The 72,089-nt window shown below is 43.1% G+C and overlaps 2 protein-coding genes and 1 non-coding gene across 3 annotated transcripts; all 3 read left to right on the forward strand.

The window, feature by feature from the left end:
* The first annotated feature begins 17,545 nt into the window (after window positions 1-17,545).
* LOC115143143 (G-protein coupled receptor 22-like) lies at window positions 17,546-19,989 on the forward strand. Its single transcript, XM_029683254.2, has one exon. It carries the CDS (start codon window positions 17,652-17,654, stop codon window positions 19,353-19,355), a length of 1,704 nt encoding a protein of 567 aa, XP_029539114.1. The 5' UTR covers window positions 17,546-17,651; the 3' UTR covers window positions 19,356-19,989.
* Window positions 19,990-23,570: 3,581 nt separating this feature from the next.
* On the forward strand, window positions 23,571-41,953 carry LOC115142320 (transmembrane and coiled-coil domains protein 2-like). The gene is made up of 5 exons (XM_065000722.1): window positions 23,571-23,774; window positions 24,940-25,158; window positions 40,162-40,572; window positions 40,809-41,498; window positions 41,654-41,953. The coding sequence occupies exons 1-5, from the start codon at window positions 23,571-23,573 to the stop codon at window positions 41,951-41,953; spliced, it is 1,824 nt and encodes a 607-aa protein (XP_064856794.1).
* A 6,769-nt stretch (window positions 41,954-48,722) lies between these two features.
* Window positions 48,723-48,795, forward strand: trnaf-gaa (transfer RNA phenylalanine (anticodon GAA)). The gene has a single exon. It is a non-coding gene; the product is annotated as a tRNA-Phe (tRNA).
* Window positions 48,796-72,089: the final 23,294 nt, after the last annotated feature.

The following is a 72,089-nucleotide window of genomic DNA, read 5'->3' on the forward strand; positions in this document are numbered from 1 at the left end:
AAAGGGAAGGTTCCCCAAACTATTGGAGTTATTTAAAAAAAAATTACAAAAAAATCTATATTTGTGTGTGTGTGTGTGTGTGTTGGCATGCTCTTGTATACATAGATGTGTGTATGTGTCACGGGTAACTTGGTGCGTGAGGGAAGAATCAGGCGCAGAGAGCATATAGTTCCACAGGAAGACTTGCACTTTTAATATCGCACAGAAAATAATGCCCAACAAAACAGGGCGCGGAAAATGTGGACCAACCCAACACAACAGGGTACCAGATCCCGCACGAAACAAGGGCGGGTAAACATACTATAAATAAGGAAGCCAATCAAGCACACAAATAGACAGGTGCAACTAATAAGACAAAACAAACAGACCACGAAAAAGGGATCGGTGGCGGCTAGTAGGCCAGTGACGCCGAGCACCACCTGAACAGGCCAACTTCGGTGAAAATCGTGACAGTATGAGTATCATCAGATGACTCTGTAGATGATAGTTTGCAGTTCACTCACAGTGTCAGCATGCAATCATCCCCTTAATGAATGGAGTGTCTTCGTTAAGAGAGGATAGAGGATGTCTATCATGTTGTCCAAATCATCATAGGGTCACAAGGGACAACACCAATCTTCTCATCACTTTGCCGAGACGTTATCCTGTCCATGTACTCAAATGTTTCAAATAGTATTTTTACCTTGCTAGTAGTTCATTCACATATGCTCCCCACATGCTATATCAGCTTTGTAGTAGTGCAGTAACTGCAGTTAATGAGGTAAGCATTAGCATGACACAACACTCATTATATTCTTAACTATTCAATGTCTTTCTGCCTTCATTGTTTTCATTAAATAGTCCAAAACAGCGTTATCCATTCCTGGTCATGGGGACCTTTTGTTCCAGCCCAGTACAACTACTACTCAAATCAAATGTTGTCACATGAGCCTAATACAACAGGTATAGTCTTTAGCGTGAAACGCTTACTATTATCACTACTACTACTGCTAACCCATGATTCAACCAATTCACTAATAACCAAGCCCTTAATTAGTTGAATCAGGTGTGTTAGTATTGGAAGAACCTGGATGATCATCCTGACTCTTGGAAGAATGTTCTATGGACAGATGAGTCAAAAGTATAACTTTTTGGACGACATGGGTCCCATTATGCCTGCCGAAAACCAAACACTACATTCCACAGTAAGAACCTTATACCAACGGTAAAGCATGGTGGCGAAAAGTGTGATGGTTTAGGGATACTTTGCTGCCTCAGGACCTGGGGGACTTGCCTTAATAGAAGGAACCATGAATTCTTCTCTGTATCAGAGAATTCTACAGGAGAATGTCAGGCCATCCGTCTGTAAGCTGAAGCGCAGCTGGGTCATGCAGCTGCAGTCCTCTGGGGCCTGATTGGTGTCACACTTTTGCCTCAGCTAACACACCTGACTCCAATAATCAACTAATCATAATATTCAGTTAAAAATGCAATTAGTTTAAATCAGGTGTGTTTGCTAGGGATGGGGCAAAAGTGTGACACCAATCAGGTCCCTGAAGACTGGAGTTGCCCGGGCCTGCAGCTGCATGACCCAGCTGCAGGCCTCTGACCTGATTACAAACCTCTGCCTGCCCTGACCCCGAGCCCGCCTGCCGTCCTGTACCTGCCTGACTCTGACTTGATCACAAACCTCTGCCTTTCCTCGACCTGCCCTTTGCCTGCCCCGTGTTTTGTAATAAATTATCTGAGATCTGTACTATCCGCCTCCTGTGTCTGCATCTGGGCCATATCCTGAGCCGTGATATACTATAATTTCCTCTTATAAGATTTTGTCAAAGTCTCCAGTCATGTCAAATTATGTAGAATTGTATAAAAGGGCATATTTGTCCAGGAACCTATGCTACTAAAAATGTTCCCCATATGTGAAACTCCTGGAAGTGCCTCTACTGTTATGCCTCTATGCAAATGTGATGATATGCTTGCAATGCTTTTTTTAATGCATTCCATTACCTCAGATCAGATCTTTTCAAAACTTCATATGTGTGATTAGGCAACCCTCATGAACTGTAAATCAGTAATTTCTCCCAACAGATGTCAAAGAAAAGCTCACACACACACACACACACACACACAGCAAGGATGGAGTGACACAGTGCGGGGCTTAAAGACACACAGAGCCTGTAACGGCATTACCATAATCTCTAGGCCGAGTTCAACGAGACGCCCCGCTCTGAGTGCAGCGACCGTGAAAATAAGAAGGCCCAAAATGAAGCCTGGCCCTAAATTTCAGGTGCTTTTGGGTGACAGCGAGAGAACCGTTAGGGTTAGATTCGACCTCAGGAACGTTCCTGAGGTCCTCCCGATCTGTGCAAACCTTGACCATGTGGCATTAACCCTTAACAGTGAAAAGAAGGTGTTTACATCAAGCAGTTTGCAATGACTTCCCTCCCCATAGGAATACATTGCCTGCTCCCCTAAATTCAACCTGAAGCCTATGTGGATTATGAATGTCTTATGAACCTGTCTTCGATGACAATTCATCACACCACTATGAGGACTACCTGCGTTGATTCTAAGCTTCCTGGAGCAACCGGAAGTGGTTAAAATCACCCTAAAATGTTTTTCCATACATACCCAACCTGCAGTTTGTGATTAATAGTGCATTCAACCCTGTGTAAATCAGTCAGTTCTTAACGTAAAGACTTAAAACTCAGGATTCTGTAAAAGCCTACCCCAATGAGGATATGTGTTTACTTTTACCTTCCTGTGCTAACCGGACGTGCCTTCAATTGGGGTCACAGTGGCTGTTCGAAGGGTTAAAAAAGTCACATCTTTCCAAAACTTCATTTGTGTGATTAGGCAACCCTCATGAACTGTAAATCAGTCATTTATCCCGTCAGATTTCCAAGAAAAACTCACACACACACACACAGCAAGGATGAAGTGACACAGTGTGGGGCTTAGAGAAACACAGAGCCTGCAATAGTCACCTTTGTTCAAACTATCAAAGAACCATCAGACAAAGAGCTCCGAGAAACAGCCTCGTACATTTGCAATAACTTCAATTCATTTTAACATCACGAAAATGACGACATTTAGAAATGTCCCAGAGTCGCAAGACTAGGTGCATTGAAACCGCCTCGGCCCATAGAGACGAACCCCAACGTTTCTGTCCGATAGCTCATTCAAGGACCCCGTAGTAACGCCCGGAAAATGTGAATTTTCAGCACCAATTAAGGTCACCGAATGACCCATCGAGCCGAAACCCGGGATTCGGAGTCGCCTCACATAGGCCTACACATAAAGTCAGAGCTGGACCCGCAGCTAGATCGTAACTACGTGTTTTATGTTTTTATTATGGTTTAAACTGAAGGCGCTGTGAATTATGGACCTGATCTGAAATATGTGATAGTTGGCTTCTAAACGAGTTGGGAAAAGTGGGTTTGGTGTCAGATGGTATCAGTTTGGTGTCAGAATGATATCTAATTGACTGATGGACGCTGACTTGGTAGTTGGCTTTTGTACATTTGCGATATGTTTAAACAGTGATGTACCATCGCCAAAATGATATTCTGAAATCAACACCAACGAGCGATGGAGAGGAACCACTATCACTGCCCGGCAATCCCGAGTTCATCGGCCAAGTCAATTTTGCATTTCTGCAGTATTTTTGAGCATGTCAAATTCATGATGGTAAATGCCCATTGAAGCATATTGTAAATGGACAGCCGTGCACCTGGTGATTAAAATGTGTTACCAGAAGCACATTTTAAAATGTTTTTTAATGCCTTTAGGGGGAGCAAGGGGTCTACGGTTGGGTAGGAAGCCCCCCCCCCCCCCCCCCCCCACCCGTGCCCATCCAATAGGGGGCGCCCCTGGGCATTTTGGATGTTTTTCAAAAAAACAAAAAAAAACAACAGAGTCCCACTTCTGCCTGATCATACATGACAAACAGACCATCTAGGTTGATTCATGGCTTAACATAGTGCTATATATCATTTGGGCAGTATAAATGCCATTTGGACATAGTTCACTGACTTTTGGGTTTGTAAACCGACTTCCTATGATCGTACATGGCAAATGGACATAACATCCTGATTTGGCACTTTCAAATCTTTCATATTGCATTTGGACATTTCTTATGGCATTTGACAATATGGCATCATATTGCAAATGGACAAAACATGAGCCTTATGGACAAGTGAAAAAAAAAATTATGACAATAAAATATGACAAAAGTATGTTCATACAGTTCTTATACATGTGCAATTGACAAAGAAAATCAAAAGAATTTCAAAAACGGTCCAGAAAGCACTTTTTTAAAGGGGTGATAAGTTTTTGATTTTTTTCTCAACTTTTCTAAATTTTACTCTTGGGTCTTGGCTTGTGTTACATTTGCAATATGAACATTTACGGTGGAGCGCGCTCGCCGTCTATTGGATTTTTGCAGTGTTACACTTGGCATTTGCCGTATGGCATTTGCAATATGTTTTGAATGAAACGGCGTCCAAATGAGTGGTATTGTACATTGTGTATATGTTTTGTATGGTGCCAATAAGATCCCATTCATTTTTGTCCATTTCAGGGGGGTGTTCCCTTACATGGGGAAGAAGTCAATGTGTTGTTGTGATTCTGGATGGCCACATTGCTAGCAGGATGACAAGAAACCATCCCCACTTTTTCATTGTTTTACTATTCTTGTGAGTACTTCTGGTCCCCACAAGGATAGTAAAACCAAACACACACACACACACACTCAAAGACACGGCAATATAGAGGCCGGCGTGGGGGTAGCCTGATGAAATTACGGTGACAAGTACCCTCTGTTCTATTGACAAATGTACAATCACTAGAGATCAAACTGGATGAGCTTCATTCGAGACTATCCTATCAACGGGACCTGAAGAACTGTAATATCCTGAACAAGGACATGGATAATATTCTAGCTGGACAGAATGGCATTGTCAGTTCAGCTCAAGGGGCGTGGTGTGTGTCTCATTGTAAACAAACAGCTGGTACGCGATCTGGTAAGCTGTAGACCATACTATTTACCAATATTTTCCGTAGCTGTCTATTTACCACCACAATTCGATGGTGGCACTAAGACTGCACTCAACGAGCTGTATAGGGCCATAAGAAAACAAGAAAATGCTCATCCAGAGGTGGTGCTCTTAGTGGTCGGTGATTTTAATGCAGAAAAAAATGAAATCCGTTTCACCTCATTTCTACCAGAATGTCACCTGTGCAACTAGAGGGTAAAACAACCTATATCACCTTTACTCCATATGCAGAGCCGCATACAAAGCTCGCCCTCGCTCTACATTTGGCAAATCCGACCATAACTCCTCCTGATTCCTGCTTACAAGCAAAAACTCAAACAGGAAGTACCAGTGACACTCTTAATACAGAAATGGTCCAATGAAGCGGATGCTAAGCTACATGACTGTTTTGCTAGCACAGACTGGAATATGTTCCGGGACTTATCAGATGGCATTGAGGAGTTTACCACATCAGTCACTAGCTTCATTAATAAGTGCATCGACGACATCGTCCCTAGTGACCATACATACATATCCCAACCAGAAGCCATGGATTACAGGTAACATCCACACTGAGCTAAAGGCTAGAGCTGCCACTTTCAGGGAGTGGGACACTAACCCAGACGCTTATAAGGAATCACACTACACCCTCAGATAAACCATCAAACAGGCAATGCGTCAATACAGAACTAAGATTGAATCCTACTACACTGGCTCTGATGTTTTTCGGATGTGGCTGGGCTTGCAAACTATCACAGATTACAAAGGGAAACCCAGCCGCTAGGCTACTAAAACAATCATTTCAAAAATAGTCCATTCATCACTTTGATTTCTCGAATTGCGGTGCAGGAAAAGGAAGTCATCCACCGATTGTGGTCAGCTGGCTTCTCCTCTCTGACACCACAAATCCAGCTGTAAGTTTTTTAAATGTTTTAATTTCACCTTTATTTAACCAGGTAGGCTAGTTGAGAACAAGTTCTCATTTGCAACTGCGACCTGGCCAAGATAAAGCATAGCATTGTGAACAGACAACACAGAGTTACACATGGAGTAAACAATGAACAAGTCAATAACACAGTAGAAAAAAAGGGGAGTCTATATACAATGTGTGCAAAAGGCATGAGGAGGTAGGCGAATAATTACAATATTGCAGATTAACACTGGAGTGATAAATGATCAGATGATCATGTACAGGTAGAGATATTGGTGTGCAAAAGAGCAGAAAAGTAAATAAATAAAAACTGTGGGGATGAGGTAGGTGAAAATGGGTGGGCTGTTTACCAATAGATTATGTACAGCTGCAGCGATCGGTTAGCTGCTCAGATAGCAGATGTTTGAAGTTGGTGAGGGAGATAAAAGTCTCCAACTTCAGCGATTTTTGCAGTTCGTTCCAGTCACAGGCAGCAGAGTACTGGAACGAAAGGCGGCCAAATGAGGTGTTGGCTTTAGGGATGATCAGTGAGATACACCTGCTGGAGCGCGTGCTACGGATGGGTGTTGCCATCGTGACCAGTGAACTGAGATAAGGCGGAGCTTTACCTAGCATGGACTTGTAGATGACCTGGAGCCAGTGGGTCTGGCGACGAATATGTAGCGAGGGCCAGCCGCCTAGAGCATACAAGTCGCAGTGGTGGGTGGTATAAGGTGCTTTAGTGACAAAACGGATGGCACTGTGATAGACTGCATCCAGTTTGCTGAGTAGTGACGCTTTATCATTTGGAATGACACAATTACCAGGAGTAGAGTAGGCTGTTGCTTTGCCTCTATGGCGAATGTGGACTCTTTGAGATGATAGAGGAAATCAACAAGATCCACAAGCACACATTCACAATAGCTGGCCTCATGTTATCTGCAGTTTTGAGCTGGGAACTGTCCCAATCCATGGTGAATGTCACCCTCTCCACAAGCACCCACTCTTTGGTTATGTAATGGGCTGTAAGGCGCAAGTATCCTGTTTGTGACCGACTGGCTCGATTCGGTCTTACAGTATATAGCAAAATTTGAAATGGTGTTTTTTTTACATTGGATAAAAGTAGAGACTCAGTGCTAGAAAATGGTATATAATACACTACAGTTGAGGAACAATGGGAAAGTAATTCTGCTTTGAAAGTTGATAAACTTGTAACCTTACTTTTGAGAAAATGGGCTTGGAATGTTTTGATACAACTACTGGAGACCCCTTCTTTGTCTACACCCATTCGGCATCGTTTACACCCTCTTAAGCTTTAGCCCCACCCATCTCTTTAAGGTTTTGTCCCGAGTGTTCTGTCCTAGCAACAGCTGTGAAGCACCCAAGCAAACTGGCTGATGTTGCCTAGCTTGCTAGCTACTTCCAGACACAAATGAGAGAAAGGCTCACTGACCATGTTACTTGCCCTAGCAGAGTTGGTTTGGCTGTTTTTATGTTATCCAGGGTGTTGGTGACAGACACTGCGCTGCTGGCAACAATTTATGCTTTTTTTTCAAAGTTTACAGACACCGGCCATATTCAGTGGGTGTTGAGCGTTCGTAAATTCTTCAGTTATTCTGCGCTTTGGCACACTCAGACGAGAGTGCTCTTTAATCAAAGTAGATAGCCGGAGCGAATTTACCAGCTACGTCTATCAACAGTTTTTGCAGTGATATCAATAACATTCTAATGAAATGGTTACTTTGGATAGAGTCTTTTGTTAAAACATGTAGCTAGCTAACTAAACAATGAACCACTCATGATATTACTACCCTGCATGAATCTGCAGGTAGCTAACCAACCAAGTTCAATGTTAGCTAGCTAACACTAAGCTATAACTAGAAAAGCAAATGGCTTTGAGATTCGAATAACATTACAACACAGATCATGCACTTAACATTAGCTAGCGAGCCAGCCAGCCAGCTAACGTTAGCTAGCTAGCTAACAGTACACTTTAACTTGAAAACTACTTTATGACAAAATTAGAACTGTGTAATATATGAAAATGTAGCTAGCTAGACTGTCTTACAATACTGTTCAATAGTTTGGGGTCACTTAGAAATGTCCTTGTTTTTGAAAGAAAAGCGATTTTTTTTAAAAATAGCATCAAATTGATTAGAAATACAGTCTAGATATTGTTAATAATGTTGTAAATGACTATTGTAGCTGGAAACGGAAGATTTTTTTATGAAATATCTACATAGGCGTACAGAGGCCCATTATCAGCAACCATCACTCCTGTGTTCCAATGGCACGTTGTGTTAGCTAATCCAAGTTTATCATTTTAAAAGTCTAATTCATCATTAGAAAACCATTTAGCAATTATGTTAGCACAGCTGAAAACTGTTGTGCTGATTAAAAGAAGCAATATAACTGGTCTTCTTTAGACTAGTTGAGTATCTGGAGCATCAGCATTTCTGGGTTCGATTACATGCTCAAAATAGCCAGAAACAAAATACTTTCTTCTGAAACGCATCAGTCTATTCTTGTGCTGAGAAATAAAGGCTATTCTATGCGAGAAATTGCCAAGAAACTGAAAATCTCATACAATGCTTTGTACTATTCCCCTCACAGAACAGCGCAAACTGGCTCTATCCAGAATAGAAAGAGGTGTGGGAGGCCTCGGTGCACAACTGAGCAAGAGGACAAATTAGAGTGTCTAGTTTGAGAAACAGATGCCTCACAAGTACTCAACTGGCAGCTTCATTAAATAGTACCCGCAAAATACCAGTCTCAATGTCAACAGTGAAGAGGCGACTCAGGGATGCTGGCCTTCTAGGCAGAGTTGCAAATAAAAAGCCATATCTCTGTCCAGTGTCTGTTCTTTTGCCCATCTTAATATTTTATTTTTATTGGCCAGTCTGAGATATGGCTTTTTCTATGTGACCAATACAATTTGATTCGATTGACATGTTACAGGTCATGACATCCTAATCAGACTCTCATAAGGCACCTGTTTACATATCCTAGGTAGGTGCCCACTAGCTCCATCTCTGGGTTGGCATTATGCCCATTATCTTAACATCTTCCTTTTCATATATAATTGGCTCGAGCACTTCATACCATTCTAATACCACAGCGAAAATACATATTTACATTATCAACACCTTTTTAAATTGTATTATTATATAATATTAAAAAAGCTTTTATATCTTAAAAGACATTCCCCGTTCCTGCAGGAGCTGTCTTGTGTTAGCCCTATTGCGGGTAACTAGTTGTTGGGGGTGCTGCTCTAGACAAGAAATATGCAACGTGAATCTCTATTCCTTTCTTCTATACTACCTGTAGTTGATAATGTTGAAGCTTTAGCAATATCCTTTGAAGTGGCTTCGGGACAGACAGAAGATGCACCGTGTGCACCGTGATAAAGTCCCTAGGCCCTTGTCACTTGCATCACATTGTAGGGTAATTTCTTTGGGATTGGTTGGTTGCTTACCAATTTCTTGATTTGCTTCAATGCAGCCTCATGTTGAGGAAGCCATGCATATTGGTCAGTCGACACAATGGCTCATATACGTCAGACAAATGAGGTAAGAAGTAATTTACAAAACCAAGCAGTCACTGAACTGTTTTTGCATCTGTAGGCAGCGGCATTTGCTGTACTGCTTCCACCTTCTTGGGGTCTGGCTTCAGGCCTTCAGCTGTTAAAAGATGTCTCATGTATGTAGTACTTGTGAGCCTGAGCTTAACTTTGTCTTTATTCAGCTTTAGATTCATCTCCCTTGCTCTTTGTAAGAGCTGAGTCAGGTTGTGGTCATGGTCCTGCACTGCTTCTTCCATTGTAGCACCACAACCGTATCCCAGGATGTCATCAGCTAGGACACTTGTTCCTGGCTAGGACACTTATTCCTGGCAGTCCCTGAAGTGCATCATGTTGCCTTCGCTGATATTCCTCTGCAGCAGGTTTCACTCCTTCACTCCTGGCAACCTTGTCCACCGGTATCTACCATTGGGGGTCCAAAATGTGGTGAGGTAACTACTCTCTTCATCCTAACGTAACTGCCAGTACCCATTTTTTCCATCCATAACCTAAAAGATTTTCACTTTTTGCCAGGCTTGGCAGTACCTCTTCAATGGTAGGCATTTAGTAATGTGCCTTACATAAGGCTTTGTTCAGGGCACTTATTATAAGTATTTTTGGTGACCTTCATAATGACACCATGTTCCTCCATTGAATCAACAGCCTTTAGTATTTTTCCTTCAGTGGAATACTGATTCGGCAGGGAAGCTGTTAAACTGGTCTAACAGACTCATCCCCCACCAGGTGGAGCTCACCTAGCAGGGCCCCCATCCCTTCAAAAACGTCCTCAAATGGTTTCACTATTGCCTCAGGTTTTCATGTCTGATGGGACCTTTTGTTTTTCTTTAGTGCTGCTGACATGATGAACAACATGATGATGATGATGATGATGATGGTGGTTGAGCTGTAGCAACTTAAGCTTTTGACACGTTTCTTCTGAAAAAGGCAGGCTTTTACCAGGTTTTCACCTCTTGAAACTTTAGCACATATAATACCAGTCACAAGTTTGGACATAGCTACTCATTCCAGGGTTTTTCTTTATTTTTACTATTTTACACATATAATAATAGTGAAGACATCATATAGTTTTTATTTATTTATCTAGGCAAGTCAGTTGAGAGCAAATTCTTATTTACAATGACGGCCTACCCTAGCCAAACCTGGACGACGCTGGGCCAATTGTGTGCTGTCCTGTGGGACTCCCAATCACAGTCGGGTGTGATACAGCCTGGATTCGAACCAGGGACTGTAGTTATGCCTCATGCTCTAAGATGCAGTGCCTTCGACCGCTATGCCACTCAGAAGCCCATATGGAATCATCTAGTAACCAAAAAAGTGTTAAACAAATCAAAATATATTTTATAGTTGAGATTCTTCAAGGTAGCCACCCTTTGCCTTGATGACATCTTTGTACACTCTTGACATTCTCTCAAACAGCTTCACCTGGAATGCTTTTCCAACAGTCTTGAAGGAGTTCCCACATATGCAGAGCACTTGTTGGATGCTTTTCCTTCGCTCTGTGGTCCAACTCATCCCTAACCATCTCAATTGGGTTGAGGTCGGGTGATTGTGAGTAGTTTGGATGAAGAGTAGTTACCTCACCACATTTTGGACCCCCAGTGGTAGATACCGGTGGACAAGATTGTCGTAAGTGTACAAGATAAGCCAAGATATAAGTTAAAAAAGATATCCCTAACCCCCTTCCAAAAATATAAGTAATAAAATAAGTACAATTGCTCTATATTGCCCCCCCACCCCCCAAAAAGAACAGGTGTTCAAAAGTCAAACAAATTATAAAAATACTCTAAATAAATAATAACTAAATGAAGTGTACATAAACAATTTATTTAAAAAGATATTGAAATGAATTAAATAACAAAAAAAATGCAAATACATTTATATAAAAAAAGCTATAAGTAATAAAGAGTAGTAAAAATAAGGTCATTTTGTGTGTGTGTGTGTCAATATGTAAGTCTGAGTGAGTGAGTGGGAGTCAGGGCAAAAAGTCTCTTGAGAAGCAGGTGTGACGAGTTAGTGAAAATAGTGTGTAAGGTGCAGGTGATTATTTGTGGTCTATTGCACAATCAGATGTTCTCGGTAGGCGGTTCTTCTCCTGTCTGCTAATACAATCAGGTCCTCAAACTCAGGGGAGCGCCAGGGTCGGGAGGTTATTAAAAATGTATCCAGGTCCTCTGGGTCTGTCTCCACATCAGACATCATGTCTTCAATTGCCCCTGTAAATCGCTGCTTCACTTCAGCAGAGTTATTTTGACCAACTTGCCAGAGCCTGTCAAATAACAGGAGACAATAAGTTATTTTGCCCAATAAACAAACGGTTTTGAATACTGGAATATCTCAAATTAAAGATAGGACTGCTTCTTATGTTGTTGCGGAGTCGCATTCAGAAGGTTGTGGCTGTGGGGTGTAGAGTATTGCAGACTCTTGAGTATGTTATACATTTGATCCGTAAACATTTCCAGGGCTTGGTGTGACGAATAGAAATTCTGGAAGCTACATTTTTAGCTACAGGAATGAATAGAAAATACCCCCAATAAATTGGGTCATGACTAGAAAGGATAAAAGGAAGTGGTATGGGAAAGTACACTTCCTGTCCCATCAAAATAGAAACTCGGTGATACAAGTGTGTCAATCCCACTTACTGTATATGGTTGCTCCAGCAGAGAGGAAGCTAGACATCTCACTGGCAAAACAATTCAGTTCATATACAAGTAGGCCAGACCCAGCTGCTATCTCATTGGTGTCTATGGAAGAGCCACCACTTATGTAGACCGGAACTGTTGCCATTTTCTCTATGCCTAAACAGCCTGAGTAAGACATCTTTATTTATCCACCATCTTGGCTCTAGGTGCACAGGTCCACAAGACTTCACTCAAAGCCTGTATATGTAATTATAAATAGAATATCTCTGCCTCTCATATTATTTCTGGATGATTGGCTGTCAGAATAGATTTACCTCCAACCACAGCCAGGTAGAAGGGTCATTTCAGCCAGGCCCAGGCCAGGTATATTACCCAGTAGCCATTGGGCCATTCCTCACAGAGGCCATATACAGGATTACCATGATGATAACCCTGAGGTCAAGGGAAGTGTGCCCGGAAGAGGATCCCCCATACTGAGGTTGGAGGTGAGCTGCTGGGATAGTCTTTGGTGTGGTAGCAGACACTTCATGGGGCTGCAGATGACAAATATTCCTTTCCATTTAGGACTTATTTTATTGACAACTGTTAAGTAACATAAACTCGTCCCTTTTTCAGGACCCTGTCTTTCAAAGATAATTCGTAAAAATCCAAATAACTTCACAGATCTTCATTGTAAAGGGTTTAAACACTGTTTCCCTTGCCTGTTCAATGAAGCATAAACAATTAATGAACATGCACCTGTGGAACGGTCGTTGCACACTGCCCTAACCCATCTGGACAAGAGGAATACCTATGTGAGAATGCTGTTCATCGACTACAGCTCGGCATTCAACACCATAGTACCCTCCAAGCTCGTCATCAAGCTCGAGACCCTGGGTCTCGACCCCGCCCTGTGCAACTGGGTACTGGACTTCCTGACGGGCCGCCCCCAGGTGGTGAGGGTAGGCAACAACATCTCCTCCCCGCTGATCCTCAACACTGGGGCCCCACAAGGGTGCGTTCTGAGCCCTCTCCTGTACTCCCTGTTCACCCACGACTGCGTGGCCACGCACGCCTCCAACTCAATCATCAAGTTTGCGGACGACACAACAGTGGTAGGCTTGATTACCAACAACGACGAGACGGCCTACAGGGAGGAGGTGAGGGCCCTCGGAGTGTGGTGTCAGGAAAATAACCTCACACTCAACGTCAACAAAACTAAGGAGATGATTGTGGACTTCAGGAAACAGCAGAGGAACACCCCCTATCCACATCGATGGAACAGTAGTGGAGAGGGTAGCAAGTTTTAAGTTCCTCGGCATACACATCACAGACAAACTGAATTGGTCCACTCACACAGACAGCATCGTGAAGAAGGCGCAGCAGCGCCTCTTCAACCTCAGGAGGCTGAAGAAATTCGGCTTGTCACCAAAAGCACTCACAAACTTCTACAGATGCACAATCGAGAGCATCCTGGCGGGCTGTATCACCGCCTGGTACGGCAACTGCTCCGCCCTCAACCGTAAGGCTCTCCAGAGGGTAGTGAGGTCAGCACAACGCATCACCGGGGGCAAACTACCTGCCCTCCAGGACACCTACACCACCCGATGTTACAGGAAGGACATAAAGATCATCAAGGACATCAACCACCCGAGCCACTGTCTGTTCACCCCGCTATCATCCAGAAGGCGAGGTCAGTACAGGTGCATCAAAGCTGGGACCGAGAGACTGAAAAACAGCTTCTATCTCAAGGCCATCAGACTGTTAAACAGCCACCACTAACATTGAGTGGCTGCTGCCAACACACTGACACTGACTCTGACTCAACTCCAGCCACTTTAATAATGGGAATTGATGGGAAATTATGTAAATATATCACTAGCCACTTTAAACAATGCTACCTTATATAATGTTACTTACCCTACATTATTCATCTCATATGCATACGTATATACTGTACTCTATATCATCGACTGCATCCTTATGTAATACATGTATCACTAGCCACTTTAACTATGCCACTTTGTTTACATACTCATCTCATATGTATATACTGTACTCGATACCATCTACTGTATCTTGCCTATGCTGCTCTGTACCATCACTCGTTCATATATCCTTATGTACATATTCTTTATCCCCTTACACTGTGTATAAGACAGTAGTTTTGGAATTGTTAGTTAGATTACTTGTTGGTTATTACTGCATTGTCGGAACTAGAAGCACAAGCATTTCGCTACACTCGCATTAACATCTGCTAACCATGTGTATGTGACAAATAAAATTTTCCACCAGAGAATTGATGGTATTTCAAGCTGAGGAGTTAGTTTAACCAATTCAACTTGGTTACATAACGTTCTGAGCCACATCTGAGCAAACTGCACATGTGGCTCAGAACCTTGTCTGTGAGAGAATCAAACTTGAAAAGGAGATATGTGCCAACTAGGGCAACATAAGCTGAAGGGAGGCAAGGCATGGATCTAAAAAATAGACAGATGAGCGTTGTAGGGAAGAGATGGAGGGGAGGGAGGGGTGTTGCTGGTTACTACTAGCCTTTTTTATGTTCCGACGCACCCCTCTGAAAACTATTAACTGTCGCCACAATGTTGGCCCTGGGCTATGTCAACAAGCCCTGTACGCTCTATAACGCACCCCAACAAGGAACGATGAAACCTGCTCATCAACATGTGAAATCTCTCCTCTCAATAGCTATCCACGGTTGAAATTAAGCAATGAAAGCGTGGGATTTAACAGAGATTTGGAGGGTGTTTGTTTTGTAAAAAGGTTTGACTGTTTCACCTCATCTGTGGGCAAAAAACTGGCTGGACTCATATGAAGATTGATCATCATTGGAGCAGTGCTTGAATGTGTCTCCTATCTGGATATGTATTTATGAATATTTTTTGAGAAAAGAGGACTTTTCCATAACGTATGCATGTTATCTGACCTAGTTAATGGAGGGTGTATGTTGTGTAAGGATGAACCGCCCACCCACTCTCTCAGAATGTGGGCAGTGAAATTTGCAGCTCCTCCTTACTGGTTCAGGGATACAGCCAGGCGGTAGAATACAGGAGGTGGGGAGTTCTGTAGGCCAATATCTCCCCATTGGCTTGTTAAAAAGCTGTGGGGGCTGCTTGTGGCACTTCCATCTGTTCACCTCCAACTTCACGGCACTCACTCACAAACACACACACACCACACTCCGTGCCATCCTCAGAGAGGGACAAGTATTCTCACCGCCCTCCACCCCCTAGAACTATTTCTAGTGCCTCCATGACACATGTTGTTGTCTCAGCTCTGATCATACATCATACCTCTAGTCCAGTGGTTCCCAAACTTTTTATAGTCCCGCACCACTTAAAACATTCAACCTCCAACTGCGTACCCCCTCTAGCACCAGGGTCAGCGCACTCTCAAATATAGTTTTTTGCCATCATTGTAAGCCTGCCACACACACAATAAACAATACATTTATTAAACATAAGAATGAGTTTTTGTCACAACCCGGCTTGGCAGGGCATGAAGTGACAAAGAGCTCTTATAGGACCAGGGCACAAATAATAATATAATAATAATTAATAATTTTGCTCATTATTTAGCCATCTTACATATAAAACCTTATTTGTTAATCAAAAATTGTGAATAACTCACCACAGGTTAATGAGAAGGGTGTGCTTGAAATGATGCACATAACTCTGCAATGTTAGGTTGTATTGGAGAGTCTCAGTCTTAAATAATTTTTCACACACGGTCTGTGCCTGTATTTAGTTTTCATGCTAGTGAGGGCCGAGAATCCACTCTCACATATGTACGTGGTTGCAAAGGGCACCAGTGTCTTAACAGCGCGATTTCCAAGGTAAGAAACTCTGAGCGCAGCCCTGCCAGAAATCTGGCAGTGGCTTCTGATTAAATTCAATTTTCACAGAACCGCTTGTTGCCATTTTGATCAGGCTCTCTTGATCAGATAGCAGTAAGTGGACTGGAGGCAGGGCATGAAAGGGATAATGAATCCAGTTGTTTGTGTCGTCCGTTTTGGGAAAGTACAGTACCTACGTAATTGCACACCCAGATCACTCAGGTGCTTCGCTATATCACATTTGACATTGTCAGTAAGCTTGAGTTCATTTGCACACAAAAAAGTAATACAATGATGGAAAAACCTGTGTGTTGTCCCTGTTAATGCAAACAGAAAATATCTTAATCATAGCCTCAATTTTGTCCCACACATTGAATATAGTTGCGGAGAGTCCCTGTAATCCTAGATTCAGATCATTCAGGCGAGAAAAAACATCACCCAGATAGGCCAGTCGTGTGAGAAACCTGTCATCATGCAAGCAGCCAGACAAGTGAAAATGATTGTCATTAAATAAAACTTTAAGCTTGTCTCTCAATTCAAAACAATATGTCAATACTTTGCCCCTTGATAACCAGCGCACTTCTGTATGTTGTAAAAGCGTTACATGGTCGCTGCCCATACCATCGCCTAATGCAGAAAATACACGAGAGTTCAGGGGCCTTGCTTTAACAAAGTTAACCATTTTCACTGTAGTGTCAAACGTCTTTCAAACCTCTCGGTGAATGCTGCAGTGACCCAAGTGGCATTGGGAGCAACTGCTTGCACGTGTGTTACTACTCCACTATGTCTCCCTGTCATGGCTTTTGCGCCATCAGTACAGATACCAACAGATCTTGACCACCAAAGTGCATTTGATGTCACAAAGCTGTCCAGTACTTTAAAAATACCCTCTCATGTTGTCCAGGTTTCCAGTGGTTTGCAGATGAGGATGTCTTCCTTAATTGACCCCCCCATAAACGTAACGGACATATACCAGGAGCTGTGCCAGGCCCGCCACATCTGTTGACTCATCCAGCTGTAATGCATAGAATTCACTGGCTTGTATGCGAAGCAGTAATTGTTTCAAAATATCTCCTGCCATGTCACTAATGCGTCGTGAAACAGTGTTGTTTGATGAAGGCATTGTCTGTATAGTTTTTTTGGCCTTTTCCCCCAGCATTGTCCCAGGCAGCAGGAAGAATTAAGTCCTCTACAATAGCGTGGGGCTTGCCTGTCCTAGCCACTCGGTAGCTCACCATATAAGACGCTTCTAGCCCCTTATTATTAATGGTATCTTTTGCTTTTATACATGTCTTACTACTCGAAAGTCGTCTTTATTTTCACTCAAAACACTCCCGTGGCTTATTTTTCAAATTGTCATGTTAAATTTCTAAATGTCTGCGCAAGAGTGAAGGTTTCCCACGAGAGAGTAACGGTTAATGTGATTGGATGTTAATTAATCATGTTTGCTGCATATTTGTTGTTGGAGGCTTAAGAGGAGCTCTAGGTCCTATAGCTATAAGGTGATAGGTACTAGCTGAGCTATTCACCCTCCTTCTCTCCTTCTCTCCACAGAACTTCAGAGGTGCAGACCTGTCAATCACCCTCATCACCGTCCAGTCAAAGCCAGGAGAAAAGGAGAGGGCAGGGCATGGACTGGCTTGGCCGTTGCTATGCATGAGCGAGTGCCATGGTGTCCATGGAGACCAAGGGCTATACTGACCTCCTGGAGACCAGCGATGGGCAGGGGTCGGGACTTTTGGAGAGAGGGGACGTGTCGGGGACTGAGGAGGGCTGGAGCGTCCCCTTACCCCTGGGCTTCCAGGTGTCCCTCACCACCGTGCTGATGCTGGAGCTTGTGCTCGGCTTCAGCAGCAACCTGACCGTGCTGGTGCTCTACTGCGCCCAGTCCAACCTGGTTGACTCAGTCAGCAACATGGTTACGGTCAGCTTGCACGTGCTGGACATCCTGGTGTGTGTGCTGTGTCTGCCGCTGACCGTGGCGATCATCCTGCTCCCAGTGGACGGTAGTGGCGGGGCCATCCTGGCTACGCTGTGCTGCTTCCATGAGGCCTGCGTCACCTTCACCAGTGTGGCCACGGCCATCAATGTGCTGGTCATCAGCCTGGACCGCTACGACATCACCGTCCGTCCAGCCACGCGGCTGCTGACCCCGCGACGTGCTGCACTCCTCCTGGCTGCCGTTTGGGCCATATCACTGGCCGTCTTCTTCCTGCCCTTCCTGGAGGGGGACTTCTTCTCAATGGGGTCTGACGCGGAAGACAACGAGATTGGAGGAGGGTTGGAGATGGAGATGGGGGATCTGATCCCTGAGTCTGATTCTGAAGCCCCTACTGGACTGACCCCCACTGGGCAAAACCACACTGGGCTGACCCTCACTCCCTCCACCCCCTCTACTCCATACTACTCCCACCACCTGCCGCCATTGAGGCAGAACCGGACACTGCTATGTGTGGGTGGGCAGGGCTACCACACGGGCCTGGCCATGTACTACCACCTCCTCCTGCAGGTGCCCTGCTTCTTCATCACCGTGGTCGTCATGTTGTTCACATACTCCCGCATCCTGCAGGCCCTCAACATCCGCATCGGCACCCACATAAAGAGGGGCCCACGGGCCTCCAATAAGGACTCAGGCTGCAGGATCCGCAGGCGGAGACAAAGGAGGAAGGGACTGAGTCTGGCCACAGAGGGGAGAGGTTCCTCCAGCCAGAACCAACATCTCACCCACCCGCCCCTCATCCCATCCCCCAGCTCCCTCCCGCCCCTCTCCTCCATGCCCCTGGTTACCTCTGACAGTGGGGCCACGGGGGTCACCAACACCACCGCCAACACCCCCAGCGCCACCACCCCAGCGACCCCTAACCCCACTGACGACATCTCCCCCCCACCGGCGGCGGCAGACCGCCCAGGCGTCCAGGCTTCTGTGTCGGCCATCATCGCCCTGAGGAGGGCAGTGAGGCGCCACCGGGACCGGCGGGAGCGCCAGCGGAGAGTCTTCAAGATGTCCCTGATCATCATCTTCTCTTTTCTGGGCTGCTGGGCTCCTCTGTCCATGGTGAACGTGTTGATACTGTGCCTGGGCCCCAGCGATGGCCTGGTACGTGTGAGGCTCTGCTTCCTGGCTATGGCATACGGCACCACCATCTTCCACCCGCTGCTCTATGCCTTCACCAGGCAAAAGCTGCGTAAAGCGCTGAAGACCCATGTCAAGAAGAGGGTGGTGTCCCTGCTGCAGGTGGACCCGGCGCCCAACGGGGGAGCTGTTATTCACAACTCCTGGGTGCAGGGGGGTGGACAGAGGAAGGGACGCAAGCCCCGACTGGAGGGCAGTGACGCCACCAGTAACTGCCTAACAGTGGCTGTGAGAGAATGAGAGGCAGTGCAGCTGTGTGTGTGCGTGCGTATACAAGCGAGCTTGCATGTGTATATGGGTGTACAGTGTGTGATAGTTGACAAAGGTCACACTACATCACCAGCACCTCCCTCCATCCAGATGTGTGATGATGGCAGGTGGGCCCAGAGCTCTAATTAACATCAGACCTGCTCTGTGATCTATGTACACAGCTCTTCATTAGTCCCCCAGTTAACGACAAGATGGCCACTCCTTCTCCATGGCAATGCCAAGCTACAAAGCAATATGTGACATCACCTGCGTTGCCGCAACCTTAGTTACTGTAGATATACATCCCAGTATAGGTACAGAGCAAAAATATCCACACACATTGATCAACCTGTTGTCATTCACGGAACAAGTGAACACACAATATCTACCTGCACACAGATCTCAATGAGAGTCAATATCCAGTAACAGTTTATCATTTGATTAGTCATGCATTAAAGGTGAAGTTTTATTTTTTACAACCTTTTTTTACAACCTCTTTTTTATGTACTGTAAATGGCATGTTATAGAAGGGTCCTGACACCTTTTTTGTCATTTCATGTTTGTTTGTTTTTTACTTCCCCCCAAACAGCAAATTGCTTCCTCATCCTCATTGTTTAGTATGAGGTCCCCGAAAAAATATGAACAAAGGCTCCAAAAACACCCAAATAAAAGAAAATGTTATTTGTTGCATACACATATTTAGCAGATGTTATTGCGGGTGTAGCGAAATGCTTTTGTTTCTAGCTCCAACAGTGCAATAATAACAATACACAAAAATGCTAATAAATCTAAAAGGGAAAAGAATGAAATTAAGAAATATAGAAATATTAGGACGAGCAATGTCGGAGTCCAACACACAGTTGAAGTCGGAAGTTTACATACACCTTAGCCAAATACATTTAAACTCAGTTTTTCACTATTCCTGACATTTAATCCTAGTAAAGATTCCCTGCCTTAGGTCAGTTAGGATCACCATCACCACTTTATTTTTAGAATGATTGTAGAGAGAATTATTTATTTCAGCTTTTATTTCTTTCATCACATTCCCAGTGGGTCAGAAGTTTACGTACACTCAATTAGTATTTGGTAGCATTGCCTTTAAATTGTTTAACTTAGGTCAAACATTTTGGGTAGCCTTCCCACAATAAGTTAGGTGAATTTTGGCCCATTCCTCCTGACAAAGCTGGTGTAACTGAATCAGGTTTGTAGGCCTCCTTGCTCGCACACACTTTTCAGTTGTGCCCACAAATTGTCTGTAGGACAAACCACCAGGGCTTTGTGATGGCCATTCCAATACCTTGACTTTGTTGTCCTTAAGCCATTTTGCCACAACTTTGGAAGTATGCTTTGGGTCATTGTCCATTTCGAAGACCCATTTGTGACCAAGCTTTAACTTCCTGACTGATGTCTTGAGATGTTGCTTCAATATATCCACTTAATTTTCCTACCTCATGATGCCATCTATTTTATGAAGTGCACCAGTCCCTCCTGCAGCAAAGCACCCCCACAACATGATGCTGCCACCTCCATGCTTTATGGTTGGGATGGTTTTCTTTGGCTTGCAAGCCTCCCCCTTTTCCTCCAAACATAACGATGGTCATTATGGTCAAACAGTTCTACTTTTGTTTCATCAGACCAGAGGACATTTCTCCAAAAAGTACGATCTTTGTCCCCATGTGCAGTTGCAAACCGTAGTCTGGCTTTTTTATGGTGGTGTTGGAGCAGTGGCTTCTTCCTTGCTGAACGGCCTTTCAGGTGATGTCGATATAAGACTCATTTTACTGTGGATATAGATACTTTTGTACCTGTTTCCTCCAGCATCTTCACAAGGTCCTTTGCTGTTGCTCTGGGATTGATTTTCACTTTTCGCACCAAAGTTCGTTCATCTCTAGGAGACAGAACACGTCTCCTTCCTAAGCGGTATGACTGCTGCGTGGTCCCATGGTGTTTATACTTGCGTACTATTGTTTGTACAGATGAACGTCGTACCTTCAGGCATTTGAAAATTGCTCCCAAGAATGAACCAGACTTGTGGAGGTCTACAATTCTTTTCTGGGGTCTTGGATGATTTATTTTGATTTTACATTGATGAGGCACTGAGTTTGAAGGTAGGCCTTGAAATACATCCACAGGTACACTTCCATTGACTCAAATTATGTCAATTAGCCTATCAGAAGCTTCTAAAGCCATGACATCATTTCCGGGAATTTTCCAAGCTGTTTATGGCACAGTCAACTTAGTGTATGTAAACTTCTGACCCACTGGATTTGTGATAGAGTGAATTATAAGTGAAATAATCTGTCTGTTAACAATTGTTGAAAAAATGACTTCTGTCATGCCAAAACTATAGTTTGTTAACAAGACATTTGTAGAGTGGTTGAAAAATGAGTTTTCATGACCCAAATATTGATGAATTATTTACATAATTATTCAGACCCTTCGCTTTGAGACTGGAAATTTAGCTCCGGTGCATTCTGTTTCCATTGATCATCCTTGAGATGTTTCTACAAATGGATTGGAATCCACCTGTGGTCAATTCTATTCATTGGACATGATTTTGAAAGACACACACGTCTACAGTCGTGGCCAAAAGTTTTGAGACTGACACAAATATAAATTTTCACAAAGTCTGCTGCCTCAGTCTGTATGATGGCAATTTGCATACACTCCAGAATGTTATGAAGAGTGATCAGATGAATTGCAATTAATTGCAAAGTCCTTCTTTGCCATGCAAATTAACTGAATCCCCAAAAAAACATTTCCACTGCATTTCAGCCCTGCCACATAAAGACCAGCTGACATCATGTCAGTTATTCTCTCATTAACACAGGTGTGAGTGTTGAGGAGGACAAGGCTGGAGATCACTCTGTCATGCTGATTGAGTTTGAATAACAGACTGGAAGCTTCAAAAGGAGGGTGGGGCTTGGAATCATTGTTCTTCCTCTGTCAACCATGGTTACCTGCTAGGAAACACGTGCCGTCATCATTGCTTGCACAAAAAGGGCTTCACAGGCAAGGATATTGCTGCCAGTAAGATTGCACCTAAATCAACAATTGATTGGATCATCAAGAACTTCAAGGAGAGCGGTTCAATTGTTGTGAAGAAGGCTTCAGGGCGCCAAAGAAAGTCCAGCAAGGACTGAATGCAGTTGATTCAGCTGCGAGATCTGGGCAAAGAAGCCACTTCTCTCCAGGGAAAACATCAGGGACAGACTGGTATTCTGCAAAAGGTACAGGGATTGGACTGCTGAGAACTGGGGTAAAGTCATTTTCTCTGATGAATCCCCTTTCCGATTGTTTGGGGCATCTGGAAAAAAGCTTGTCCAGAGAAGACAAGGTGAGCGCTACCATCAGTCCTGTGTCATGCCAACAGTAAAGCATCATGAGACCATTCATGTGCGGGGTTGCTTCTCAGCCAAGGGAGTGGGCTCACTCACAATTTTGCCTAAGAACACATCATTGAATAAAGAATGGTACCAACACATCCTCTGAGAGCAACTTCTCCCAACCATCCAGGAACAGTTTGGTGACGAACAATGCCTTTTCCAGCATGATGGAGCACCTTGCCATAAGGCAAAAGTGATAACTAAGTGGCTTGGGGAACAAAACATAGATATTTGGGGTCCATGGCCAGGAAACTCCCAAGAACCTTAATCCCATTGAGAACTTGTGGTCAATCCTCAAGAGGTGGGTGGACAAACAAAAACCCACAAATTCTGACAAACTCCAAGCATTGACTATGCAAGAATGGGCTTCAATCAGTCAGGATGTAACCCAGAAGTTAATTGACAGCATGCCAGGGTGGATTGCAGAGGTCTTGAAAAATAAGGGTCAACACTGCAAATATTGACTCTTTGCATCAACTTCATGTAATTGTCAATAAAAGCCTTTGACACTTCTGAAAGGCTTGTAATTATACTTCAGTATTCCATAGCAACATCTAACAAAAATATCTAAAGACACTGAGGCAGCAGACTTTGTGAAAATTAATATTTGTGTCATTTTCAAAACTTTTGGCCACGACTGTATCTAAGGTCCCACAGTTGACAGTGCATGTTAGGGCAAAAAACAAGCCATGAGGTCGAAGGAAGTGGCCGTAGAGCTCCGAGACAGGATTGTGTAAAGGCACAGACCTGGGGAAGTGTACCAAAATAATTATGCAGCATTGAATGTCTCCAAGAATTCAGTGGCCTACATCATTCCTGAATGGAAGTAGATTGGAACCACCAAGATTCTTCCAGAATTGGCCGCCCGGCCATACTGAGCAATCTGGGAAAAAAGGCCTTGGTCAGGGAGGTGACAAAGAACCCAAATGGTAACTCTGACAGAGCTCTAGAGTACCTCTGTGGAGATGGGAGAACCTTCGAGAAGGACAACCATTTCTGCGGCACTCCACCGATCCACTCCTCAGTAAAAGGCACATGGCAGCCCGTTTGGAGTTTGCCAAAATGCACCTAAAGGCTTTCAGACCATGAGAACCAGATTCTCTGGTCTGATGAAACGTCTGGAGAGAACCTGGCACCATCCCTACGGTGAAGCATGGTGGTGGCATCATCATGCTATGGGGATATTTTTCAGTGGCAGGGACTGAGAGACTAGTCAGGATGAAGGGAAAGAAGAACATAGCAAAGTATAGAGAGATCCTTGATGAACACATGCTCCAGAGCGCTCAGGATCTCAGAATGGGGCGAAGGTTCACCTTCAAACAGGACAACGACCCTAAGCACACAGCCAAGACAACACAGGAGTGGCTTCAGGACAAGTCTTTAAATGTCCTTAAGTGGCCCAGCCAGAGCCCGGACTTGAACCCAATCAAACATCTCTGGAAGAGGTTTGAAAATAGCTGTGCAGCAACACTCCCCATCCAACCTGACAGAGCTTGAGAGGATCTGCAGAGAAGAATTGGAGAAACTCCCCAAATACAGGTGTGCCAAGCTTGTAGCATCATACCCAAGAAGACTCAATGCTCTAATCGCTGCCACAGGTGCTTCAACAAAGTACTGAGTAAAGGGTCTGAATACTTATGTAAGTGTGATATTTCAGATTTTTTATTTGAAATAAATTTGCAAAAATTACAAAAAAATACAGTTTTTGCTTTGTCATTATGGGGTGTTGTGTGTAAATTGAGGGGTAAAACCAATTTAATCGATATTAGAATAAATCTGTCATGTAACCAAATGTGAAAAAAGTCAAGGGGGGGGTCTGAACATTTTCTGAAGGCACTTTATATGGATAGAATATGTAGTATATATGAAGAATAGTATATGTACAGCAATAGTTAAATAGGAGGCCTTGACTAGAATACAGTATATACATATGAAGTGGGTAAACAGTATGTAAACATTATTAAAGTGACCAGTGTTATGTACATAGGGCAGCAGCCTCTAAGGTGCATGGTAGAGTAACCGGGTTGTAGCCGGCTAGTGACAGTGACTAAAGTTCAGGGCAGGGTACTGGGTGGTGGCCGGCTAGTGGTGATTATTTAATATGTCTGATGGCCCTGAGATAGGATGTATTTCAGTCTCTTGGTCCCAGCTTTGATGCACCTGTACTGACCTCACTTTCTGCTTGGTAGCGGGGTGAACAGGCCGTGGCTCAGGTGGCTGAGGTCCTTGATGATCTTCTTGGCCTTCCTGTGACACCGGGTACTGTAGATGTCCTGGAGGGCAAGCAGTGGGCCCCCGGTGATGTGTTGAGCAGACTGCACAACCCTCTGGAGAGCCCTAGTGTGGCGGACGGTACAGTTGTCATAACAGGTGGTGATACAGCCCGACAGGATGCTCTCAATGATGCTGTAAAAGTTTGTGAGGGTTTTAGGGGCCAAGCAAAATTTCTTCAGCCTCCTGAGGTTGAAGAGTTGCTGCTGCTTCTTCTTCACCACACTGTCTGTTTGGGTGGACCATTTCAGATTGTCAGTGATGTGTACATCCTTTAGAAACTGCAATGCTCTAAAGATAGTAATGCAAGTCTTTAGATGTTGTACACATGAAATTGTGCCATTCCAAACTTTATCCGCATTGTTATATTCCCTTTTGCGCGGCTGGATCTGTTTCCCCTATCCAGCTGTTCCATTCTCCTTGTAGCCTGCTGCTACAGGTAACTACCAAAATAGAGGAAACACCAACATAAAGTGTCTTAATAGGGCGTTGGGCCACCACGACCAGCCAGAAAAGCTTCAATGCACCTTAGCATAGATTCTACAAGTGTCTGGACCTTCCTGTGTGGAAGCACCCCATGCTTTCAATATGCGTTGTATCCCTCATTTACTGAAGTGTTTCCTTTATTTTGGCAGTTACCTGTAGAATAGACTGAGAGGTATCGCTAGAGTTACAAAAACATTGAGTATAACATTACATATAAAAATGACAAAATTTAATGCAAATTTAATACAAAATGTAATGTCTACAACATCTAAAGACCTGTATCACTCTACTGAGAGCTTTGCAGTTTCTAAAGGATGCATTTGGGTGTTTTTGGAGCCTTTGTTCATGTTTTTTGGGGGAGCCCCATACCACACAAAGAAGATGAGGAAGTGATTTGTTGTTTGGGGTAAGTTTCTCAAAAACATATGAAATCATGCCTGGACCCTTCTATAACATGCTAGTTATATAAAAAATAGAGATTTGGTTGTAACAACAAAAAAATCCTTAATTTCCTTTTCTCAAATGATTCTGAATGTTTTACTGTATGTCTTATGTTTACATGAGTGTAGTGTGCGTGTGTGTGGTTCTATATAGTTCCAAATAAGGGTTTTTGGGGTTGTTAAAATAGCGGATCCCTTTTTGGTGCTATCTAGAATCCTTTTTGGAAGGTTCTGTAAAGAACCATGCTTACAGGGTTCTAAATAGAACCTTTATGGTGCTATAAAGAACCATTTCATAAGGTTCTACGGTATATAGCACCACAAAGAGTTCCGCTATGGTAACGTCCTTTTTGGGGGCTAAATAGGACCTGTTTTAAATTACCTTTGTCAAAGGTTCTACAATTTCACCTTTTGAAGAACCATACAGGGTTTTATATTGTGGTTAGTAGCCATATGATATTGTTACATTTCCATAGGTATGAATCCACAAATTGAATCAGGTGTGCTAGCTCCAGAACAGCTCAGTGTCCTTGAGGAGAGAAATGAAAACCACTGATATAGTCAACAGCTCATAGTTGACACAAAACCTTTACATGGGTCTTTCATAAGACATCATTATTGATCAGGCTTTTTTTTCATATGCAATGACATAATACAACAGATTAGATCAACTGGGATAGCACTCTCGATCATGGTTGCACAAAAAGAGCTGTGCGCAAACCACACCCCAAATATATTCCAATTAGCCGATGCCCCTACATTTGAATTTTCACTAAAAGATGAAAGAACGATTTTCTTAACTGCAAAAAACCATTGAAGGGCTCAAAGGGTTCATTGAGTCATTATGGTTCCACATAGAACCATAACCCTTACCAAAGAACCCTTGAGGAACCCTCTTTTTCTTAGAGGGCAGATGGTTGCACCACTGTGAACAATCCCAGGCTCTGGAGTTAGACAGGTCCTGGAGCAGCATTTGGAGGTTGTTTTCGATCTGTGTCTACCTCCTCCTCAGGGCTTTATATCTAAAATACACAGCATTATATTGTTATCATTTGTTAATGTTTCATGTGTTAGAATTTGATTTTGTTTATGTATTTTTTACTTTTCTAAACTTAATATTTGAACTTGACTATTGAATGATTTAATTGAAGAAGAAAAAAAAGAAAAAAAACTGGTAATGACTTTTGGATAAAGAACAAATAGAATGACCTATATATATATATACAGTACTTTTGTCATGTTTTCAGACCCCTTGACTCTTTCCACATTTTGTTACGTTCAATTGTCAATCTAGACACAATACCCCATAATGACAAAGCAAAACAACATTTTGAGTCTCATTACAAAGGGTCTGATTACTTATGTAAATAAGGTATTTATGTTTTTTTTATGTTTAATGCATTTGCAAACATGTCTAAAAACCTGTTTTCACTTTGTCATTATGGGGTATTGATAAAGATGTTTTATTTATTTAATCAATTTTAGAATAAGGCTGTAACATAAGCAAATTTGAAAAAGGTCAAGGGGTCTGAATACTTTCCAAATGCACTGTATCTCCCTCTGAAGCATGTTGAACATATACAGTTACATCATTGCACCAGCCCTCAGTTATTGTGATAGGTATTAGCCTAGTTATAGCCATGAAGTAGGTAGGCTACATACATTACCAGTCAAAAGTTTGGACACACTTACTCATTCAAAGGTTTTTCTTTATTTGTACTATTTTCTACACCTGTTTTTCAACAGGAAATGACCCAACACACCTCAAGGTTGTGTAAGGGTTATTTGACCATGAAGGAAACCTGGCCTCCACAATCACCTGACCTCAACCCAATTGAGATGGTTTGGGGTGAGTTGGACCACAGAGTGAAGGAAAAGCAGCCAACAAGTGCTCAGCATATGTGGGAACTCCTTCCAGGTGAAACTGGTTGAGAGAATGCCAAGCGTGTACAAAGCTGTCATCAAGGCAAAGGGTAGCTACTTTGAAGAATCTCAAATCTCAAATATATTTCAATATTTTTAACACTTTCTTGATTACTATATGATTCCATATGTTATTTAATTGTTTTGATGTATTTCCTATTATTCTACAATAATAGTGAAGATGAATGAATAGGTGTGTGCAAACGTTTGACTGGTACTGTATGATCAACAGTTTCGGTAGACTATGTATGGCTCTCAAGTGTGAAGGAACTTTTCCAGTCTCTTTTGTGGGTTACTATAATATAGGTCCTCCTTTCCCTCCTGCTTCACTTTGGAGCCAGACGGAAGGAATTCATTCCTGTGTATTTATATATGTACATGTTCAGGGATGTAAATATTCTAATATCTAGCTCTTAGGGGTTTGAGTGGAAGGATTATTTTGTGTTGCAGCAGTCATCTGCTGGCCATAATATCAGCCGTGCTGAGTGAGAGGGTAAGAAAACACACATGGAAGAGATCAAACATCTAAATGTATTTTGTTTCTGTATGTGTGTACCGTACTGTACATTTATTGCCATGTATATATAGATAGCATTGTACATGATTTCTATTGTGTTGTTATATTGTATTTCTTATTAGAACATGACAAAATCTGGAATAATAAAAAGACTGTGCACATGCCTACGTGGACACATGCCTTTTCATTTACATAGCGAGTATCTTACACAGAGAGAGGAGCTTGAGTGTGTGTGTGTGTGGGAGAGCGAGCACTCCCAGTCCCATCATGAACCTGTTCCACTGTCAATCAACTCTGCACAGCACACATTCCACTCCATTGGGATTTTGGTGAGACCTGATTCATTGTATTGTAGGCTACATGGTTTGCCATTTTCGATTAATGTTAGCTGCTCAGTTAGCCTTGACTGTGGCTCTGAGCATTCAGGAATTGGTGCTGTTCAATGTTTAGTGTAATCGCTCTTATCGGACCTAAAGGCAGTCAGTAGGATGCATGTGATGATTGTTAACGTTTATCACATATCCTTTATGACCAATCTCAGTTACAATTTGCATGTAGTTGATTCAAATCTATGACAGAACTCTGTGAAAAGTGGTTCCTCCAATTAGTCACGTATTTAACCTTTTGACGACATGGGGCCAACAATATTAATCATTAACAACTATTGACTTGCAATTTCTATGAATATTGCAATGAGATCGACACAAAAAAACCTGTCATTGACAATCGATGTAACACCACACTTTACATGCTGTAAAATAATACATTTACCATTTGCTGGCTATCGAGTCAAGTTTTTCTAGGATTGTCACTGATTATGTTTTGTGCATGCTAATGTAGCGGATGTTGGTTTCTCCCATTGGATACCTGGGTTCAGATCCCACCCATGACACTAACACTTGGGGAAAGATTGACCTACCTTGCAGAGATAATATGCACAGCTTGTGTCTCAGCAGTCCAATCTAGCTCAGTCAATAGGAGGACCTGCCAAATCTGCTTAGCCCTGGACTGACTTTATAATCATCCATTCCAACTGTCCAAATCTGTCACTCTTTCTTTCTACCCCTGACCGTCCCTCCCCTTCTCCATCCCCTGCTACCACGCTCCCTCCTCTCTCTCTCTTTCTCGCTCTTCTCCATCCCCTGCTACCACGCTCCCTCCTCTTTCTCTCTCTTCTCCATCCCCTGCTACCACGCTCCCTCCTCTTTCTCTCTTCTCCATCCCCTGCTACCACACTCCCTCCTCTCTCTCTCTCTTTCTCTCTCTTCTCCATCCCCTGCTACCACACTCCCTCCTCTCTCTCTTTCTCTCTCTTCTCCATCCCCTGCTTCTCCATCTCTTTCCCTTCTCTCCATCCCCAGCTACCCCCTCTCTGTTTCTCCTTTTCCATCCCCTGCTACCACGCTCCCTCCTCCCTCACTTTCTCTCTTTTCCATCCCCTGCTACCACGCTCCCTCCTCTCTCTTTCTCTCTCTTCTCCATCCCCAGCTACCCCTCTCTCTGTTTCTCTCTTTTCCATCCCCTGCTACCACGCTCCCTCCTCTCTCTCTTTCTCTCTTTTCCATCCCCTGCTACCACGCTCCCTCCTCTCTCTCTTTCTCTCTTTTCCATCCCCTGCTACCACGCTCCCTCCTCTCTCTCTTTCTCTGATCCCTCATTTAGAAACTCTGTCCCAGATTCTTACAGTATTTACTGCTGACTGCAGCCACTCCGCTTTTCTTGAATAATAATATATATGCGCCATCCCTCCCTCATTCCCTCTCACCAGTGCTGTGACAATAGGAAGCTAATGAAGATTACTGCTGGTGTTCAGGTAAACTTGTCCTCTACCAACACCTTACATCACTTTACCCTGCAGCTCACTTATCCTCTTAAAATAAAATTCCACCCAAAAACCCTCTTTTGGTATTTGTTTTATTAATCCATTGTTGACATGGTCCCAAAATGTTTTGCTTGTCAGCAATCAAGTTTTCAAGATATGTAACTTCCTAAATACTGAAATCATCCCTGTATGCATTATATGATGCAAACATTTTGGTACTATGTCAACAATGGACTGATGAAACAAATACCAAAATATCGTTTTTGGTTAGAGTTTTCCTTTAACACCCTCCTTACCTCATTAATACCGATTGTTAACGTCCAGTATGTTGTGTGCGTGTGTGCATGCATTTGTGTGTGATGTCCACCATGTTTTTGTTTTGAGCGATAAATAAGCAATATATATATATTATTACACCCATATTAGTTCCCTTCTCTACACCTAACTCTATACTGCCTCTCCTCCCTCCCCTTCTCTTCTCCTGACTCTATACTGCCTCTCCTCCCTCCCCTTCTCTAAACATCACTCTATGCTGCCTTTCCTCCCTCCCCTTCTCTACACCTCACTCTATACTGCCTCTCCTCCCTCCCCTTCTCTACACCTCACTCTATACTGCCTCTCTTCCCTCCCCTTCTCTACACCTCACTCTATACTGCTCTCCTCCCTCCCCTTCTCTACACCTCACCCTATGCTGCCTCTCTTCCCTCCCCTTCTCTACTCCTGACTCTATACTGCCTCTCCTCCCTCCCCTTCTCTACACCTCACTCTATACTGCCTTTCCTCCCTCCCCTTCTCTACTCCTGACTCTATACTGCCTCTCCTCCCTCCCCTTCTCTACACCTCACTCTATGCTGCCTCTCCTCCCTCCCCTTCTCTACTCCTGACTCTATACTGCCTCTCCTCCCTCCCCTTCTCTACTCCTGACTCTATACTGCCTCTCCTCCCTCTACCTTCTCTACACCTCACTCTATGCTGCCTCTCCTCCATCCCCTTCTCTACACCTCACTCTATACTGCCTCTCCTCCCTCTCCTTCTCTAAACCTCACTCTATGCTGCCTTTCCTCCCTCCCCTTCTCTACACCTCACTCTATACTGCCTCTCCTCCCTCCCCTTCTCTACACCTCACTCTATACTGCCTCTCCTCCTCCCCTTTTCTCCCCTTCTCTACACCTCACTCTATGCTGCCTCTCCTTCCTCCATCCCCTTCTCTACACCTCACTCTATGCTGCCTTTCCTCCATCCCCTTCTCTACACCTCACTCTATACTGCCTCTCCTCCCTCTCCTTCTCTAAACCTCACTCTATGCTGCCTTTCCTCCCTCTATACTGCCTCTCCTCCCTCTCCCTTCTCTACACCTCACTCTATACTGCCTCTCCTCCCTCCCCTTCTCTACACCTCACTCTATACTGCCTCTCCTCCCTCCCCTTCTCTACACCTCTATGCTGCCTCTCCTCCTCCCCCTTCTCTACACCTGCTGCCTCTCCTCCCTCCCCTTCTCTAAACCTGACTCTATACTGCCTCTCCTCCCTCCCCTTCTCTACACCTCACTCTATGCTGCCTCTCCTCCCTCCCCATCCCCTTCTCTCCTCCCTCCCCTTCACTCTATACTGCCTCTCCTCCCTCCCCTTCCTTCTCTAAACCTCACTCTATGCCTCTCCTCCCTGCCTTTCCTCCCTCCCCTTCTCTAAACCTCACTCTATACTGCCTCTCCTCCCTCCCCTTCTCTACACCTCACTCTATACTGCCTCTCCTCCATCCCCTTCTCTAAACCTCACTCTATACTGCCTCTCCTCCCTCCCCTTCTCTACACCTCACTCTATACTGCCTCTCCTCCCTCCCCTTCTCTACACCTCACTCTATGCTGCCCTCCTCCATCCCCTTCTCTACACCTCACTCTTGCCTCTCCTCCTCCCCTTCTCTACCCTGACTCTATACTACCTTCTCCTCCTCCCCTTCTCTAAACCTCTTCCCTCCATCCCCTTCTCTACCTCACCTATATTGCCTCTCCTCCCTCCCCTTCTCTAAACCTCACTCTATGCTGCCTCTCCTCCCTCCCCTTCTCTACACCTCACTCTATACTGCCTCTCCTCCCTCCCCTTCTCTACACCTCACTCTATGCTGCCTTTCATCCCTCCCCTTCTCTACACCTCACTCTATACTGCCTCTCCTCCCTCCCCTTCTCTACACCTCACTCTATACTGCCTCTCCTCCCTCCCCTTCTCTACACCTCACTCTATACTGCCTCTCCTCCCTCCCCTCTCTCCCTCTCCTTCTCTAAACCTCACTCTATGCTGCCCTTTCATCCCTCCCCTTCTCTACACCTCACTCTATACTGCCTCTCCTCCCTCCCCTTCTCTAAACCTCACTCTATACTGCCTCTCCTCCCTCCCCTTCTCTACACCTCACTCTATACTGCCTCTCCTCCCTCCCCTTCTCTAAACCTCACTCTATACTGCCTCTCCTCCCTCCCCTTCTCTACTCCTGACTCTATACTGCCTCTCCTCCCTCCCCTTCTCTACCTCACCTCACTCTCCTACTGCCTCTCCTCCCTCCCCTTCTCTACACCTCACTCTATACTGCCTCTCCTCCCTCTCCTTCTCTAAACCTCACTCTATGCTGCCTTTCATCCCTCCCCTTCTCTACACCTCACTCTATACTGCCTCTCCTCCCTCCCCTTCTCTAAACCTCACTCTATACTGCCTCTCCTCCTCCCCTTCTCTGCCTCTCCTGCCCCTCCCTCCCCTTCTCTACACCTCACTCTATAATCCCCCTCTATGCTGCCTCCTCCCTGCCCCTTCTCTAAACCTCACTCTATACTGCCTCACCCTATACTGCCTCTCCTCCCTCCCCTCCTCCCTCCCCTTCTCTACACCTCACTCTATACTGCCTCTCCTCCCCCTCCCCTTCTCTACACCTCACTCTATACTGCCTCTCCTCCCTCCCCTTCTCTACACCTCACCCTATGCTGCCTCTCTTCCCTCCCCTTCTCTACTCCTGACTCTATACTGCCTCTCCTCCCTCCCCTTCTCTTTTCCCCCTCAGTCTTCCCCCACCATCTTTCTCATTTCTTATCCACACTCAGGGAAAACATCTGCAGTGCCTGTGGAGGAAGGAAAGTCACCTTGGAGGAGAGAGAGAGGGAGAAAGAGAGAGAGAGGGAGAAAGAGAGAGAGAGGGAGAAAGAGAGAGAGAGGGAGAAAGAGAGAGAGAGGGAGAGAGAGAGAGAGAGAGAGAGAGAGAGAGAGGGAGAAAGAGAGAGAGAGGAGAAAGAGAGAGAGAGAGAGAGAAAGAGAGAGAGAGAGAGGAGAAAGAGAGAGAGAGGGAGAAAGAGAGAGAGAGAGAGAGAGAGAGAGAAGGAGCCTCTGCTTTAATGCATTTATGACACCAATGGTTAGAGCCAACACTGGATGAGAATGTAGATGCATAGCGATGCATTTGTGAGCTAAACCACCACACCCACAACTACTGCAGCTCTCGCCTGTTACAGCATATAGCCTCGCCCTGTTCAACCTTTTCCTGCAGTGGACTAAATCAGGGTCACACAGAATGTTTCTTGGTAGTCCTTAAGAGGACTCCCATGAGTCAATCTAAGTAACATAATCAAAAAATCCCTGTCCAAATCCCTCAGTTGAAACTAGCTTCGCATGGGCTGTGTCTCAATCTACCGCATCTCCGCCTATGTCAGATTTCCACATCTGCGGTGGAAGGTGGCTGAGGTACAACGCTGTTTGTCATTCCATGAGACATGAAAATCTGTCTTGTCACAACAACGTCTGTAGCGTCCAAAATAATTTGAGGGGGAAAAAATTCTAAATCAAATAGCTAAATGATCCATGGTATGACCATCTTCAAATTTGACTGCAGGAAAGTGATCTATTAAGAAAAGGAAAAGCTGTACACGCTAGGAGCTCTGAAACAATCATTTATTTTTCACCAACATTAGGGTATAATGTCAAACACCGCAGGTCACCAGTTTATATAGCGTTTCATAGGACACAGACAGGTGTTTTTAATCATGGCAGGCTGTGGCATTATGTCATTGGTCAATTTGCAAATATCGATAATACATATTTTTTTGACCTCTTATGGCTGCATCCCTTGTTCTCAATTTCCGCATGAAGACATACCCTAATCTAACTGCCTGTAGCTCAGCCCCAGAGGCAAGGTTATGCATATTCTTGGTATCATTTGAATGGAAACATTCTGAAGTTTGTGGAAATGTTAATTGAATGTAGGAGAATATAACACAGTATATCTGGTGGAAGAAAAGAGAAAGAAAGAACATACGTTTTCTGTTTTTTATTGTTGTAGCATCATCTTTCACATGTACTAAAATAGCCACACAGTCAGATAGGATGCTGAAGATAGTTTTGATGGATAACACAAGAGGGTAACTGTAGTTGTGCAAAGTTGCAGACTGATAACTTCAGGAATGGGTGAGCTACATGACATTTAGCATGAAGTCACCCAGGTGTCCCACACAAGTTGCCCAAATGTACCCAAGTGGCCGAATTGGTGAAATGACCTATAACTATATACAACAGTGCAAATAACTATATACAACATATCAAAAAGCAATTCTAACACACACACAAAAATAGAAAATGTTTAAAAAAAATAGAATTATTATATATTTTTTAAAACAGTACACCCTTTTGGAAGTCCTCAGCACAATATTTTGCTGCCTGTGCCATGTCCCATAGCAGTCTCTTTCTGATGTAAAGCAGAGGAAAACTGAACAAGTGGTGCAGGTGATGGACTTCATGCGACACAGAACACAACGACGCCTGCATGCTGTGCCCTTTTGGCCCTGAGGCACAGTCATGCAGTAATGAATTGTGGCATATGAACACCACTGGAGGCAGAGTTAGAGCGGGCACCTTGGCACCAGGGGCTCCCAGTCGGAGTCGCTACCACTGTGAAAGAAAACATTTTTTAAAAATTGTATTGTATGAGCCTTTTAACAGCATTCTCACATAGGTATTCTGTTTGTCCAGATGGGAAAGGACAGTGTTGAGTGCAATAGAGATTACATTACCTGTGGATCTATTGGGGTGGTATGCGAATTGGAGTGGGTCTATGGTTTCTTGGATGTTGGTTTTGATGTGTGCCATGGCCAGCTTTTCAAAGCACTTCATGGCTACAGATGTTAGTGCTATGGGACAGTAGTAATTTAGGCAGGTTACCTTGGTGTTCTTTGGCACAGAAACTATGGTGGTCTGCGTAAAACATGTATGTATTACAGACTCGGCCAAGGACAGGTAGAGAATGTCAGTGAAGACACTTGCTAGTTGGTCAGTGCATCCTGGTAATCTGTCCTGCGGCCTTGTGAATGTTGACCTGTTAAAAGGTCTTACATCAGCTACGGCAAACGTGATCACACAGTCATCCGGGAACAGCTGGTGCTCTCATGCATGCTTCAGTTTTGCTTGCCTTGAAGCGAGCATAGAAGTTGTCTAGCTCTTCTGGTAAGCTTGTGTCACTGGGTAGCTCACGGCTGGGTATCCCTTTTGTATTCCGTAATAGTTTGAAAGCCCTGTCACATCCGATGAGCATCAGAGCTGGTGTAGTAGGATTCCATCTTAGTCCTGTATTTACTCTTTGCCTGTTTGATGGTTTGTCTGACGACATGTATGTGAATGTGTTTGGGTTTTGTGTGGGAGTGAGTTGGTATATGGTGTATATACTGAGTGCTCTCTGCATAACATGACCAAGTGAATCCAGGTCACTTGCTAAACCCACTTCAATTAGTGTAGATGAAGGGGAAGAGACAAGTTTTTTAAAAATGGGGTGGCAGGGTAGCCTAGTGGTTAGAGCGTTGGACTAGTAACCGGAAGGTTACAAGTTCAAATCCCCGAGCTGACAAGGTACAAATCTGTCGTTCTGCCCCTGAACAGGCATTTAACCCACTGTTCCTAGGCCGTCATTGAAAATAAGAATTTGTTCTTAACTGACTTGCCTAGTTAAATAAAGGTTTTTTAAAAAAGTAGCGGTACTGGGGTGCAAAGGAGCTAAAATAAATAACAATATGGTGATGTGGTAGTTGGATGGGCTATTTACAGATTGGCTATATACAGGTGCAGTGCATCTGTGAGCTGCACTGACAGCTGGTGCTTAAAGCTAGTGAGGGAGATATGAGTCTCCAGCTTCAGTGATTTTTGCAGTTCGTTCCAGTCATTGGCAGCAGAGAACTGGAAGGAAACGTGGCCGAAGGAGGAATAGGCTTTGGGTGTGACCAGTGAAATATAGCTGCTGGAGCGCGTGCTGCTATGGTGACCAGTGAGCTGAGATAAGGCGGGGCTTTACCTAGCAATGACTTATGGATGGCCTGGAGCCAGTGGGTTTGGCGACGGATATGAAGCGAGGGCCAGCCAAATAGAGCATACAGGTCGCAGTGATGGGTAGTATATGGGGCTTTGGTGACAAAACAGATGGTACTGTGATAGACTGCATCCAATTTGCGTGTTGGAGGCTATTTTGTAAATGACATCGTAAATGACAAGTCAAGGACCAGTAGGATAGTCCATTTGGTAGCATTTATGAAAGATGCTTTGTTGCGAAATAGGAAGCCGATTCTATATTTAATTTTGGATTGTAGATGCTTAATGTGAGTCTGGAAGGAGAGTTTACAGTCTAACCAGACACCTAGGTATTTGTAGTTGTCAGAACCATCCAGAGTAGTGATGCAGGACGGGTGGGTAGGTGTGGGCAGCACTCGGTTGAAGAGCATGCATTTAGTTTTGCTTGCATTTAAGAGCAGTTGGAGGCCATGGAAGGAGTTGTATGGCATTGAAGCTCGTCTGGAGGTTAGTAAACTTCTTAGGGATGCAATCCCGTTAACGGGATCGATACGACAACAGCCAGTGAAAGTGCAGGGTGCCAAATTCAAAACAACAGAAATCTCATAATTAAAATTCCTCAAACATACATGTATTTTATACCGTTTTAAAGGTAATCTTGTTGTTAATCCCACCACAGTGTCCGATTTCAAATAGGCTTTACAGCGAAAGCACCACAAATGATTATGTTAGGTCACCACCAACTCACAGAAAATTTCTGCCATTTTTCCAGCCAAATAGAGGAGTCACAAAAAGCACAAATAGAGATAAAATGAATCACTAACCTTTGACGATCTTCAGGTTACACAATACATGTATGTTTTGTTTGATAAAGTTCATATTTATGTAAAAACAATCTCAGTATACATTGGCGCATTTCGTTCACTAGTTCCAAAAACATCCAGTGAAATTGCAGAGAGCCACATCATTTTACAGAAATACTCATTATAAATGTCGATAAATACAATTGTTAGACATGGAAATATAGATATACCTCTCCTTAATGCAACCGCTGTGTCAGATTTCAAAAAAACTTTACAAAAAAGCAAACCATGCAATAATCTGAGACGGCGCTCAGAAAATAAATAAAATCTTCCGCCATGTTGGAGTCAACAAAAATCAGAAATCACTCTATAAATATTCCCTTACCTTTGATGATCTTCACCAGAATGCACTCCCAGGAATCCTAGTTCCACAATAAATGCTTGATTTGTTCGATAATGTCCAGTATTTATGTCCAAGTTGCTACTTTTGTTAGCGCGTTTAGTACACAAATCCAAACGCTTGTGCAGGTCCATCCGAATGTCAGACAAAAACTTCAAAAATGTATATTACAGGTCGAAGAAACTTGTCAAACTAAGTATAGAATCAATCTTTAGGATGTTGTTATCATAAATCTTCAAATACGTTCCAACCGGAGAATTCCATTGTCTGTAGGAAAGCCATGGAACGCAGGTCGCTATCATGTGAAATGCGCATGACCAGGACCTGGCTCTCTGCCAGACCACTGACTCAAAGAGCTCCCATCCGGCTCCACAACACAGTAGAAGCCTCATTCAAGTTTCTAAAGATGGTTGACATCTAGTGGAAGCCCTAGGAAGTGCAACTTTATCCATATCCCACTGTGTAGTCAATAGGGGCTGGTTTGAAAATCGACCAACCTCAGATTTCCCACTTCCTGTTTGGATTTCTTCTCAGGTTTTTGCCTGCCATATGAGTTCTGTTATACTCACAGACATCATTCAAACAGTTTTAGAAACAAGTGTTTTCTATCCAACACTATCCAATACTAATAATAATATGCATATATTAGCAACTGGGACTGAGAAAGAAAATGTCTGCTCCAAGCTGTTGCGCATGCAAAACGCTGCTGGCGCTCAGCCATACAATGACGCAATGTGATCTTTCTCGCTAATTTTCCAAAATAAAAGCCTGAAACTATGTCTAAAGACTGTTCACACCATGGGAAAGCCATAGGAAAAGGAATCTGGTTGATATCCCTTTAAATGGAGTGAAGGCAGGCAATGGAACAGAGAGCTTTCAGGAAAAACAGCACTTCCGGGTTGGATTTTCCTCAGGTTTTCACCTGCAATATCAGTTCTGTTATACTCACAGACAATATTTTTACAGTATTGGAAACTTTAGAGTGTTTTCTATTCTAATCTGACAATTATATGCATATTCTAGATTCTGGGCCTAAGAAATAGGCAGTTTCATTTGCGTACGTTTTTCATCCAAACATCAAAATACTGCCCCCTACACTCAACAGGTTAAGAATGATGGAGGCCACTGTGTTGTTGGTGACCGTCAATGCTGCAGAAATGTTTTGTTACCCTTCCCCAGATCTGTGCCTCAACTAAATCCAGTTTCTGAACTCTACGGACAATTCCTTCAACCTCATGGCTTGGTTTTTGCTCTGACATGCATTATCAACTGTAGGACCTTAGGCACACACCTGTCTATATATATATATATATATATATATATGTATATATATATATATGTATATATATGTAACAGGTGGACTCCAATCAAGTTGTAGAAACATCTCAAGGATGATCAATGGATACAGGATGCACCTGAGCTCAATTTCGAGTCTCATAGCAAACGATCTGAATACGTATGTAAATAAGGTATTTTTAAAAACCTGTTTTCGCTTTGTCATTATGGGGTATTGTGTGTAGATTGATGAGAAAAAAAAATTATACATTTTAGAATAAGGCTGAAAACGTAACAAAATGTGGAAATAGTCAAGGGGTCTGAATACATTCCGAATGCACTGTATATCATTTTGGCAAAATTATTTCAATTTATCAGAGGGTGCTGCAGCACCTCAGCACCCCTACTTCCTGCGGCTATGCCAACATGGTGGTACCTCTTCTATAGTTAAATGGAATAAATGATCTGCAGATGCTCAGCACATCCATGTTTGATGTGACAACAGTCAAGATGAAGAGCAGGCCCATCTCATCTTCCTGCTTCCTGTGTCATAATCAATGTAATTACCATAAAGATACATTCTATTGCATTCCTTTTCCATTAAAGGAACAGCCTGTAACCTGGTGATGTCATAAGTGGTCTACAAAACTATTTCAGCTATGCAGTTATTGGTCCTTCATTTTTTTTGTTTAAAAGGTATGACAGCTGTGCTCATATTCTCCCAAAATCAACGGGATGCTACATTAATTGAAATGACCAATGAACGGTTGGAAATCTTAGATTGTGGTTCAAAGAATATATAATTATCAATTGATAATACAGATGTTTGTCCATATCATGTAACTGTTGTTTCTTCACAATGAAAAACATTATTCTGATTAGAATCAAGGCACTGTAAATCATGATTTCCTAGATTAGCAGCCTATGTGAAAATAGTATTTATGTGAACATTTTATTTATTGAGCACTTAGTCCTGTTTGAAGCCAGCTCTGTCAGGAAATTACTGCATATGAGGCTGGGGTTGGAATTTTTATTTATTTTTAAAAATCACCAGATATGTCATTGTGATGCGTTTTCTGCTTTAAAAGGGACATTTTACCATACAATTCTGCAATGTAACCAATCATGCTCACTCTGTCTCTTTGCCTGTACTTTGTCACCCCCACCCCCCTTAGCTGGATAAGAGTGAGGTGACAACGTTTGACCTGCCCCTCTCAGCCAGCCTTGGAGCCACTGACGCTTCTGCCTCTAACATCAGCGTGGATGGAGCAGGGGCTGTGGCTGGGGTGGAATCTCTGGCTGGGGGGGCTGAAGTGTCAGTGGGCGCCGAGGCCCAGCGGACACGGGCTGCTCTGGAGCAGCTACAGCAGAAGATCCTGAAGAGCATTGAGCAGATTCGGATAGAACAGGAGGCACGAAACGACAATGTGGCAGAGTACTTGAAGCTGGCCCACAATGCCAACAGCCATCAGGCTTTTCGTATCAAACAGGTGTTTGAGAAGAAGAACCAGAAGTCTGCACAGACCATCGCCCACCTGCACAAGAAGCTAGATCACTACCACAAGAAGTTTAAGGAGATACAGCAGGTGTGTGTGTGTGTGTGTGTGTGTGTGTGTGTGTGTGTGTGTGTGTGTGTGTGTGTGTGTGTGTGTGTGTGTGTGTGTGTGTGTGTGTGTGTGTGTGTGTGTGTGTGTGTGTGTGTGTGTGTGTGTGTGAGTAAAGAGACAGAGAAAGAAACTTTAAATGAGTCCTCCATGTCTGATTGGTCTACTTTTGCATTGACACCTTTTCCCCCATCCACCTAACCTCCCTCTCCTTATAGCAAGGTCTGGGCCGGCAGCCTAAGGATGTGCTGGGGGATATGCAGCAGGGGCTGAAGGATGTAGGGGCTAACGTACGGGCAGGGATCAGTAGCTTTGGTGGAGGTGTGGTGGAGGGTGTCAAAGGGGGCGTGTCAGAACTCACCCATACAGCTGTGGTGTCTAAGCCCCTGGAGTTTGTCAGCTTGATCCGCAACAAATTAGGCAGCACACACTCGCTGGAGGATGGTGTGGAGGAGCATTCAGATGATGTACCCCTGAGTAGCAGTGTCACCTTGGCCTCCAGCTCAAAGTACAGTAGTGACGACGAGTGCTCCAGTGACTCTGTGACAGATAGTAATTATTTTGGGGCTAGGGGAGGAGGGGGGATGTTGGGGTTGGGGCTGGCCAGGCTGGACGGGAACGACCACCACAGGTCCTGGGACACTTGGCTGGAAGGCCTGCAGGAGATCAAAGCCAGCCAGGCCCACATGGAGGACGCCATCGAGGACATGAAGAGTCAGCTGCAGAGCGACTACGCCTACATGACCCAGTGCCTACAGGAAGAGAAATACAGGTATGAGCTACTGGAGGAGCAGCTGAATGACCTGACAGAGCTGCACCAGAACCAGATGTCCAACCTGATACAGGAGCTGGTCAGCATGGAAGAGAAAGTAACCTACCAGTCCTATGAGAGAACCAGAGACTCTCAGGTAAAGAGGCAAAAACCTGAATGTATAAGATGTACTGAAACACACAAGTATGAGTGCAGAAAGGAGCCTATAGTACCCGTAAAGCAGTTGTAACTTTATGTTTACCTGTGTTTGTATTTGTATATACATATTATTTTATGTGTGTGTCTGTACAGGAGGCGGTGGAGTCATGCATGAACCGCATCACTAGGTTAGAGCTGCAACAGCAGCAGCAGCAGATGCTGCAATGGGAGGGTGTGGAGAACGCCAATGCCCACGCCCTGCTGGGAAAACTCATCAACATCATCCTGGCTGTCATGGCTGTAGTACTAGTGTTCGTCTCCACCCCTGCTAACTTTATCACCCCACTCATAAAGACCAGAGCACGCGTGGCTGCCACTGTCTTGCTGGCCCTTTTTCTGTTTATCCTCTGGAAGTACTGGGACTTCTGGGAGCTTTGGCTACTGCCAGGCTGACCCCTCCATAGGCCATCACACCCACACATTGTTTTGACTTGACATATCACCTACACTGAAAAAAATGAAGGTTCCTTGGAGAACTCTTGCCCGATAAATAAACTTGGAGTTAAGTGTAAGGTTCTTGACATGGCATCTACAGTTCTTCAGAATTCTAAAAGGTTCTTGAAATGTATGAGAGCCTGCAGATGTGTCCCTTTCGTAGCACACAGCAAATTGGCCAGAGTTTTTCAGTGTAACATTTCTAGTGTCGATTCAAGAGTTTCGTTAACACGGTAAATAGTTAAATTAACACTAAGTGGTGTAAAATAGACCCAGTGTTAGTGTTAATAACTAGAGTTGAACATAAACCACACCCCAGCATACTATATTGCAGGTAGATTTTTTTTTAAATTGTTTGTTAAAATCTATGTTTTTCCATGTACTTTAATTAATTAATCTTACACTACTCAAATATAAATAGCATTGTTGCCTCCCATGTGGCGCAGTGGTCTAAGGCACTGCATTGCAGTGCTAGCTGTGCCGCTAAAGAGCCTGGTTTGAGTCCAGGCTCTGTTGCAGCTGGCTGCGACCGGGAGACCCATGGGGCGGTGCACAATTGGCCCTGGTTTGGCCAGCAGGAATGTTCTTGTCCCATTGTGCTCTAGCGACTCCTGTGGCGGGCTAGGCGCAATGCATGCTGAGATGGTGCCAGGTGTATGGTGTTTCCTCCAACACATTGGTGCGGCTGGCTTCCGTGTTAAGCGGGCGTTGTGTCAAGAAGCAGTGCGGCTTGGCTGGATTGTGTTTCGGAGGATGCACGGCTCTCGCCCTTTGCCTCTCCGGAGTCCGTACGGGAGTTGCAGCGACTATCAATTGGATACCATGGAAAAGGGGTAAAAAAAATACAATTATAAGAAAATATAAATAGCATACAATTTTGCAAACTATTCCAATCTGTTATTTGAACTATCGTACCCATTACTGAAATGGTTGTTTCAGTTTAGATGTTTAAGGTAGTGTCATATCTTAGTCTTCCCATCCCTGACAGTCATTCTGAATGCAGGTTGCTGGTGAATAAAATGACAAATGTTTATTTGTTGGATTCCGATAGGAATAAAACATCACTTTGCAAGCCAGGATAATATCACTTGCAGCAGGCCTGATGTGGCCTGGAAACTATGAGGCCACTGTATTAGGGTATAACTAGGGCCTCAAAAGACAGCCTTATAAAATATGTACTGAAACAAATACCTTTAATGACAACTGTCATGAAGCGCATAGCTTTGAGAAATACTCTATTGTATCTCGTCAAGTTATAGCCAAGAATCCAGAAATAAAAAATAATATGTTGGTTAGAGTTTCCGTTTGCCAACAATACTTTGACACAAGGCGCCAAAGTCAAGTGTTTGTTGTGGACTCTAGTAACTAAAACAATGTAACTTGTTAGCCATGTCTCTACCGTGTATTAAGCTGCCCATCATGCTCTAGCAATGTGAAATATATTATTTGAATAACGATGGAAGAGTTGGTAGAGAATAATCATATACTTTAACCTGCCTGATGTGTTTGTTTGAAGTGCACATGTACATTATGCAAGATGGACATTATTCTGCTTCTTCAATGGTGTTCGAATGCGGTTGGCATCCAATGTTAATACTGCATTTACCGCCAACAGCTGGACGGGTTTTGATTAAGAAACAACAACAAAAACATGGGAAAGGGGGAAATCGACTTTATACAAAATAGAACATGTAAAAAAAATATATATACTTCTTCAATAGCACAGTCCACTCCAAAATACATCCCTATACAGGCTCAGGGGCCTCCAAAAGGATTTCTTGCACTGCCTCGGCTGTGTCCAAAACATTTTCAGTGGCATTCACAATGGTTCCAACAGTTGATGACAGTTTCCCTTCATCTGGAAATCTATATTCTTCCCTTCTGCACACACTTGACACATTACCAAATATTTTACATTTATGGGGCTTGTGCACAAAAGCTCTTACAGGGTAACTCATGAATACTAATTTGTATCAAAGAACAGTAGCATGGATTAAATTAACTTATTTTCTCCGTCCACCATACAGGTCAATCGACGTGCACCAACCACTCCAGCGATGTCTTCAGTTATATCCTCTGCCTTTATTTCTAGCGCCACCCCAGAAATAACCTTGATAGGCGTCCTGCTACGAGAATCCATGCAGGAAACATTCCACTGCGATATATTTGAGTCTTAACACGCGCTTCTTCTGCTCCGCAGACACACACAAAAAAATCTAAATAAGACCACTAATTGTAATTATCACCGACTCCACACTTCCTTCAAACACATTCCAGAGTTTCCTGGAGACGTCAAATGGATTTCCCAAGTAGCATTGATCCAAAACCCTGACCAAAAATGAGTCTAGTGGTTTCCTATTTTCCACCATAGCCGTATTTCTCATTTCCCCTTGCCACTGTATAACCCACTAATTTTCACTTTCTGCACTATTAGCTTCACTCGACTCACTAGCGGTTTCAAACAAAACATCAGTTTCCGCCATCTCCGTCCCCCACATCCGTTACCTCTCCACATTAGTCTGCGAATCAGAGGAACATTTATTGGTTGATGGGATTAACCAAAGTGATCAATTATCCCGGGGGTGAATTACTTCATGAATGTTTATTGTGTGACTCAAAGAAGAAGACATGGCACAAGTTATCGAAGTGTGGGTTTATGTAAAACTGTTAGAATGTAATATGTCCATGAGAACTTATGCATTTCTGGTATAAATGTGTTTTGGGGCTATCATGATGGAACATTCCTAGCGGAAGTGAATTCATGGAAAGAGTACTTATGTGCTCAGTTGGCCTTTGGCTGGGAAGAGAGCAGGCTAAGCAGGTAACAGGTTGGTTAGAGTAGAGCCATACCTGAGTTTTGTTATAGGCAAGGAGTTGTTGCAGGAATAGTTTATGCTGAGAACGTCTTTGATTTATTCAAATCTTGTCAACACCCTATGTGTTATTTTCTGTACAAAGTTTATTGGCCAATTCATCCTGCATCTGTTAATATTGTAAATAAAACCCTCTAAGAGAGGTGAGCACCAGAACATCCTGTCTGCCTCTTCACTGTCTGATCTACCGCGTCAGCTTCTGCTTTACGACAACATGTTCACTTAGAATCTTACGTTGAAGGCTACAGGACTGAAAATCAATAAATGCAACAGCTGTGTCTCTGTCACTGGCCAGCACAGTCATGGGTGACACTGGTAACTCAAAAAGTCACTTGAAAAGTAAACCTACAGCAGGGCTATTCAATTCCGGTCCTGGAGGGCCAAAACATTTCTGATTTTGGAATTTTTTATGGTTCTTCAGAGACCCTGAAAAATTGTTCCCCTACAGCACAGGTGTCAAACTCATGCCACGGAGGGCCGAGTGGCTGCGGCTTTTCGTTCCTCCCTTGTACTTGATTGATAAATTAAGGTCACTAATTAGTAAGGAGCTCCCCTCACCTGGTTGTCTAAGACTTAATTGAAATGAAAAAACAAAAACCAGCAGACACTAAGCCCTCCAGGGAATGAGTTTGACATCCCTGCCGTATGGCATTGCTCTTAAGATCCTTATTTGGTTCAAACGTGCACCTTTATTTTTAAGAGAGTATAAGATATAAATACATCTTGATATATGTGGCTGAGAAGATAAGCTTGTTTCATCCAACACATTTATTTGATAAATGTATAAAATATTATAAATATCATTTATTTATTTTAAACACATTTTTCAACAGAAACTTGACCCCATAAATAATATACATTAAATCATATATCATTAAACATTTCTTTGTCTTGTTAAACTGGGAAAATCTAAAGTGACGAATCTAGGCCAAGGCTAATCCTATAACTGCTAATAACAGCAGCTAATAACTTTTTGTAATCAATTTAATTCAGCACTTAATCAGATCTACGAGGAGCCTAACGAATAATTCAGCACTTAATCAGATCTACGAGGAGCCTAACGAATAATTCAGCGTCGTCCTCTGACAACCTCCTGGGGTCAAAGACCAACGCTTATCTGACATGTATCTAGCTGAGTCACACGACCGCCATACTGTCGCACCATGCAGCACACCTCAGCAGAACAGCATCTGAACTTAAAAGTTCCCTGCCTTACTCTCATCAATACCCCATAAGGACAAAGAATTTTTGCAAATATATTAAAAATGAAAAACAGAAATACCTTATTTGCATACATTTTCAGATAGGTTACAACAATAGACAAACACAGTCTGCTTAAACTAATAACACACAAACAATTATATGTTTCCATGTCTTTATTGAACACACCATGTAAACATTCACAGTGCAGGGTGGGAAAAGTATGTGAACCCTTGGATTTAGTAACTGGTTGACTCTTTTTTGGTAGCAATAACCTCAACCAAACGTTTTCTGTAGTTGCTGATCAGCCCTGCACAATGGTCAGGAGGAATTTTGGACCATTCCTCTTTACAAAAACTGTTTCAGTTCAGCAATATTTTTGGGGTGTCTGGTGTGAACTGCTCTCTTGAGATCATGCCACAGCATCTCAATCAGGTTGAGGTCAGGACTCCAGAAGGAGTATTTTCTTCTGTTGAAGCTATTCGGTTATTGATTCAACTTCTTTTTATTTTTTATTTTACTTTACCTTTATTTAACTAGGCAAGTCAGTTAATAAGAACAAATTCTTATTTTCAATGATGGCCTGGGAACAGTGGGTTACCTGCCTTGTTCAGGGGAAGAACGACAGATTTGGGTCTGTGTTTTGGATCGTTGTCCTGTTGCATCACCCAACTTCGGTTGAGCTTCAATTGGCGGACAGATAGTCTAACATTCTCCTGCAAAATGTCTTGATAAACTTGGGAATTCATTTTTCCGTCGATGACAGAAAGCTGTCTAGTCCTTGAGGCAGCAAAGCAGCCCCAAACCATGACGCTCCTTCCACCATACTTTACAGTTGGGATGAGGTTTTGATGTTGGTGTGCTGTGACTTTTTTTCTCCACACATAGTGTTGTGTGTTCCTTCCAAACAACTCAACTGTAGTTTTATCGGTTCACATAATATTTTACCAGTAGCGCTGTGGAACATCCAGGTGCACATTTGCAAACCTCAGGCGTGCAGCAATGGTGTTTTTGGACAGCAGTGGCTTCTTCTGTGGTGTCCTCCCATGAACACCATTCTTGTTTAGTGTTTTACGTATCGTAGACTCGTCAACGGAGATGTTAGCATGTTCCAGAGATTTCTGTAAGTCTTTAGCTGACACTCTCGGATTCTTCTTAACCTCATTGAGCATTTTGCACTGTGATCTTGCAGTCATCTTTGCAGGACGGCCACTCCTAGGGAGAGTAGCAACAGTGCTGAACTTTCTCCACTAACTCCAAAAAGTTCTGGGACACTGTAAAGTCCATGGAGAATAAAAGCACCTCCTCCCAGCTGCCTACTGCACTGAGGCTAGGAAACACTGTCATCACCGATAAATCCACAATAATTGAGAAATTCAAAAAGCATTTTTCTACGACTGGCCATGCTTTCCACCTGGCTACCCCTACCCCGGGCAACAGCCCTGCACCCCTCACTGCAACTTTCCAAAGCCTCCCCCATTTCTCCTTCACCAAAATCCAGATAGCTGATGTTCTGAAAGAGCTGCAAAATCTGGACCCCTACAAATCAGTAGAGCTAGACAATCTGGACCCTCTCTTCCTAAAATTATCAGCCAAAATTGTTGCAACCCCTATTACTAGCTTGTTCAACCTTCAACTTTCAGCTCAATAGCAGACGCTCGTTGGCGTGCGAGAGCAGAACACAGAAAGGGGTCTCTGCTCAAGCCTTTAGCACAGGAGTGGGCAATCAGTTCTCTAGGGCCTGATTGGTATCACACTTTTTCTTCACCCCTAACAAACAGTTGATTGATTAAATTGCATTCTGAGTTACAGTTCCTATAAGGAAATTAGACCCTAATCTATGGATTACACATGACTTGGCAGGGGGTGCAGCCATGCATGGACCTTGGAGGGCACCCACTGGGGAAATAGGCTCAGCCAATAGGAATGAGTTATTCCACACAAAAAGGGATTTATTACAGACAGAAATACTCCTCAGCTCCCCCCCAGGCGATCCTGCAGGTGACAAAGCTGTATGTGGAGGCGCTGGGCTGGCGAGGTTACATGTGGTCTGAGGTTGTGAGGCCGGGTTGGAAGTACTGACAAATTCTCTAAAATTATGTTGGAGGCAGCTTATGATAAAGGAATTAACGTTATCTCTGGCAACAGCTCTGGTGGACATTCCTGCAGTCAGCATGCCAATTGCACACTCCCTCAAAACTTCAGACATCTGTGGCATTTTGTTGTGTGACAAAACGGCACATTTTAAAGTGGCCTTTTATTGACCCCCAGCACAAGGTGCACCTATGTAACTATCATCCTCTTTAATCAGTTTCTGGGGTATGCCACACCTGTCAGCTGGATGGATTATCTTGGCAAAGGAGAAATGCTCACTAACAGGGATGTAAACAAATTTGTGCACAAAATTCGAGAGAAATAAGCTTTTTGTGCGTATGGAAATGTTGTATTTGTTTTTTATTTCAGCTCGTGAACCATGAGCCCAAATCTTTACATGTTGCGGTTTATTTTTGTTTAGTGTATATTACGAAGTGTCCTTCCTTGCCCTGAAGTTGACGACCAAGTTATTGTTGGAGTTTGAGCAGCACCATGTGGCCACTCCCGATATTGTATATTTGTCCATTTAATATACTTACTGATGCATTATCTATTAGAGTGCCGAAATAGCTCAGTTGGGAGAGCGTTAGACTGAAGATCTAAAGGTCCCTGGTTCGATCCCGGGTTTCGGCAGCAGAACGGTGTCAACCATTTTCCACGCTGTTTCTCTGAAACCTTGGGTGTACTTCAGTAATAACCCCAGTAGGTCATATGTTTTTGAGCACAGGTTTTTCATTTAGACCTACTTCAAGAATCTAGCCTATTATCAGCTAATGGTGCAAAAGTTGCTGGGAATTTTAAATAATCCTATTAAATTACATGTAATTAATCAAGTAGTAATTCCCTTGTAAATTCTGTAGTCAATAAGTGCACCCTCAAAATATGATGTTACACAATTTCACCAGGGTTGACATATTAATTTATTGTTGCACATTATATTTACAGTGCCTTCAGAAAGTATTCAGACCCCTTGACTTTTTACACATTTTGTAACATTTTTGTAAAATGGATTAAATAAATTATAATCCTCATCAATCTACACACAATATCCCAAAATGACAAAGGCTTTTTAGGATTTAGCAGTTGTATTAAAAATTAAAAACAGAAAAACCTTATTTGCATAAGTACTATGAGACTCGCTATTGAGCTCAGGGGCATCATGTTTCCATTGGTCATCCTTGAGTTGTTTCTATAAGTTGATAAGAGTCTACCTGTGGTCAATTCAATTGATTGGAAATTATTTGAAAAGGGACACACCTTTCTATATATTAGGTCCCACAGTTGACAGTGCATGTTAGAGCAAAAACCAAGCCATGCCGTCGAAGGAATTGAACGCAGAGCTCCAAGACAGGCTGTTGTAGAGGCACAGATCTGGTGAAGGGTATCAAAAAAAGGTCTGCAGCATTGAAGGTCCACAAGAACACAATAGCCAAATTCCCTTGCCCCTAAAATCACAAAATTCCAGGCCTGGTCCTTCTAGCTCAACCCAGTTGATGACAGTTTGAATAAAGGTTTTATTTATATGGCCATAGAGTACCACAGTATGAGTCATAATACTCATAAAACCTAGTGGTCAAACAGAGAAATGGTTCCTGTCATTCTTCCACCCTTACAACAACAACAACAACAACAAATCCCAAAGGAGATGTTAGAAACACTTTTAAAAAAGGGCTGTGTTTTGAGTGGGCTTACCCTTAACCTGATATGGTTAGCTGATTTTCGATCGGGTTCAAGTCCGGGCCTCTGGCTGGGCCACTTCAGAGACCTGATCCGAAGCCCCTCCTGCTTTGTCTTGGCTGTGTGCTTAGGGTTGTTGTCCTGTTGGAAGGTTGAACCTTCACCCCAGTGTGATGTCCTTAGCACTCTGGAGCAGGTTTTCATCAAGGATCTCTCTCTGTACTTTGCTCCGTTCATCTTTGCCTCAATCCTGACCAGTCTCCCAGTCTCTGCCACTGAAAAAAATCACCACAGCATGATGCTGCCACCACCATGCTTCATCATAGGGATTGGTGCCACAGTTTCCGCCTGACGTGAAGCTTGGCATTCAGGCTAAAGAGTTCAATCTTGGTTTCATCAGACCAGAGAATCTTGTTTCTCATGGTCTGAGAGTCCTTTAGGTGCCTTTTGGCAAACTCCAAGCAGGCTGTCTTGTGCCTTTTACTGAGGAGAGGCTTCCGTCTGGCCACTCTACCATAAAGGCCTGATTAGTAGAGTGCTGCAGAGATGGTTGTCCTTCTGGAAGGTTCTCCCATCTCCACAGAGGAACTTTGGAGCTCTGTCAGAGTGACCATTGGGTTCTTGGTCACCTCCCTGACCAAGGCCCTTCTCCACCGATTGTTCAGTTTGGCTGGACGGCCAGTTCTAGGAAGAGTCTTGGTGGTTCTAAACTTTTTCAATTTAAGAATGATTGAGACCACTGTGTTCTTGGGGACCTTCAATGCTGCATAAATGTTTTGATACCCTTCCCCAGATCTGCCTCGACACAATCCTGTCTCGGAGCTCTACGGACAATTCCTTCCACCTCACGACTTGGTTTTTGCTCTGACATGAACTGTCAGCTGTGGGACCTTATATACTGTAGACAGGTGTATGTGCCTTTCCAAATCACGTCCAATTAAGTTGTAGAAACGTCTCACGGATGATCAATGGAAAAAGGATGCCCCTGAGCTCAATTTCGAGACTCAAAGCAAAGGTTCTGAATACTTATGTAAATAAGTTATCTGTTTTTGAATTTTAATACATTTGCAAAAAATGTATTTAAAAAAACGTTTTCGCTTTGTCATTATGGGCTATTGTGTGTAGATTGAGGAGGAAAACATGTACTATCCATTTTAGAATAAGGCTGTAACATAACAAAATGTGGAAAAAGGGAAGGGGTCTGAATACTTTCCAAATGCAATGTATGGACGCGACCCAGTCGTTCCTTGTAAACGTTCAATTGCCAAACTTCTTATCCCTTACTTGCTAGCTAGCCAACTACGGCTAACTTACCTTCACGTCAAAAAGTGCAACCAGAATAACAGCAATGTCGCATTTGCATTTGTTTAAGCTGTTTTCTAGTGACATTTATTTGGGTACATCCATAACAATGAGCTATTGAGGTGCGATTTCACCTGGTATAGAAAATGTGCTCATTCATCAGGACACTGATGTTCAAAAGAGGTAGCCAACAACACCACTAACACAATCACTTCAAACTGAAGCTGGAAAAACTTCAAACTGCACTTGGTTTCGTTTGACCTTTTCTTAATTAACGTTTTTGTATATAGCCATAAAAATGATACCAGCTGATTCACGATTTCCACTTGCTTTAAGTCTCGTCCCGACATGTTCATTATTCTGGGACAGCTGGAGATCGAATTTGAATATTGAAACAATGTTGCAAATGTCAGAGAGACAGACATCAAGATATATACAAATCTACACTGTTGAAAACTAAATGGTAGTCTAAAAGAAATGTGAGATAATGTCTAGATGCATTTTATAGTGGAGATCAAGTTTATAAATTGCTTGGCTGGGCTGATGAGATAGTGAATTAAATAGTCATTTTAACATCATAGATTTAGCCAGTGGTAAGTTGAATAGACTTCGACTGAATGCGGTTTTAACCAATCACCATTAAGAAATAGACCCAACCGTTGTATAACTTCCCATAATGCATGCATAGGCTACCCCAGACACACGCATGCACACACACCCAGTCACTCTTACATAACATTATGAGTACCAGATCTGGCTCCTATCATCTCACTGACTATTCTATCCTTTAATCAAGCCCTCCGAAACCCCTCCACTTCTCCATACCACCCCCTCACATACCTTTCTTTTAACTCTTTGTCTCTCTTGACCTTCACCTCTGTTGTTCTCTGTGCAGTATACTGTAGTCTGTTGTCAAGTCTACTGTGGGAGAATGTTGTTCTGAGTCTGGGTGGGTTGATGATTGTACCTAACTTAATGAAGACAGTGTCGGTTGAACATCTTCATTAAAGATAATTTGTGGGAGCAGAACGTTATGAGTGGTGTACCTTATTTGCTGTTCTTTTTTTATCTAGCTCTTGCGCCACATTTATATGTAAGTAAATATTTTAGCTTTTATGGTTTGATTGTACCCTCATTGAACCTGCTCATTGTGTTAGAGAGGGTTAATGTGCTAGTGTCTATCAGTGTGTTAGTTTTGGGCATTCACTCAGGCTGACTTAATGTGAGATTTAGCTGAATCACGTTGGATCATCAATGTGTCTGTGTCCACTCATCTACATCACACACACACACACACACACACACACACACACACACACACACACACACACACACACACACACACACACACACACACACACACACACACACACACACACACACACACACACACACACACACACACACTCAGAGATTGCAAACTGTCTTTCTGTGAATAAGTAAACCACTACACAACACAAAGTGCCTTGGGCCTATTGTTTGTTTAACTTTGCTTAGTTTCTTTTTGTCCTCCCAACCTTTGCCTGTCATTTCCAACATCTTAAGTGTATTTGCATGACCCCTTTGCCCTACAGATGTAGGTGTAATAAAACCATAAAGTCCTGAAAGCAGTCAGCCACATCTCTATATGTCTCTATACCGACAGAGGTGGGAGAAAAAAAGGGATATAACCCTATATATCAGACACACACAGAAAGAAAGATAGCTGTGTCTGTGCATGTCAGTGTGTCATCTACTTGTGCTCCTCTTCCAGGAAAATACTTCCCTAGTGAATGAACCTGTGTGCTGTTTTAACTCTTTATTTGTTGTTAATGAAATTCGCTGTGGTGTAGTGTGTGTCTTTTTAAACCCTGTGTAGGTTCATGTGTGGTGGCCTGTATGACTATACACTCTAATTGTATGTAGGTTTACCCTTTGGGTCATAGAGTCCGCACATGGCAGTGCAAACACACTGACCAAACTGTTACATAACAGCAACTGCAGACTCCCCCATAGTCTCTACTATCCCCCAACCATACCATAGATCCCCAGACTACACCCCACCTCCTCCAGCAGCTACCCAACATATCCAGAACTCTCCCATGTCCTCACCTCTGTCCCTGGGGACCCTTTATTTATTCCTCTCCTCACATTTCACGTGCTGTTCTTTATCCCACACCCCTTGTCCCCTTTTAGACCTCTTTTCTCTTTCTTTACCTCCCTTTGTCTGTCTCTCTTTCCCTGGTTTGTTTCTCTCCTTATTGGTCTCTTTATTAGTGTGTGTTAGGGAGCCACTCCTTAGTTTATTAATACATACCTTTCCAGGAAGAGACTAAACCCCAGTGCACCCTAGAATTGACACATGAGACATGATGACTGTCTGTGTGTGCGTGCGTGTAATAAAGAGATGTTTATCCATCTGTTTTATGTCTGTGAATGTCCTTGTGGGAATGGTTAGATGTAGGCTTAGAAAATCTGGTGTGTGTGTGTGTGTGTGTGTGTGTGTGTGTGTGTGTGTGTGTGTGTGTGTGTGTGTGTGTGTGTGTGTGTGTGTGTGTGTGTGTGTGTGTGTGTGTGTGTGTGTGTGTGTGTGTGTGTGTGTGTGTGTGTGTGTGTGTGTGTGTGTGTGTGTGTGTGTGTGTGTGTGTGTGTGTGTGGACTGTGAAGAGATGTTTGGTGGGTTGATCTACTTTAAAATCACCCTGACTGGCTCATGTGTAAAATTCCAATCTTGGTCAAAATCCAAGCAAAGCCTGACTCCATTTCTGTCTCCTCTAATAACTGGGGTCTTATTATGTAACAGTCTCCACCCCTGTCCAATGCCACGGTTGTGAAATTATTAAGTTGGCATCTTTCCTCAACCCGTAACACACATTATTTTTCCTTGTCCAGACTTTTGCATTCCGAATTTCAAACCGCCTTTTGCTATTCTTCTCAGTATGTGTACAGTACATGCGGTTCTAGGCAACTGCATGGCCAAGTTTTACCCTAACACATTGGTGTTAGCAACCTCCTGGTTTACAAGCGACATATCGGCCTGCAAGTCACATTATGCTGACTTGCAAAGTGATGTGCAATTCCTATTGGAACCCAGCCAGAGTTAAGATATCCAACAGCTGGAATTTTTATTCCTTCGCAACCTGTATTCAGAATTCCTGTCGGGGTTAGGAACATTGATAAGGGCCATGACCTAAACCCCTCAAACTCAAATCTGGGCCTCAAAGCCAGTTCCACTGTGTTTTTTCATTGTTCCCCTTTAATCAGGGACTGATTTTAGACCTGGGACACCAAGTGGGTGCAATTAATGATCAGGTAGAACAGAAACCCAGCAGGCTCCGGACAAGTAGGGTACGAGTCGAAAACCCCTTACCTAAACCATTTAAACTGGAACAACCATTTGTACCTAACTGATTGGATTTGTTTAGAAAATGGTATATTATTTATTTTTGTGTCGCATAATATTAATCAATAAATGTAAATGCAAAAACACAGATATTAAAAACAATCCCCAAAAATCTAGCTGCAATAGAGCATGCTGGGAAATATGATCATGGGTAGAGTAAAACTGAAACCATCACAACCTGACACTCAACACTGGTTAACATCAACACTGGGGTTCCTGATTCAGAGGGGTTGGGTTAAATACGGAAGACACAGTATTCAGTTGAATGTATTCAGTTGTACAACTGACTAGGTATCCCCCTTTCCCTTTCATACCACTGAGTGTTCATTTCACTCCTAGAGAGTTAACACTAGACATGTTACATTAAAAAAATCAACTCTAGGTAACACTGGTCAATTTGCTGTGTGGACACCCTACTCCTTACCATCTTACTTTTGACCTCTGACCTGAGAGCACCTGTTGGCAGTGGCAGTGTTGATCTCCACGGTCATGGTCAGTGTGTGTTTAAACTGTCACTACTGACAGCTGCTGCTGTTCCTGTTTCTTAAGCCGTTGTTCCTGTTTCTTAAGACCAGATAATGTATCACTCCTGGTTATTGAGTGAGTTCCCATCAGAGTCAACGTCCTAGTTGGTGTAATACAAATATTGACCAGTGCTATATTTGTCAGAATGAGGCAGTCTGTGGCAAGCAATGTCGGGAGAAGAGGAATATTGGGACACAGAAAGGTGGATTTCTGAGGAGGAATGGAGGTAAAAAAGAGGAAGAAGAGGTTGAAGAGGAACGCAGAGGTTGGATTTGAATTTGAGGAAGATGACGATAAAAATGGAGACAGGGTGTCGAAGAAGATTGGTGTCAAGTGCAAATAGAGCGAGCCGTGCGCCAGAGTTCTGGAGTTGAAATTGAAGGGAAGGAGGGCGAGTTAAGTGAGGTGGAAGGTGTGGTGTAAAGTTCGTAGACTGGCATCGATGGACATGATAAAGACGAATCTGGTCCAGTAGGAGTGACATTTTTGGAAAAGTATATCCTTGCCTTTTGGCAAGGGGTAGGAAAGGAGTTGGGTTCACTTGAATCATAGAAGGTAACCTGTAGTGGATTTATGATATTTGTTTGTGTTTCTTCGGACCAGAGGGAGCGGGCGCTCCATGTTACTCAACTTGCGTCAATATCTGTTTCTTGCTTTGCGCTTAGGAGTAGGGTACCATTGATGAAAGGAGTGATTTCTGGGGTGTGTACAGATGGAGCAGTTGAGCTTGAGGATTCCTGGTGTTTGTGGTGCCCGCCGCTTGGTGCGACGCAGACCTGGTGGTGAGAGTGGGGAAACAGAGGAATCACTGTCCGTCATTTTGAGTTTTTGAGTCTGAGTTTTTAAATGACAAAATTGTGTTAGGATATATCAGTTATCCTGTTAGAACTTTTGTGCCGAATCCACTGCGGTGTTTCAGGTGCAACGTTTATGGTCATGTCGCAACCGTGTATAGGAAGGGAGATACGAAGATGTGGGAAGTGTGCGAGAGGGCATGGGACCAAGGATTGTGTAGTTTTTGGAGGATAAAGTTGTCTGTGTGAACTGTAGGGGTGCCTATGTCGCTACGGATCGGAAGTCCAGTGTGAGAGAGGCAGATGGAGGTGGCCAGAATCAGAGTAGTGCAGAACGGTCGTATGCTGAGGCAGTGAAGAAAGTAGAAGAGGATGGGTCAGGGTTGAAGGATCCTGAGAGGATCCCTGTGAGTAGTGGATCTGTGTCAGCACAGAGGGATAGGCCAACGAGTGATACATGCTTCAGTAAGGTTGGCTTCTTAACATTCATAGCAATGGTTATCAACTATACTGCAGAAATGGAACGTAAATCACAGAAAATAGATGTTGTGGTGGCAGCTGCAGAGAAGAGTTACAAGGTGTGTTGAGTGGTGGAGTCCCGTCCTCCCAGGGCCGGTGGCATGGTGCAGGAGCAGATAGTGTCAAAGTAGTGGAATAGGGTGGTGTTTATTTAAACGTGTATATGTGTAGGGTTAGTTTGTGGTGCATTTGTTTTATTTTTATTTTCCCCTTTCCTTTTTTGGTTTTGTATCACAAAATGTAATGTGACTGAACACATACTGCCGCACAGTAGGTGGCGGTATGCACAAACAAAATGTGTGAACGCCATGGTACCAAAGAAGAAGAAGTTGATGAAGAATTTATTTTTAAGATATTTTTCCAAATCTGTCCATTCTCTTGAGCTGACAGCCTTTTTTGACCATATTAGCTATGCCACAAATAAAAGACAGTATAGGAGGGGCCATGAAGAATAGACTAGTGAACCCTTATATCCACAGAAAGCTAGAGAGATGTAAAATACAGTGGACTGGTTCATGTTTGTGTGTGTGAGACGTACTGAATTGGCTTTGCAAAGGCTCAATACATCACACATTCAAATAAAATATTATATAAATGATTCATGTGAATGAATAAGGCTTTTCACCATTTGAATCCTTTGCAAATATTGTTTCTAACACAGGGTTCATCACATGACATGAAGGATTATGTGTGTTATACTGTTTAAATGTATTATGAAGTTATGAGTACTAATAAAAAAGGGGGGGAAACACATTGAGGTACTAGTCCCATGAATTTGACTGTAGCATTGGCCCCTCTGTCGGACAAACGATACACCATACAACTTGGGAGGCCCAGGTGATTCTTTTTGTTGTGTTGTTGTGTCCATGTCATATCATATTTGACATTTTAAGAGGTTTGGGGGGCAGATGTCTAGTCCTACAGAGACTAAATACATGTCTTTGGGTTGCCCCGAGCGAGACACGTTTAATGGTATGGTACCTCGCAGTTCACTCTACCTCACACGGAAGGAAGTCTGTCTATAGCTGTTGAAATCACATGAGCCTCCCTGAGCCAATGAACATTTTGCAGGCACACATGGAACTAGGTGGTTTAGTACAGCACATAATATACACACTTATGAAACTAGGTGGTTTAGTACAGCACATAACATACACACTTATGGAACTAGGTGGTTTAGTACAGCACATAATATACACACTTATGAAACTAGGTGGTCTAGTATAATACACACCATTCGAAGGACATCAGCGAGCTGAATCCAGCCATATGTCAGACTTATAGTTTTTGTTTAAACAGCCATGTAACATTTGTTTGGCCAATAAATCATCCTATTGAAGTGGTGTTTACAGTAGCTAGACTATACTGTACAATCCCAGTATTCAACTCCTACCACCATCATCAGAAACACTAGTAATGCCGCCGGCCTGCTGACTCAGTGCAGACTCAGCTCCTGACCTTCAACTGTGGTGGAGCTACTCTACGCATCATGCTGTGGACAGGGAGAGGGGCTTAGAGAGATCAGAGGGGACACACTAATGCTATGACAGTTTGAATGTGAAAGCTCTGAGATTGCAGGGATAGATAAGGCCTTATCAGCACAGCTGTAAATTCAGTGTCACTTGCTTAAACTCTGAACCAGAGCTCAGATTTACACTTCTCCACAGTCACTCAACACTAACAGTGGAAATGACTGTCTAGTCTGTCCCATGTTTCTCATAATAAGCCTGGTAAGCAAGGATAATAGCTCACACACAGCTAGCGTGACCAGCCCTTAGTGTATACCCATTGTATTGCAGTGTGGAGGATTGACCAGAGATACTGTATTCTGGTGAATTATGTAAGAACTCTTGGAACCTCCCTGTATTTGCATTCCTACAGAGCCATTTGTTAAATGTCAAGTAGTGTTGATGTTCAGAGTGGATTTAAATGTCACACAGTGGTCTGAGTGGCTAAATCAGCAAAGCGGGTGGCGAGGACAGGATGAACCATCCGTTTCCTTCAGCAGATGCCCTTAATAGGCCCACCTCCTCATAAACCCTACATCTGAATACACTTCCTTTATCGTGCATCTGGTAGAATGAACTTGTGTCGACCCTATTGTACTAACAAGGCTAAACAAATCACGTACTGTAAAGTCACCCTTGTACTTGAGCAGGAGAGGAAACAGGATGGCTGGCACCTCTGAGCTGAGAGGCAACTTCTGGTTCGTAGTTGGAGAGGTTTCTGTAGGTCAAATGGTTTAAGCTGTATCAGCTAATCACGTTCCTAGACAGGAGAGCGGGGAAGAGAGAGACAGACACACAGCCATGCACACATAACCTCTGTGATGTATCTCCTATCCAATACTCTAGACATTCCACATATTTACTCGCAAACTAGAGCCTACTCTCAGACAACAGCCCACACTCACACACACACACACACACACACACACACACACACACACACACACACAGGGCCAACACTAGCCTTTTATGGGCCCCCCACCTCGCGGACAAAACATTCTAGTGGCCCCCCTTTTGATGGTGGAGAGAATGTTGCAGCTTTTAAGTAAGTCTACAGATTTTGCCATGGGAAGAGAGCAGTTTTACAGCTGATTTCCTGAAATTCGACCTATTTTGCCAAGGAGTGTGTCGTAGGGATTTCCAAGGTGAATGAAAGAGAAGAGCAGTCCCAGATAAAGTCAAACAAAACCAATATGGTTTAATACAAGTTGCCACAGGGAGACAACATCCAGCATTAGAGCACAGAAAATGTCTAACTCGCCTGAGCAGAGGCCCTTATATTATAATCTAACAGCACCAAGACACTGGGCAGAAACTGGTGTGATGACAATGAATCAAGGTGGAAACTGATTGGATTTGAAAAAAGTCATTAAGGTAAGGGAATTTTGCATTTTATTCACCCAACTTTTAACCTAAATCCAATGACATGGTGACATTTTTGTTGAATTCACGTTAGTTGACAAATCAACCAAATGTAAATCAAAACTAAACGTTGAGCTGACGTCTGTGCCGAGTGGGAATGTTTTGTAAACACCTGCCGAGAGTCTTGTAGGAAGTCACAACATCAACTGCTACAGAATCACAGTGTCACAGGAAACAATAGCAACCAGTGTCCTTGGTCCTTGTACCTCCAGTCTGGCGTCAACCCTTATCAACAGATATGAGAACAATCCATAACATTCTGTATCAAGTCTAGTGACCATCAACATGTACATAAATGAGTGCCACATAGAACACTGGAAATCATGTGTATAACAGAAAAGGAAAACCTATACATCTACTAAGCATTGTCTTAATTACTATTAACTGAATGTTAACTTTATTAATCTTACATTTCCCGATTAGAGGGTGGAGAGATATTTTTGCAAGTTTAAAGATTATTTTCTTGCAAATCTACACTTTTACCATGAGTTATGCCATGGTAATATGATATCTGAGTGAGAGTGACTAACAAAATCAATTTGGGATCCCTGGTGGTCAGAGCCCCTGGGCACATGCCCTGCATGCCTGGTCGGTATTCCACCATGATTACCCCAAGTTTAGATAGCTGGCTAGAATAATTGACCAATCTAATCATTTTTAGCTGACATAATGGATTTATTTGAGTGACTGTCAGTGACAGACATAATGAGAGAAAAACTGCTGATGCACAACCAAATTTTGACCAAATTGCACTTTGTGTATGTTATTATTCTAACTATCAACAGTAAATTGAGACCCCAACTCACAGCGGCTGCTTATGTGGTTAGAGCAGGTCCTGTGAGTGCAGCAAGAGCACTCTGCAGCCTGTAAACAGATACTTCACCCACTCCCTGACGACAAACACACAAAAGCAAGTCTTGCTCTCTGGTGACACAAGGACCGCTGCACAAAACCAGGTCTAGACACCCAGACCACGACAGGCTGACTGCTTCCAGGAACAATAAAGGTGACATTCCCTGGTGCCATGACTAAACACATAATACAAAAACATTGACAACAACAACAACAACATCTAAAGGAGGTCTATGTTAAGATGCTGCAGAGCTAGACAGCAAACAACTAACTTAGTCTACATCAAGCAATTATTTAGTTAGGTATCTTAGCCCTCACCCAAACACAGGTACCGTGTATGTGCACTGCTTGTGAACTCTGCAGAGTTGAGCTGTCACTTTAGCCAATCACACGCCAGATGTACAACAAGTTCTTTTACAGAGAGACAAAAAAACTGGATTCCTGGAAGTTCTCTCAACATGTTGTTGTGGAAAGGGTGGGTTGAGGGAGAGAGAGAAAGAGGGGGGTTGAAGGGTATTTTTTTTAAATGGCACCAAGTCAAATTTTCCCACACTGACATCTTTGAGACTTCTCGCTCAATGGACAATGTGTGTGTGTGTGTGTGTGTGTGTGTGTGTGTGTGTGTGTGTGTGCGTGCGTGCGTGCGCGTGCGTGCGTGCGTGCGTGCGTGTGTGTGTGTGTGTGTTCAAAGGTCACATACGTAGAGGGATGGCACATTTTAGATTTATTCTGTTTGATGAGTATCAGTCAGTGCATTGCACTAGGCGTCAACCTTTCATATTCCTTTCAATTAAGGTAATCAGTGTGTGTTTATCTGTACCTTTAGACTTGGTATGGCCTTCAGTCACTTTATGGCTAAGTTATGCTAACAGCAGTTCTCAGTACACAGTGTCATGCATATCTTTGTGCTTTGTCCCTCCACAACCTGCAGCAAGATAACTCTCCACTGTCTCCCACATGGGGGTCCAATCCGGCCCGCGGGTGGTTTAAGTAAATCATTAAAAAATATACATGTATTTTTGAATAAAAAATTGTAAAAAACATTTTTGGGGGGACACAACCTCAATATACTTACAAATGACTAAAACCAAGTGGAAACTGTGTAGAAATGATAATGGACCTATATTCATACAGTTTCTTGACTGTGTCCAGCTCGCTAATAATTACCCAAATGAAAGCTAGACAGTCAGAGAGTATCAAGACTTATTTGCAAAATTTGATGGACAGAAAATATAATACATTTTCATTGTGGCCCTCCGGACCTTGTTGCAGGCAAAATACGGCCCCCCGCGGCCAAATGAGTTTGACACCCCTGGTTAACTGGGTAGAGAGAGTCAGGGTTAGTATGCAGAACATGTTGAACCTCTGCATGTCATTTAACCTGACTGTGGAAGCAATGGCATAAGATGAACAGTATCATTACTGAGAAACTCAGATGAGCCCTGTGAAATGTACTCTCTGAACTGTGTTGCAGTGGGGATGGGTGTTGGGGAGGTAGGGATAATAATCTGAGTTCAAAGGATTCCTAGATGAGCGCCATCACCACAGCAGAAGCAGCTTTGATTGCATTTTGTTGTGGCGATTTACAAGGTATAGAGACATTTGGGGAAATGCCAAAACCCCTTCAGCTCCTCAACCAAGGGATCTTTTTGATTGGCAGGCCTTTTATCACAGACATGCAACACTTTAAACACAGATGTCATTTTATGAGGAGTGGGGCCTGTGACAAGAATCAGTTCTGAGTGGTCGTTTGATAGCAACGGCTCACATCATTACTAGCCCATGTGAGTCCTTCATCAACCTTCCTTTGATGATGTGAGGGCTTTGTGTTGTTCATGTAGGGAGGTGTAATGTGAGAAGCTATGTGGCATTACTTGGTGGTTGTAATTCTCCTTCAGAGGGACTTCCAATACCAATGTGTCAAATCAAAAAAAAAAAAAAAATTCACATACACCGTGTAGATGCTTACTTAAATGCTTACAGATGTAGATGCTTACTTAAATGCTTACTTACAAGCCCTTAACCAACAATACGGTTCAAGAAATAGAGTTAAGAAAATATTTACTAAATAAACTAAAGTTTTAAAAAAGTAACACAATAAAATAACAATATCGAGGCTATATACCGAGCCAATGTGCGGGGGTACAGGTTAGTCGAGGTAATTTGTAAATGTAGGTAGGGGTAAAGTGAGAGAGGAGAGGTTGAAAACATCAGTGAAGATACTTGCCAGTTGGTCCACGCATTCTCTGAGTATACATCCTGGTAAGCCGTCTGGCCCCGCGGCCTTGTAAATGTTGACCTGTTTAAAGGTCTTGCTCACATCGGCTACGGAGAGTGTGATCACATAGTCGTCACATAGTCGTCCAGAAAAGCTGGTGCTCTCATGACTGGTATTAAGGTATTTAGCCCATATGGTAGGTGTCACACCCTGACCATAGTTTGCTTTTGTTTGGTCAGGGTGTGATCTGAGTGGGCATCCTATGTTGTGTGTGTCTAGTTTGTCTGTTTCTGTGTTTGGCCTGATATGGTTCTCAATCAGAGGCAGGTGTTAGTCATTGTCTCTGATTGGGAACCATATTTAGGTAGCCTGTTTGGTGTTGGGGTTTGTGGGTGATTGTTTCCTGTGTTAGTGTTTGTGCCACACGGGACTGGTTTCGGGTTTTTACTTTGTTGTTTTGGTTATGTGTTCATGTTCAGTTTTCTAATTAAAAAACCATGGACAACTAGCGCGCTGCATTTTGGTCCACCTCTCCTTCAATAGAAGAATCCCGTAACAGTAGGCTCGTGTTCCTGGGCAGCTCGCGGCTGGGTTTCCTTTAGTAGTCCATAATAGTTTACAAGCCCTGCCACATCAGACGACCGTCAGTGCCGGTGTAGTAGGATTCAATCATTATCCTGTATTGACGCTTTGCCTGTTTGGTAGTTCGTCTGAGGGCATAGCAGGATTTCTTATAAGCGTCCGGATTAGTGTCCCGCTCAGACTCAATAAGAAAAATCTTGGTCCAGTTTGAGGTGAGCACTCACTGTTCTTGTCACGCCCTGACCTTAGAGAGCCTTTTTATGTCTCTATTTTGGTTTGGTAAGGCTGCGATTTGGGTGGGCATTCTATGTTCTTTATTTCTATGTTTTGGCAGGGTATTGTTCTCAATCAGGGATAGCTGTCTATCGTTGTCTCTGATTGGGAATCATACTTAGGCAGCATGTTTTGCCACCTTAGGTTGTGGGATGTTGTTTTTTGTTAGCTCTGTGTAGCCTTCAGAATGTAAAGTTCAATGTTCTTTTGTTGTTTTGTTTGGATTGAATAAAGAATCATGAACACGTACCACGCCGCACCTTGGTCCACTTCTTCCGACGAGCGTTCCAGTTCTGATATCCAGAAGCTCTTTTCGGTCATAAGAGACCGACAGAGAGCAGCAACATTATGAACAATGCGAAAAAACACAAAATAGTTGTTTAGAAGCCAGTAAAACGGCAACCATCCCCTCCGGCGCCATTCTTTCACAAATGTGGTATGGTGTCAGGGAGCATGAGCAACAGGGTGCAACGTTTTCCTTAAAAATGTTCATGTCTGTCCATTAACCCTTGTGTTGGAAACTATATGTATTTATAACATGGGAAAGGAACTTCATGAGTGCTCAGGCACTAGAGGCTGCTGTTGGACGTCTCCACGGGTTACTTTTGCCGTGACCTTAGGATTATATCTCCTGTAGCTCTTGGCGAATGAAGACGGAACAGAACAGGACGTGGTCTGCTGGGGAATGAAGACGGCACAGAACAGGGCGTGGAGAGGAAGAAGTGTGTGAAGTATATGCGTGTATGTGTGTGTACATGTGTGTGTACATCAGCAGAAAATCTAACTCTTATAGCCCCCCTAAATCTCTGTGGGGACACCATATGACTATAGTGACCACTCCATAAGTCCTAGATGACAGATAATAACTGGTGTCCAAAACCAAACAGTAACAGTGACATAGAGTATATAGAGGCTATGGCAGCTAGCCCATCTTAAACAGCTGTCCCAACGTCAACCACACCACACCTCAGTAATGCACTATGCTGATTCATGCATTGGTTTTCACTGACACAAGGATGAGGCGTAATTTCTGAGAAGGCCAGAAGAATTAGAGTGTGTGAACATGTCACAGTGGCTTTGTGAGGTGACGTTTAGTGTGTGTGTGTGTGTGTGTGACTGTGCGTCTACAGGCTACAGATAAGAGGTTTGGTAAATAGCAGGTGAGATGAGCTAGGCAACCGAGTCTGGTGAAGCCTGCTCAACTTCTTGGTCCCACGGTGTGTTTATGTAGACTGTGTGTTTATGTAGACCGTGGGATATGATATGTACTCAGTGGCTCTGGGATGTGTTTACACAGAGACAACATCTCCTTCAGCCAGGGACAAACAGTAGACAGGGAAGGAGAAACACACAGAAAGATAAACGGGGTAGAGAGAGAGAGAGACAGACAGACAGACAGATTGTGTGTGTTCTGTGGGTTTTTTGTTTGCGCTGGTAGCATTGGACAATGTTAGCCCTCCGACAGCCGTGTCCTCTGCTAAAGGCACTAATTGCCAGGAGTGCTGCTGTCCTAATTATCAGGATCTATTGTCAAATTCTCTCTAGAGGTCCTGTAGCGGTGTGTGGATAAAATCACAGACTAAGCCAAGCCAGAAAAAAAGCCATATTACAACCTATGTGTTGTGATAATTGTGTTGTTTGCTCTATAACCTGTTAGTTCATATCCCTTCCCACCGTGATATGTAAGCCTAAGGCTGAGACAATAAGAAGACACAGTGCCAGAATAAATCCAACCACACCTTTCATCACAAAACTTGAGAGCAACATCTGTACAGTGAAGTCCACAAACAAACAGTTGCATGACCTACTACAGCATGGTCAAGCAAGTTAATGTTTCCGCCATTTTCGGACTAATAAACAACTATTGATTTAGAATCACGGAGAGCTACTGCAAGTCGCAAAGAAAACAGGAACTGCTTCCATTATTCCAGCAGCATTTCAACTTCAATATTTCAACATCATCAAATCACCTGTGCTTAGTCTAATACAACGACAACTAAGATACCAAAAACAATTTAGTCCAATCAACGTAAGCTTAATATGATATGGCTGTCCATGGCACTGGTTTGTGTGTGTGTGTGTGTGTGTGTGTGTGTGTGTGTGTGTGTGTGTGTGTGTGTGTGTGTGTGTGTGTGTGTGTGTGTGTGTGTGTGTGTGTGTGTGTGTGTGTGTGTGCAAGTAGAAAAAAACATGTTGACTCAGAAACGCCAATGTCATCTTCCTCTTTTTCATGACTCTGTTATATAGTACAAGCTTTTAGTTTTTTTTTGTCCCAGGCTAACCTGCTAAAATGCTTGTTCCCTCGCCTAACTTCCTTTCATGGGCAGGCCAGGTCAGCTAGTTAACATTAACCTATTACATCTAGCTACATATTGAACTTCCATTCTCTCAGGCCAGGGGCACAATGTATGAATTGATGGCTTCCCTTGCATTCAATGCTACAGGCGGCAACAATGTCATATTCTTTCTGACCAGACAACATCAGATAGATATGCTACACATTCTTAGACAGAGGAGCGCTGTTTCACTTGCCTGGATGCTTTCTCCAGTGAGATATATTCAGCCTCTTGCGAGTTGAATGAAAATTATGAAACACAGAGAGACTAAAGATTTTTATATTTCATTTTGGAATTTCTGTTGGAAGAGCCTGGCTTCCCTTGGCTCCATGAATGAGGTCCACTCTGCACGTGTTGGAACATTGCTGAAGACAAACCCACTTCCCCTGTTCTCTTTCTGTTCTCTCTGTTCTCTCTGTCCCTCCCTTCCCCTTCTCTGCTCTCACTCATTCTTTGTAGTTTCCACATCTGGAACATTTCCTCTCTCAAATCTCCCTTGACACATGCACATGCACACACACGCACGCACGCACGCACGCACACGCACACACGCACGCACACACACACACGCTTACTCACACTAATGATACACATACACACATACAGTGCACACACATGGATACAGTACACACATAACTTGCCTAGTTAAATAAAATAAAAATATATAAAAAAGTAAATACAGTCACGTGACTAGTTTAGGCTCCTCCCTATTTTGCAATATCAGTATTGTCATGACTGACCACGAGAATCCAAATAGGTCAGATCAAAATTATGAAAGTGTCTTTGTTAAGAGTGGGATGTGATTTGAGATAAGAGATCATAGTTTTCCATAATTTTGCACAGTGAGTAATCACCGTCCCGGAGTGAGGTCAGGGAGTGTGCCAGTCTGCCGGAACCGCCCCTTTCGAGCAAAAAGTATAAATGATGGGTTACGAAATTAACACATTGAACCAGAAAAAGCATGAAGTGGCAGCTACATGTTTAAAATGGTTTGAACTTTGAATCTCAACACGAGGTGGAGACGATAAAACCACCTCCCGGACAATCACTGGTATGGCTGATTAGCTGTCCGAAGTAAAGTATCTTCAAAGGCGAATTTAAGTAGGACCATCCTGTTACTCTGCTCAAACCGTCGTATTACGCTACTCTCATCTCCCCACTGGGGAACCATCGATATGGCTGGCTAGCCTATTTTCAAAGAAGTATCTTCAAGAGCGAATGGAAGGAAAATCAACTCTGTAGTTCTGTTCAGGACTACATGACAAGTCAATGGATACCGGACAACTACGAAGAAGGACAACAGTAGAAGAGTTGTTGGAACCATTTCGGACAATCAGAGCCTTAAAAGCGTGTCGTGAAAAGGCCCAACACCCTTTCCAAGGCTGCACCGTTCACCGAGTGATCCCCGGCAAACCCAGGCATTTCATGTAAATACATTCATGATTTCTTGCTCAAAGCAGGCGGCAGTTCATGTGCGAAGTATATGGTTATTGTAGGTGAGAGTAGCTTCTGAATGTGGCACTGTTAAGTGTCTCTGTCTCTCTCTCTCTCCATCTCTTCTTTAATAAGCATCCATGTTGTTGTCATTCCACTAGGGATCTGTTTTCAGCGTATTACGTCTCCAGTCAATAACAGTGTGTATGTTTATCCTGTGTTCTCATTTAATTAGCTAGTAATAATTAAACCAATTTGTGTAGTACTGAATCATAAGTAAAGCTAGTTTTTTTGCAGATGAAAGGAGGTTACGACTACTCAGAATGGGGATATGAAACTAGGTTATGATTAATGATAAGTTGACTGTTTATAGATGTGATAGGTAAAAACCTTTCAGAGTTTAATTCGGGAGATGGTAACTCTTTAAAGATCTGCTCTCGTGGTGCCCCAGATCCTAATGAGTTAATTGTTACATGATTCATTTAATTGGGTAACCATTAAACATAGTTAATTAGATAAATAACAGTCTTCAGATTCATGTTAAAGTCAAGTCACGACAGTATGGATAATTTTACAGGGACTATATACACTGCAATCTGCAAAACAACCCACATATAACACACATACTGTAGGCTATACAATTTCTGTATCTTGTCTTAATGGTCTAGTATGCCTCTCGCTGAGTTTAGTCAGTGTGCAGTCTGCCTGCCTGACTGTCCAGACATAACTCAGACCTTTGCAAAACAGATGGGTGGAGAGGGAGTGATACAGATCTATGTGCATAATCACTCTAGTTTTATGATTCTCTCCTCATTTGATCTAGCTAGAGGAATTTCCCAGTCCTAAGCTCACTCACGTGTTTGGCTCCATATTTTCCAAATGTGATCTGATATGGCTCTCAGAATCAGGTTGTGTCAAGTTGGCTGGATGTCCTTTGGGTGGTGGACCATTCTTGATACACACGGGAAACTGCTGAGCATGAAAAACCCAGCAACTTTGGCACCTACTACCATACCACATTCAAAGGCACTTTAAGCTTTGTCTTGCCCATTCACCCTCTTAATGGCACATACACACAATCCATGTCTCAATTGTCTCAAAGCTTAATAAAAATCTCCCCCCCTTTAAGCTACAATGTTGTATCATGTTAGTGAGCATGTTAGAAGTATATTTGCTTCTGCAAGTTTTACTTTAACGTATTGATAGTTTGTGAGAACTAAGTTATGCATGAACTGATATTTGCATAACATGTGTAAATTATGTTCATATTCCTGTCTTCTCTTGGTGTGGCTGAGCAGACTGCTATCAACAAAGACCACTCCACTTTGTCCAATTGGAGGGTGATTCTCACGTAATGTTGACCAAAGAAATAGTCTAAATCTTTATCCCCGCCAAAGTCTCGTTTCTCCACAAGTGATGACACTCGTGGGAGACGGCATGAAAAAGTTTGGCATTCATCAACGGTGAGCCTGAACAGTATCTGTAACAACTGTATCAAGCTGTCTTAGGTGTATAATTTGTAAACCAATTATTGTTACAATTTATCCACCGGATTTCCCATACAAAGGCCGAAGCTCATGCTGCAGTCTTGTTCTAGTTAGCCAACTCAACTCGCTAGATAGTTTTGGATTTGAAACTCTACTTTTCTTGCTTTTCTCACTAAATTTCATATTTGAAGTTCAACTGTAACTAATAATACCCCAAAATACACGTCGTACTCTTGCCCATTGAAGGCTAGTGGCATCACATTTGACCATTATTTTACAAGACCTCCTGTGGACTGGTTCTGTTGAAATGATACTTGGTTGTGATAGTTTCACTGTTACCTAGCTACTGCACTGGGAAAATACATTTGAGCAGGCTGTCTTCAGACCTAATGCTGCAACCTGAACTCAGGTGTAGATGTAAATGTAAATCCGGGACGCTCCAATTAGAAGGATATGTATGATATGTATTTATTTGTGGATGTCCATCATCCATTTCATATGATATGTTACGAATTACAATTCGTATGATATGTTACGAATTGCAATTTCTACAATATGTTATGATTTGCTAAATGTATGACATGTTACGAATTCCAATTTGTGGTGGACAGGTGTTTAATGGTACCGTTAGCTAGGTTGCTAACATTAGCTAGGCTAGAGGTTAATATTAGAGGTTAGGGTTAAGGTTAGCTTAAAGGGTTAAGGTTAGAGTTAGGGTTAGCTAACATGCTAAGTAGTTGCAAAGTAGCAAAAAAGTAATGTTAGCTGAAATGTTAAGTTGCTAATTAGCTAAAATGCTAGGTTGTCTGTAATGAGATTCAAACACAGATGCTAGACATTTGTGTTATATGCCTACCTAGCCAACCTGACCAACCACCCTACTTCATTTTGCCTTAAGTACCCTTCTGTCTTATATAACCATACAAACACGTATGATGGCCTAGAGGGAATAGCAGCCGTTTTACAGGCTCCTGACCAATTGTGCCATTTGTTTTGTACATGATGTTTCCGCCATTATTTCCTATGACCAAAAAGAGCTTCTGGACATCAGAACAGCTATCACTATCCTCAATTTGGACTAAAACTTTAACTTCAATGAGTCCGAGGCGACAGATAAACTCAGCAAAAAAAGAAACGTCCTCTCACTGTCAACTGCGTTTATTTTCAGCAAACTTAACATTTGTAAATATTTGTGTGAACAAAGGGGGGGTCAAAATCAAAGTGTCCCTGAACAAAGGGGGAGGGGTTCAAAATCAAAGTAACAGTCCATATCTGGTGTGGCCACCAGCTGCATTAAGTACTGCAGTGCATCTCCTCCTCACAGATTTGCCAGTTACTCCACTCTTCCACCAAGGCACCTGCAAGTTCCCGGACATTTCTGTGGGGAATGGCCTTAGCCCCCACCCTCCGATCCAACAGGTCCCAGATGTGCTCAATGAGATCCGGGCTCTTCACTGGCCATGGCAGAACACTGGCATTCCTGTCTGGCAGGAAATCACACACAGAACGAGCAGTATGGCTGGTGGCATTATCATGCTGGAGGGTCATGTCAGGATGAGCCTGCAGGAAGGGAGGAGGATGTCTTCCCTGTAACGCACAGCATTGAGATTGCCTGCAGTGACAACAAGCTCAGTCCGATGGTGCTGTGACACACCGCCCCAGACCATGACGGACCCTCGACCTCGATCCTGCTCCAGAGTACAGGCCTTGGTGTAACACTCATTCCTTCGACGATAAACGCCATCTCCCCTGGTGAGACAAAACCGTGACTCATCAGTGAAGAGCACTTTTTTCCAGTTGTGTCTGGTCCAGCGACGGTGGGTTTATGCCCATAGGCGATGTTGTTGCCTGTGATGTCTGGTGAGGTCCTGCCTTACAACAGGCTTACAAGCCCTCAGTCCAGCCTCTCTCAGCCTATTGCGGACAGTCTGAGTACTGATGGAGGGATTGTGCGTTCCTGGTGTAACTCGGGTAGTTGTTGTTGCCATCCTGTTGTTGGTAAAATTATGATTAAATGACTGAACAAATCAAGTTAAACGGAACTGTAACTAAGTAAACTTATACTCTGTTTTATTATATCTGATTAACAATATGAGTTCATACGATGGGATTGTGTGACACGGACAAGGAGTAATTAAAGTTAATGAACACCATTCCAACTAGGAAGAAACGAATGGGTTGTAGGTTCAACCAAGGTCGTTAACCTATGGTTGAACCTACAGAAACTTAGCTCTGTTTTTTATAGATAAGACAGTGAGTGCATTCCTAGGTTTTCTATTAATTAGAACTGTCAGCTCAGTGGTGATCGATAATGTTGAGGGGTCAAAAGTTACCTGGGAGTGTGTTAGTAAATTAGAATGAACTTTTCACCTCACTTTGTCCCGGTCGAGAGGAGGGGATTCTGTTAAAGCAATGAAATGACATCATGATCTGTATATAAACTGTTGCTCGTGGTTAAGTGGCAGCGCGCTCCGAGAATAAATTATGTTACCTATTATTGAAAGACTGGTCTCTATCTATTTTATGCAAACAAGAATCTTACAAATTTTCATAAAATAGATAAAGGGTTTTCAATTAACTTCTTGCGTCGAGCAATCCCTTATCCGGGAGCGTAATCATAGCCTCAAGCTCATTACCATAACGCAACGTTAACTATTCATGAAAATCGCAAATGAAATTAAATAAATATATTCACTCACAAGCTTAGCTTTTTGTTAACAACACTGTCAACTCAGATTTTCAAAATATGCTCTTCAACCATAGCTACACAAGCATTTGTGTAAGAGTATTGATAGCTAGCATAGCATTAAGCCTAGCATTCAGCAGGCAACATTTTCACAAAAACAAGAAAAGCATTCAAATAAAATCATTTACCTTTGAAGAACTTCGGATGAAGAGAGGAGACTCTCAGTTAGATAGCAAATGTTCATTTTTTCCAAAAATATTATTTGTGTAGGAGAAATCGCTCCGTTTTGTTCATCACGTTTGGCTAAGAAAAAACCCTGAAAATTCAGTCATTACAACGCCAAACTTTTTTCCAAATTAACTCCATAATATTGACAGAAACATGGCAAACGTTGTTTAGAATCAATCCTCAAGGTGTTTTCACATATCTATTCAATGATAAATAAGTTGGGAGTTGGGTTTCTCCTCGGAAGAAAACAGAAAAATACACGCAGCTGGAGATTACGCAATAATTGCGACGGAGGACTCCAAGCGACCACCTGGTATATGTAGTGTAAAATGGTCAATCTTCCAATGATATGCCTACAAATACGTCACAATGCTGTCGACACTATGGGGAAACGACAGAAGTCTAAGCTCATTCGTGACCCATTCACAGCCATATAAGGACTCATTGAAACACAGCGCCTTCAAAATCTGGGGCACTTCCTGTTTGAAATGTCATCTTGGTTTCGCCTGTAGCATCAGTTCTGTGGCACTCACAGACAATATCTTTGCAGATTTGGAAACGTCAGAGTGTTTTCTTTCCAAAGCTGTCAATTATATGCATAGTCGAGCATCTTTTTGTGACAAAATATCTTGTTTAAAACGGGAATGTTTTTTTATCCCAAAAAAATAAAAGAGCGCCCCCTATATCCAAGAAGCTAATGAA

This window comes from Oncorhynchus nerka, linkage group LG15, assembly GCF_034236695.1.
Source record: "Oncorhynchus nerka isolate Pitt River linkage group LG15, Oner_Uvic_2.0, whole genome shotgun sequence".
NCBI lineage: Eukaryota > Metazoa > Chordata > Actinopteri > Salmoniformes > Salmonidae > Oncorhynchus > Oncorhynchus nerka.

What these genes read in the sequence shown, in the direction of transcription:
- LOC115143143 (XM_029683254.2), top strand. Translation starts at nt 17,652, where the DNA reads ATGGTGTCCATGGAGACCAAGGGCTATACTGACCTCCTGGAGACCAGC.
- LOC115142320 (XM_065000722.1), top strand. Translation starts at nt 23,571, where the DNA reads ATGGAAGTAGATTGGAACCACCAAGATTCTTCCAGAATTGGCCGCCCG. An exon ending in AGTTTAAGGAGATACAGCAG is followed by an intron (nt 40,573 to 40,808) that starts GTGTGTGTGTGT and finishes CTCTCCTTATAG; the next exon opens with CAAGGTCTGGGCCGGCAGCC. An exon ending in AGAGAACCAGAGACTCTCAG is followed by an intron (nt 41,499 to 41,653) that starts GTAAAGAGGCAA and finishes GTGTCTGTACAG; the next exon opens with GAGGCGGTGGAGTCATGCAT.